This window comes from Aotus nancymaae, unplaced genomic scaffold, assembly GCF_030222135.1.
Source record: "Aotus nancymaae isolate 86718 unplaced genomic scaffold, 86718_ANA_hifiasm-v0.15.2.pri h1tg000063l, whole genome shotgun sequence".
Taxonomy (NCBI): domain Eukaryota; kingdom Metazoa; phylum Chordata; class Mammalia; order Primates; family Aotidae; genus Aotus; species Aotus nancymaae.
In genome coordinates this window covers 2,143,305-2,194,120 of record NW_026988477.1, presented here as the reverse complement: position 1 = coordinate 2,194,120, position 50,816 = coordinate 2,143,305, and the positions used below count along the sequence as shown (strand labels likewise).

The window sequence follows — 50,816 nt, the reverse complement described above, 5'->3', positions numbered from 1 at the left end:
CTCAGGGGTCCTACTCCACAGGTCCCTGAATTCCCAGCAGCTCAAAGTGACACAGATGGCCTTTACGTCAACAGAACCATGTGCACTGGCACAGCTGTGTAGAACCCATGCCCCCCAGAGCGGCGGCCCAGAGCAGGGCTGAGAAGCCACTTGGCCTCAGCAGCTGGAACACAATTGCGCTTGGAGCCAGGCTGGGGCACCACGGCACACTCGGACGGCGGCACTGCTGTGATGGAACTGAAGTCCACGTAAAGGAAGCATTTCTAGAGTTTGCTGGTCACTTCATCTCACCCTCTAAGATACAACCTTAGCCCTAAAAAACGCATGCCTGACACAGGCTGTGTCCACAGGTGCGGTGCCTCGCCCATGTGTGCGCTGATGGCCTGGCCCCAGGGAAGCGGTAGGACCGTGCCAGGCCCAGTGTGCCCCCTGCAGCCGGCGCAGGAGCGGAAACCACATTCACCAAGGCAGCTGCGACGTGCCTTCCGGAACCCACCTGTGCGGCCCACAGCTCCTGTGAAGGCACTGACGGCCCTTGGCATTTACCCCCCACCCCGCTGTGGCTCTTCCCAGAACTCTGCAACTGCATGCAAACCGCAACCAGGTTAAAATGTGGATCCATCCCACCAGAGGACAGGGCTTGGTGAGAACGCGAATCTCCGACCCCAGGGCTGAAAGGCCGGTGTGGAAAAACACAGGGCCAGTGGAGGAGACGCGCCGGGGAAGCTGCGTGTGCAGGGACAAGAGACAGGAGCAGACTCATCATCTGCGAGGAAAGGCCGGCACACACTTCCCTCCTCATGGCTGGCACATCAGGCGGGTGTGGGTGTGATGCCCCGTCCACCTTGTGGGTGCTCAGGCCACAGCAAGATGAGCCGGGCAGTCAGTGAACTCCTGGAAAGCGCGGCTCCGCAGCCCACAGTACCAGGAGCCGTCCTGAGGACGCACCTGTCTGGAGGTTCCTCAGAAGGAATTTCCCAACCTTGACAACCTCAATGAGGAGAGCATTCTCTTCTGACTCACAAGTTTGCCGAAAGAGGACGGTGGGCGAGGGGGGCACTGTGGTTGGCCAGACCCTGCTGGCGTGGGGCGGGCCGAGGGCCCCGTGGCCTGGTGGCAGGGTAGGGGACAGGCATCCCTGGACCCAGGTCCTGGTGCAGGAGGCCCAGGTCTTGCAGGCCCGCAGCCCTGCCCGCTCCTCCCGAGCAGCACCCGCCAGATGGGCTGACCACGGATGAGGGTCTCCAGGCGCCTCCTCACCTCTGCTGCCTCCCTGACACCAAACACGCCGAGAAAACTGGGCCACCAGCGTTTGGTTGGAAACACCACTGGGTTTCCACACTGGCTTCATTTTGTTGAAACTAACACCCATCAAGCTGGGTTACATGTGAAGCTTTAAGGGAAAAAGCTTTTCATCGGGTACGTTTCTACAGGTAACTGCCCAGCCTCATAACCGGGAAACTCAGGGTATCCACCTTTCATCAACTGTGTCTCCTGACGATCCCGAGGCCACACACACACCTGGCCTCTCACGCCCACGAGGGCAGGGGGCACGCGGAGCAGGTCTGTGGATGCGTCGGAGCCGCTGCCCTGCTCGTTCTTGTTTCTCCCGTCACCAGGACTCTCAGCAAGCCTAGCTCTGCCCCAAGGGGTAAGCTGGGCCCAAGTAGCTGGCATGGGATGGCCTCATCCTGCCCAGCTTTCCCAGGGCCTGCCCAGCCCTCGGCAGCTGAGACCAAGAATGGGCCTGTTTGGGACTTGAAACAAGTGGGGGTTTTTTTTTGAGCCGGAGTCTCGCTCTGTCACCCAGGCTGGAGTGCAGTGGTGCAATCTCGGCTCACTGCAACCTCCGCCTCCCAGGTTCAAGCCATTCTCCTCCCTCAGCTTCCCGAGTAGCTGGGATTACAGGTACCTGCCACCACGCCCGGCTAATTTCTGTATTTTTAGTAGAGACAGGGTTTCACCACGTTGGCCAGGCTGGTCTCAAACTCCTGACCTCAGGTGACCTGCCTACATCGGCTTCTCAAAGTGCTGGGATTACAGGCGTGAGCCACCACACCTGGCTGGTAAATGGGTTTTTAAAGCTAGGCACTTATACAGGTTGTATTTGCTCTAAATTTCATTACAAGAAAGCAAAGGAAGGATTTAGAGGGGATCTGTTATAAACAGAGGGCTGAAATGCCTGGCCCCACCCAGGCCCCGTGCCAGGCTCGGTGCAGCACGGCTGCACAGACTCACGGCACCAGCAACGCCCTGGGCGGGCAGCCTGGCAACAGAAGCCCAACATGGCACTTCCACCCGGGACAGGAGCCGCCCACACCAGACACTCCAGAACCGCGGGCCCCAGCACCTCCTGCAGCGTCACTGGGGCCATTCTCGATACCACCAGCTCCACCTGAACCCGAGTGAGGCTGCCACAAAGCAGAGGTCCACAGCAGGAGCCACTGTGGATGGGGGGCCGCGATCCACAAGGCGGGCACTGGAAGCTGCCGAATGCTGTCAACAGCAGGGAACCTGCACTGCAGGCGAATCCGAGGGAGGTCCACGAAGCCAACCTCACCTCAGGTCCTAATCACGAGCCAGGCAGCTGCAGCTATCATCCGCTCCACAGACCCCCAACCCCTTGTGGGGCGGTCACAGCTTCGGGTCCCCAGACAGGCAAGGAAATCGACCTGTCAGGAGCAGAAGCCCGCAGGGAGACACCGAGCACGTGGGGGCCGTCCTGTCCCCACCCTCAAACCCAAGAGAAACATGGGAAGCAGGTCAGGCACGGAGGAAGGCCCTCGAGGCCACTGACTCCTGCCCCCTTTCCAGGCATGGCAAAGGCACAGGACCATAACCAAAACGAACACGGCTGTGCTGACAGGTACCTAGAGGCTTTTCTTTTTTTGAGATAGGGTCTTGCTCTGTCGCCCAGGCTGGAGTGCAGTGGCACGATCTCAACTCACTGCAGCCTCGATCTCCCAGGCGCAAGCAATCCTCCCATCTCAGCCTTCTGAGTAGCTCAGACTACAGGCATGCACCACCACATGGGGCTAATTTTTTGTACTTTTTGTAGAGAAGGGTCTCAGTATGTTGCCCAGCCTGGTCTCAAACTCCTGAGCTCAAGCGATCCACCCACCTTGGTCTCCTGAAGTTCTGGGATTACAGGTGTGTACCACCACACCTGGCCCCAGTAGGCTTTTCTTTTCTCAGGGATCTCCTGAGGCAGGGCCTTGCTCTGTCGCCCAGGCTGGAAAGCAGCATCCGGATCATGGTTTACTGCAGCCGTGACCTCCCGCGCTCCAGTGATCCCTGCCTCAGCCTCCCGAGTAGCTGAGACTACAGCTGCATGCCACCTTGCCCTGCTGATTTTTGTATTTTTTATAGAAACATCCTCAGCCTCCCAAAGTGCTGGGACTCCAGGCGTGAGCCACCACGCGCCCAGCCTCCCTAACATCTTAACAGGAAAGACGCACGAGCTCATGTGAGGCCCGCCACTGGGGCGACTCCCTTACCTGCACCCGCACCTGCCCAGGGCTGGGATGTACCGGGGTCAGCCCAGCCCCTCCGGGACATTCTCAGCTGGGGACTTTCCTTCTCCCTAGAGGATGAAAATGGAAACACAGAGCCCCGGGTGCCCTGTCCAGGGCTGTGCTTTCGGCTGAAGGTGCGCAGGAAGGCTGCAGGGCCCGGCCCACAGCTTCGGGAAGGGCAATTTCACACCCAGCAGCACAGGAAAGGAAGCAGGTACGAGGCGCACAAACCAGGTACTTTGAACCTGCAGAATAAAAGATTTAGTTGCCATTTAAAAAACCAAACATGGACTTGGGGCAGTAGCTCACGCCTGTAACCCCAGCACTCGGGGGGCCGAGGCGGCTGGATCACTTGAGGTTGGGAGTTTGAGACCAGCCTGACCAACATGGCGAAACTCATCTCTACTAAACATAGAAAAATTGGCCAGGCACGGTGGCTCACATCTGTAATCCTAACACTTTGGGAGGCCGAGGCAGGTGGATCACCTGAGGTCAGGAGTTTGAGACCAGCCTGGCCAACGTGGCAAAACCCTGCTCTACTAAAAATACAAAAATTAGCTGGGCGTGGTGGCGGGCGCCTGTAATCCCAGCTACTGGGGAGGCTGAGGCAGGAGAATAGCTTGAACCCAGGGATGGAGGTTGCAGTGAGCCCAGATTGTACCACTTCACTCCAGCCTGGGTGACAGAGTGAGACTCCATCTCAAAAAAAAAAAAAAAAAATTAGCCAGGTGTTGTGGTGTGCGCCTATAATCCCAGCTACTCGGGAGGCTGAGGCTCAAAAATCACTTGAACCCGAGAGGCGGAGGTTCAGTGAGCCGAGATCGAGTTACTACACTCCAGCCTGGGCAACAGAGTGAGATTCTGTCTCAAATAAAAAAAAAAAGAAACACAGGCAAAATAATAGTAAAAGAGTGTAGCACAAATGCTGAGAATGCTTTCTGCTGCTTCAGGGATCTATTTATAACTGCTTCTCAGAGACAGGGTCTTGTTCTGTCACTCAGGCTAGACAGCAGTGGTGCGATCGCAGCTCACTGCAGCCTCAAGCTCCTGGGCTCAAGAGAGCCTCCCACCTCAGTGCGACCACACGTCTATCTTAACATAGGCTTAGATGTGAGATTCGCTACTTTTAAAAATAATTTTTAATATTTCTGCCCAAATGGTTTAAACTAAATTTAGTTTTAAATCTAAATCTCAAAAACAATGAAAAGACCTAGATGCATGAAAAGAAACATTTTCCGAAAACATTCTTAGCTACCGCGCACCCAGAGCTCAGCTAAGGTTCCCACACGGGTGGGCAGGGCAGGGCAGGGCAGGGGCCGCTTCAGAAGGAGCTGAAAACAAACAGCTCGGAACTGACTGCCCCCAACGAGAATCATGAGCAGAGATCACAAAACACAAAACTCAGTTTCTCATTTTAAGACACAGGTAATGTTTTTAAAAAAGAAATGGAAAAAAAGAGGAGGAGGCCAGAGGCAGGTGGGAGCTGCCGTGCTCAGGCCCAGCACCTGTGTCCCAGGAATACGGGCTCGGCTCCAGTCCCTTAAACCCAATACAACACGAGACTTTGCCGACCAAACGTGGCCACAAGACCGCCCACGTGCTGCGGTGGCCCCGGCGCCCGCCCCGGGTCGGAGCAGCGAGCACGGAGCCGCGGGATGCAGCCTCCCAGGGAGGCACAGGCCCTTCCACAGCACCAAGGAAAGACCAAGACAGGAAGTAGGAAAAGGGACTTTATTTATTAAAGAAAAGTCATCTGCGAGTGACTAGTTAAATGAGCATGCCTGACATTAACGCTCTGGGTTGAAACCTGCCTCCGTCAAATAACAAGTAACACACGGACTCTCCAAGCACACATCTGGGGGCAGTTCAAGTAGCAACTCGAGAGCCCAGAGGAGCACGGGAGGAAGCCACCACTCCACTTCCTAGCGCCACAAGCACTTTTTTGTAAACACTTGTCGGATGCTAAAAATACGGCCTTACACACTACCGCCACCGGAGTTTATAAGCAATCAGATCAGAGCGCAGGAGCAGCGGCGGCGCCACCGACAGTCCAGGGCAGAGGAGCTGAAGTGAGTTTCCAGGCGACGTCCGCTCTGCCCTGGGCTGCGCTGGGGGCTGCTGTGGCCGGACAGCCGAGTGGAGCAGCGCCACCTACGTGCGATTTAGTGTCTGGAAGATTCTAGAGATCTGCAGCATGACAGGACCCGTTTCTGGATCGTTCATCCACTGGGTGCTGTTCAGCGGGTTCTCCAGCATGTCTTCAAATGCTGCAGGAGAAACAGAGCCAGCCTGAGTGCGCACGCCCCCAACTCAGCCCACGGGCCCCGGCGTGACTTTCCTCTTCCGCAGCTTCCTAATGGAGAGGGTGTGTCTCCAGTGCAAACGCCACACAGAGCTCCCTGCTAACTGTGCACTCAGCCTGAAACCCACCCAGCTCGGTCAGATGCGCCGATCAAATCAGGAGATCCGATCACAATCACACACTCAATTCTGGCGGGCAGCCGCCAGGGCTCAAAAATCATCTCCCCCAACAACTCAACTTCCAATCCCACCCTGGGAAGGTCAGCAGATGCGGAAAGGACATACAAAGGCACTGTTGCAAAGTCAACAGTAAGTCAGAAAACCGTAATGCTCAGCCTTAGAAAAACGACTTCTTTAAAACACCAGCACTTTAAAAATGCAGCACAGCACTTCCTCCACATGAAAACGTGGGTCTTCTGAACAGCTTTATACAACTGCTTCCCCGAGCAGCTGCCTTTTAGCAAACAGCTCTCCGCTCCCCACGCTGTGAAGGAGCACACGGTCTGCTGGCTGCCGGCCCCTCTGCCTGATCGACGGCTGCACTCTGACCTGACACCCACGGGAGCACTTCCAGGCTCCAGGCCAAGTGCTCACTACAGGGATTCACAGCCATTCACGGCCCAGGAGCCAGTGGCTGAGCAGAGCTCAGAGTGAACCTGACGGCTCTGTTCATGACTGGACAACCCCCAGGCCCTAAAGCAATCCCTCCTGAAAACCACTTCAAAATCTCAGCAGGAGACCAAGAGAGATGATGCCAACCCGGTGTCTCCGAGAACCAACTATAAGGTACAAAGCAGCTGTTCCCCACACAGGGCGGGAACTCAATCTCCTCTCAACAAACAGCAAAATCAATTCTGGAAGGATCAAAGAGATGAACAAAAAGACGAAGAAAGGGAGTTAAATGTGAAAAACCACACAGACGATTATTTATCTGAGGAAGGACTTTCCTTTTTTAATTTTTTTTGAGACGGAGTCTTGCTTTGTTGCCCAGGCGGGAGTGCAACGGAGTGATCATGGCTCACTGCAGCCTTGAACTCCCAGGCTCAAGTGATCCTCCCGCCTCAGTCTCCTGAGGAGCAGGTGTGCTACCACGCCTGGCTGATTTCTTTTTCTTTTTCTTTTTTTTTAGACGGAGTCTTGCTCTGTTGCCCAGGCTGGAATGTAGTGGCCCATCTAGGATCACTGTAACCTTTGCCTCCCAGGTTCAAGCGATTCTCCTGCCTCAGCCTCCTGAGTAGCTGGGACTACAGGTGCACACCACCACGCCTGGCTAATTTTTGTATTTTTAGTACAGATGGGATTTTACTATATTGGCCAGGCTGGTCTCGAACTCCTGACCTTGTGATCTGCCTGCCTCAGTCTCCCAAAGTGCTGGGATTACAAGTGTGAGCCATAGCACCCGACCTGTTTTTGGGTTTTTTTTTTAGTAGAGAGAAGGTCCTGCTATGTTACTCAGGCTGGTCTTGAACTCCTGAGCTCAAGCAATCATCTCACCTCAGCCTCCCAAAGTGCTAAGATTACAGGCATGAGCCACCATGCCTAACCCGAGGAAAGATTTTCTTCTGTATATCTTAACTTTTGTATGTCAGAGAATGCCACACAAAATTAGAGGGCAAAAACAGTTTATAAAAGGCAACAAAAGTACGTGTCCCTAACATACAAGAAGCTATTAAGAAAGCTCTAAGATGAATATTGCCATTGAGAAACAGATGGGCCAGGCGCAACGGCTTACGTCTTCAATCCCAGCACTCTGAAAGGCAGAGGTGGGAGGCTCACTTGAAGCCAGGAGTTCAAGACCAACCTGAGCAAAAAACACGAGATCCCATCTCAAAAACAACAAAATTGGCTGGGCGTGGTGGTGTGCGCCTATAGTCACAACCACCCAGGAGGATGATGACTTGAGCCCAGGATGTCAGGGCTGCAGTGAGCTGTGACTGCACCACTGCACTCCAGCCTGGGAGCAACACCCTGTCTCCAAAAAAGGAAAGGAAAAAAACCAGAGGACAGGCATAGGCAGCACGTACAAGAAGAAACGCAACAGCTAACAGCAAATACCCAACACTGCCAATAACTAAAAGGAGTACAAATTAAAACAACGGGGGTCTTGTCTATGATATGGAGGCAGGCGAGTGTGTGCTGGGGGCAGATTTTGCATGGGCAGTGGCGCCATCACTGCACTCTAGGCTGGTTGACAGAGCGAGATCATGTTTCTATTAGAAAAAGAAAAAAGGTTTTTGGACAGACCCCAAGGCAGCACACACTGACATCCTAAGGTATACAAACAGCAGGAGAGCTAGGAGGAATATGCTTTCAGTGTGAAAGGAATCACTAAGAATAAAAATAAACTCACAAAAGACCAGTCTCAGGTTTTAGAATTTGGGTACAAAGACGATCCCTACCTCACACCACCCACATACTTCTGGGTAGATTATGGACTTAAATGAGAGAAACTTCAAAGTTTTTGGAAAAAAAATAAAGGAAAATGTATTTCTGACTTTGGGATAGGAGAGTTTTCTTTAAAGGTTCACATTCTAAAAGAAAACACAGACACACTTAAGGACATTAAAACAGAATTCTGCCCATCAGCATGAGTAAATAAGTCAGAAACTAAACAATGGCATCTGCAGCACAAATGATGGGGAAAGGGTCAGGATCTAGGAGGTGAGGACCTTTCTGAATGAATAAGAAAACAGTGCAAGAGAAAAGCAGGCCAAATGCTGAGCAGAGGCCTCTCACAGCCAAGGTCCTACAGGTGGCCAATACGCTTCTGAAAGAAGGCCAGCCTTTAATCAAGATCAGGGCATGGCTGTCACAGCACCAGAGACACCTCCAGCCTACTCAGGTAGCAAAGGCCCTCCCAACGTCCAGGGCCTTGGCTCCTAGGGACCAACAGGAACCCTGCAATCCCAGCCCTAGGTATTCGGCCTAGAAAAACCCTCATCCCAGCTCCTGGCAATGGGAACACTAAGAGCAGCACCACACGCAGACAAGGCCCATCAGATCCCCGGTGCCTTCCGTCAACGAATTACTCCACAACTCCCACAAGAATGCAGTCAGTCAGTCACAGAGGCCTGTTGGAAACGTGATTCTACTTACACAAAGGCAGCAACAAATGAGAGATTGTTTGAGGGACACAAATACGAGAAAACTCTACAGGGAAGCAGAGAGGTAAGCTGTGGCAACAGCGATGGCCACGCTGGAGGGAGGGATAAGGCGTGTGGGGGAGGGGCACCCCAGGCCCAGAGCTGAATGGTAGATACGTGGCTGTTAGTTTTATTCTTTAAAGTTATAGCATCACATATACTTTTGTATGTAGGTATCTCACAATAAAAAGAAACGATTACCAGTGAAGTCCCTGACAAAGAGTAAGACCAAAAGCCCAAACCATGCCTTGTCCTCACGTGAGTTCCTGAGCTGCTGGTGCAGTCTCCACCCTGACGGCCCTCGGAAAGCCACTGGCACCGGTTTTCTGAAGCCTGTATCAGGGTCGTCGCGCAGGAGACAGTCACACTGCAATCAGAACCCGACCTGCAGGCCCCACAGTGACACAGCAGAGCTACACCTGCGGGATGCCAAGGTGCATGGCAGGACATGCCTCCAGGGCACAGAGACCCTCAGCACGGGATGCTCCGCGTCGCCTCCGCGGCACCTGCGTGTCCTGCGAGGGAACAGCCAGCCTCCCCCACCGCGAGTGAGTGTGAAGAAGGTGCACATACCTAGCAATGTTTTCGGGTTGGTCAGGCCCAGCTGCACCACTGGGTTATCCAGGATGGCCTGAAAGAGAGGACTGTCGGGGTCGATGCCCTTGTCCAGCTCCTCCGGGGAGGGCTTCCGGTCCCCCAGCAGCCACTCGCACTGCAAAGCCAAGAGCACCAACGCCACCGTCAGTCTTTCGGTGCCTCTGCAAGACGCCACCAGCAGCAAGCGCGAGGCTGCTCCGGCACCCTGCTGTGAGTTCCTGTTGAGGCCCCCAGGCTGCTCTGACTGGATGGGACCCTACCATGAAGACACACCCAGCCCAGATTCACTGCTGTGCATTTCAGACCAGGCCAGAGAGAGAAGGAAGGGCCAGTCTGCTTTTCTTTGCAGACCTTGGCATTGCAGAGATCACTGACTGCTGCCGCTTCTCCGGTTACCTGGGCCAGCATGGTCCACCCAGGAGCGCTGGGAAGATAATTAACAAACGCACCAAGCACCCAGCTTGCCCGTGGTCCTGTTACGGGCCGTCAGTAGTGTTGGAGACGTTAGGGTACAGGCTCCTCATCTCCATCTCAGAGTTGTGAGCTGCCAGCTCCGCTGCTTAGTGGGGGGTGGTGTCGGCCACCATGGGGCCCTCCCCAGGCAGAGCTCCATCAGCCCAGCTGGCACACAGGCACAGGACGGGAATCATTCTGAGTCAGTTTAATACTATAAATGGGCTGGGTGTGGTGGCTCATGCATGTAATCCCAGCACTTCAGAAGCCAAAGCAGGAGGAAGAATTAAAGCCAGGAGTTCAAGACCAGCCTGAGCAACAAAGGGAGATCTTGTCTCTAAAAAACTAAAATCGATTAGCCGAGCGTGGTTGTGCATGCCTGTGGTCCCAGCTACTCAGGAGGCTGAGGCAGGAGGATTGCTCGGGCCCAGGAGGTCGAGGCTGCAGTGAGCGTGATCACACAGCTGCACTCCAGCCTGAGGGACAGGGTGAGACCCTGACTCCAAAAACAATTAAAAAAAAAAAAGACAAATGTACAAATTACCTATCCATAGAGTATGTACATATAAGGCACCGTTTCAGAAAGACAAAGCCTAGGCTGGGCGCAGTGGCACACGCCTGTGATCCCAGCACTTTGGGAGGCAGGCAGATCACGAGGTCAGGAGTTCAATACCAGCCTGACCAACATGGTGAAACCCCGTGTCTACCAAAAATACAAAAAAAATTAGCTGGGCGTGGTGGTGCATGACTGCAATCCTAGCTACCTGGAAGGCTGAGACGGGAGAACTGCCTGAACCTGGGAGGCAGAGGCTGCGGTGAGCCGACGTCACGCCACTGCACTCCAGCCTGGGCAACAAGAGAAAGCCTCCATCTCAAAAAAAAAAAGACTAGAATTTTGTGTTTTTAAATTTTTGTATTCTTTGAGACAGCTATCCTATTATCTCACTTAAACAGCCACACACTTCACTGCACGTGAAAGCAAGCAAACACACGGCCTCCACCATGCACAGGCAGTCAGGAGTGACGCTCCCAGCACCCACCCAGCCCACCACTCACTCACCCAGCCCAGCACTCACTCATCCAGCCCAGCACTGACTCACCACAGCCCAGCACTCACTCATCCAGCCCAGCACTCACTCACCCAGCTGAGCACTCACTCACCACAGCCCAGCACTCAGTCACCACAGCCTGACACTCACTTACCACAGCCCAGCACTCACTCACCACAGCCCAGCACTCACTCACCACAGCCCAGCACTCACTCACCACAGCCCAGCACTCACTCATCCAGCCCAGCACTCAGTCACCCAGCTGAGCACTCACTCACCACAGCCCAGCACTCAGTCACCACAGCCTGACACTCACTTACCACAGCCCAGCACTCACTCACCCAGCCAAGCACTCACCACAGCCCAGTACTCACTCACAACAGCCTAACACTCACTCACCACAGCCCAGCACTCACTTACCCAGCCTAGCACACACTCACCGAGCCCAGCACTCACTCACTGAGCCCAGCACACACTCACCACAGCCTGACACTCAGACCAGCGCTGACTTACCCAGCCCAGCACTCACTCACCACAGCCCAGCACCCAGCCCAGCACTCACTCACCACAGCCCAGCCCTCACCACAGTCCAGTACTCACTCACCACAGCCCAGCACTGACTCACCCAGCCCAACACTCACTCACCACAGCCCAGCACTCACTCAGCCAGCCCAGCACTCACTCACAATAGCCCAGGACCCACTCACCCAGCCCACCACTCACTCACCCAGCCCAGCACTCACTCACACAGCCCAGCATTCACTCACCACAGCCCAGCACTCACTCACCACAGCCCAGCACTGACTCACCCAGCCCAACACTCACTCACCACAGCCCAGCACTCACTCAGCCAGCCCAGCACTCACTCACAATAGCCCAGGACCCACTCACCCAGCCTACCACTCACTCACCCAGCCCAGCACTCACCCAGCCCAGGACTAACTGACCCAGCCCAGCACTCACTCATCCAGCCCAGCACTCACCCAGCCCAGGACTCACTCACCCAGCCCAGCATTCACTCACCAGAGCCCAGCACTGACTCACCACAGCCCAGCACTGACAGCCCAGCACTTACCACAGCCCAGCACTGACTCACCACAGCCCAGCACTGACAGCCCAGCACTCACCACAGCCCAGCACCCACTCACCCAGACCAGCACTCACTCACCACAGCCCAGCACTCACTCAGCCCAGGACTCACTCACCCAGCCCAGCACTTACTCTCCACAGCCCAGCACTCACTCACCACAGCCCAGTACTCACTCACCACAGCCCAGCACTCACCCAGCCCAGCACTCACTCACCACAGCCTGACACTAACTCACCCAGACACTCACTCACCCAGCCCAGCACCCACTCACCACAGCCCAGCACTCACACAGCACAGCCCAGCACTCACTCAACACAGCCCAGCACTCACCACAGCCCAGCACTCGCTCACCCAGCACAGCACTCACTCAACAGAGCCCGACACTCACTCACCAGAGTCCAGCATTCACCCAGCCCAGCACTCACTCACCACAGTCCAGCACTCACCCAGCCCAGCACTCACGCACCACAGCCCAGCACTCACCCAGCCCAGCACTCACTCACCACAGCCTGACACTCACCCAGACACTCACTCACCCAGCCCAGCACCCACTCACCACAGCCCAGCACTCACACAGCACAGCCCAGCACTCACTCAACACAGCCCAGCACTCACCACAGCCCAGCACTCACTCACCCAGCGCAGCACTCACTCAACAGAGCCCGACACTCACTCACCACAGTCCAGCATTCACCCAGCCCAGCACTCACTCACCACAGCCCAGCACTCACCCAGCCCAGTACTCACTCACCACAGCCCAACACTCACTCACCCAGCCCAGCACTCATTCACCACAGCCCAACACTCACTCACCCAGCCCAGCACCCACTCACCCAGCCCAGCACCCACTCACCATGGGCCAAAACTCACTCACCACGACCCAGAACTCACTCACCATGGCCCAGCACTCACTCACATGGCCTAGCACTCACTCACACGGCCTAGCACTCACTCACACGGCCCAACACTCACTCACCATGGCCCAGCACTCACTCACATGGCCCAGCACTCACTCACCATGGCCCAGCACTCACTCACATGGCCCAGCACTCACTCACCTGGCCCAACACTCACCCAGCCCAGGACTCACTCACCTAGCCCAGCCCTCACTCACCCAGCCCAGCACTCACCCAGCCCAGCACTCACTCACCCAGCCCAGCACTCACTCACCCAGCCCAGTACTCACTCATCAGAGCCCAGCACTCACTCACCAGATCCCAGCACTCACCCAGCCCAGCACTGATTCACCACAGCGCACCACTCACCCAGCCCAGGACTCACCCAGCTTAGCACTCACTCACCCAGCCAGGGACTCACTCACCACAGCCCAGCACTCACTCACCCAGCCCAGCACTCACTCACCATGGCCCAGCACTCACTCACCCAGCACTCACTCACCACAGCCCAGCAGTCACTCACTACAGTCCAGCACTCGCCCAGCCCAGCACTCACTCACCACAGCCCAGCACTCACTAACCACAGCCCAGCAATCACCACATCCTGATACTCACTCACTTAGCCCAGCACTCACTCACCCAGCCCAGCACTCACCCAGCCCAGCACTCACTCACCACATCCCAGCACTCACCCAGCCCAGCACTCACTCACCACAGCCCAGTACTCACCCAGCTCAGCACTCACTCACCACGGCCCAGCACTCACTCACCCAGCCCGGCACTCACTCACCACGGCCCAGCACTCACTCACCCAGCCCGGCACTCACTCACCCAGCCCGGCACTCACTCACCACGGCCCAGCACTCACTCACCCAGCCCGGCACTCACTCACCCAGCCCGGCACTCACTCACCACGGCCCAGCACTCACTCACCCAGCCCGGCACTCACTCACCACGGCCCAGCACTCACTCGCCCAGCCCAGCACTCACTCACCCAGCCAGGGACTCACTCACCACAGCCCAGCACTCACTCACCCAGCTCGGCACTCACCACGGCCCAGCACTCACTCACCCAGCCCGGCACTCACTCACCCAGCCCGGCACTCACTCACCCAGCCCGGCACTCACTCACCACGGCCCAGCACTCACTCACCCAGCCCGGCACTCACTCACCACGGCCCAGCACTCACTCGCCCAGCCCAGCACTCACTCACCCAGCCAGGGAATCACTCACCACAGCCCAGCACTCACTCACCCAGCTCGGCACTCACTCACCACGGCCCAGCACTCACTCACCCAGCCCGGCACTCACTCACCCAGCCCAGCACTCACTCACACAGCCCAGCACTCACTCACTGCTGCCCGACACTCACTCACCCAGCCCAGCACTCACTCACTGCTGCCCGACACTCACCGCAGCGTTCTGCTGGTTGTTGTTCACTCTGAGGGCGTCTATCACCTCCTTCTCGTCGAACCCCATCTCCATCAGGGAAATGACGGCCTAGAGGAGAACACAGCTGTGAGCTTGCTGCATGGCAGGAGGCCGAGGAACCAGCGCCCACATACAGGGAGGCCGCCCTGCTCCACAGCACCCCAGCAGAGGGGCTCCAAACAGCACCGGACGTTCTCCGTCCACGTTCTCCCCCATCACAGCTCTACTGAAACACATCTTGGTGTGAGGCATCCTAAAGTTTAAGCCCAGGAAGTGCGGGTCTGACTGCAGTCAGCAGAGCCAGGGGGTCAGTGCAGCCCCCGGGCTTGTCTTCAGGGAGCCGCAGGTTGTGGCAGGCAGAAGCACATCGCTCACGTGGACACGAGGCAGTCAGGCCAACCTCAGACTCTTTCAGGTTTGTCCCGGTGACCACGTGGATAAGACTATCTCGGCAGCCACTGCAGGCTGACCCCAGAGGGCCTTGTTAGCCGAGAGTACGCGGCACTAATGAAGACCACGTCAGAAAATGCAATTTCAATGCAAACAAACATGTCATTGTGATCTGTGAAAAAAGGTTTTATTCAGATTTTTATCTTAGAAAATCTTAACACTAATTTTTTAACTTTCACTATTGAACAAAACTTAAGCTACAACTAAACATATGCTAATCATTCTGGGGGAAGGACATACATTCTCTGGACAGCAATCATGTAACGAGATAATACACCCTTTACCCTGGAGATTTATAACACAATGTTTAAAGGGGTCCATTTAAAAAAAATAGAATAAAATGAAGGCTTCATCAAAATTTCAAGGGCCACTCCTAATCCCTGAAAGGTCAGACCCCCACTCTCTTGAAGCCCCCAGAGTCCTCTCTCTCTTTGGCAGTTTTCCGGCCACCATGAGCTGGTCTCAGGGTGCTGGCCCCACAGAGCTTCCAGCACCCCCCAGGCTGACTTCATGCAGCACCACGCCCCATGGACCGTGCACGTCCACAGCCAGTCTGAACTGTACTGTCAGATGCTTCAAAGAGAACCGGGTAGAACAAGACTTCAGCTATGGGTAGAGCTCAGGAAGGATGCTGGCTGGAGAGAAATGTGTGCATGGTCAGTTCAAAAGTCCCAGCCAGGTGCGGTGGTTCATGTGTGCAATGCCAGCACCTTGGGAGGCTGAGGCAGGTGGATCACTTGAGGTCAGGAATTCGAGACCTGCCTGGCCAAAGTGGGGAAACCCTATCTCTACTAAAAATACAAAAATTAGCTGGGCGTGGTGGCACGCACCTGTAATCCCAGCTACCTGGGAGATTGAGGCAGGAGAATTGCTGGAACCCGGCAGGTGGAGGTTGCAGTAAGCTGAGACAGCACCACTGCACTGCAGCCTAGGTGACAGAGCGAGACTCGGTCTCAACAAAAAAAAAGTCTGCTTCTTCTATTTATGGCCCATCGCACTTGCCTTCCTGAGCCACATCCTAAGTCCAGGAGCTCCAACAATGAATGAACTCTGGAAGAAGAACCCACCATACAATATTTTGATATCAAAGTCATACAAAATAGCCTGGAATCTACTGACTTCAAAAACAGGAAGCCCTTGCCCTCATTTCTACCTCAGCCCAGGAAACAATCCCCAGTACTTCTGGGGCAACACCTGGCAGCCCCACCCTGCCTCCCAGCGCATGGGGGCAAAGACGTGGGCAGCTTTGGGAGAGGGGCCTTGCACTCTCGGGCCCTGCCAGCTCTGCCCCTGGACAGCAGGTACGTACCCTGTCCACCACTGGGAGGGGAGGGGCGGCGGGAAGGCTGTCTGGCCTCAAGTCAGAGCTCTCCAACCCTTTCCCGGTAACTAAGCCAGTATCTCGATCCTGATCAGACCACTGCCTGATCTCACAACTTGGAAAGAAGCTGAAGGTAGAAGGGCTGACATGCTGGCCCCTCAAGCCCGGACCACCCTGAATGACTGTCGTCAAAGAAGACATTCTACGGAATATTCTGACACAGAGAGATGACCAGAAGTAATGGCAATGGGGAGGATTTTGGGAAAATGAGCACATTAAAATTGTGAAGAATGAGCACCTGTATTTAACAAAAAGGTGGCCGGGAGCGGTGGCTCACGTCTATAATCCCAGCACTTTGGGAGGCAGAGGCGGGTGGATCACGAGGTCAAGAGATCGAGACCATGAACATGGTGAAACCTTGTCTCTACTAAATATACAAAAAATTAGCTGGGCATGGTGGTGCGCGCCTGTAGTCCCAGCTACTCGGGAGGCTGAGGCAGGAGAATTGCTTGAACCCAGGAGGCTGAGGTAGTGGTGAGCCGAGATCGCACCATTGCACTCCAGCCTGGGTAACAACAGCAAAACTCCGTCTCAAAAAAAAAGAAAAAAAAAAAGGCTTAAGATGCCAAGAAAGAATATGCGTAACAACCTCTCGGAGCCCGTGCAGAACCACAACACAGGAGCGTGCCAAGTCCAACCTCAGAGCACGAAGGACCAGCTGGAGAGCGGCCGCTCCGCCCAGACAGGCTTCCAGGATCACGTGGACTTGGCTCCCTGGGAGTCAAGGAGAGCGAGACAAATGTCCTGCTACACCTAGAAATGCTAGATGAAAGTAAAGCAAAAATGCTTTCAGGCGGGCACACTGGCTCATGCCTGGAATTCCAGCACTTTGGGAGCCCGAGGCAGGAGGACCACTTGAGGCCAGGAGTTCAGGACCAGCCTGGGCAACACAGGGAGATCCCTATCTGTACACAATTTTTAAAATTAACAAATTAGCCTGGCGTGGTGGTGCATACCTGCGAGAGCTACTCAGGAGACTGAGGTGGCTACGAGGATCATTTGAGCCGAAGAGGTCACGGCTGCGGTGAGCCATGACTGTGCCACTGCACTCCAGCCTGGGTGACAGAGTGAAACTCTGTCTCAAAAGAAAAAAAAAGACGAAATGAAACTTTTAAATGTGTAACTAAACTCACAAGAAAGGGATATCCATAAGTGATAAAAACCAAGAAGGAACAGACAGAAAGCTAGCCCCGTGAGAGGGTGTGAGCAGGGCTGCCCGGAGGGTCGGGTCTGATGTCCGCACCTTGGGCCCATGGGAGGTAGGGAGTGGGAACTGAGACCCTCACTCAAAACCAGGACCCTGAAAAGATGAGAAGACGGACTAGAAAAGCATTTGTCTCAACAGGATCTAACTGAACTGAAGAGCTTCTGCACAGTGAAAAAATCTACGCTCAGAGTGAGCAGACAACCTGCGGAATGGGAAAACATTTCTGCGATCCAGCCATCTGACGAAGGGCTGACATCCCGAATCTACATGGAATAAACACATTTACAAGAAACAACCATCCCCAATAAAAAGTGGGCAAAGGACAGACATATCAGACACTTCTCAAAAGAAGACATCTGGCTGGGCACAGCAGCTCACACCTATAATCCCAGCACTTTGGGAGGCGGAAGCAGGCAGATCACTTGAGGTTGGGAGTTTGAGAGCAGCCTGGCCAACGTGGGGAAACCATGTCTCCACTAAAACTACAAAAATCAGCTCGGCATGGTGGTGTGCGCCTGTAGTCCCAGGTACTCGGGAGGCTGAGGCAGGAGAATCAACTGAACCTGGGAGGTGTAGGTTGCAGTGAGCCCGTGCCACTGCACTCCAGCCTGGGCAACGGAGCAAAATTCAACATCACTGATCATTAGAGAAATGCAAATCAAAACCACAATGAGATACCATCTCATGCCAGTCAGAATGATGATTAAAAAGTCAAGAAGCTACAGATGCTGGTGAGGCTGTGGAGAAACAGGACGCTTTCACACAGTTGGCAGGAACGCAAATTAGTTCAACCACTATGGAAGACAGTGTGGCACGTGGTGATTCCTCAGAGACACAGAAACAGAAAAGCCATTTGACCCTGCAATTCCACTACTGGGTATATACCCACAGGAATAGAAATCATTCTATTATAAAGATACATGCACACGTATGTTCACTGCAGCACCAGTCCCAACAGCAAAGACACGGAATCAACCGAAATGCCCATGGATAAGGAAAGAAACCAGACAGACAGGGTCAAGAAAACGTGGGACACAGACGCCATGGAATACTACGCAGCCATAAAAAGGAACGAGAGCCATCCTCGGCAAACTAACAGAGGAACAGAAAACCAAACACCTCACGTATTCAGGTGGAGCTGAGAAATGAGAACGCAGGGAGGGGAACAGCACACACGGGGCCTGTCAGGGGTCGCAGAGGGAGAGCATCAGGGTAAATAGCTAAGGCATCCTGGTCTTGATACCCAGGTGATGGGCTGACAGGTGCAGCAAACCACCATGGCACATGCTTACCTGTGTAACAAACCTGCACATCCTGCACGTGTATCCCAGAACTTAAATTAAATTACATTTTAAAAGAAAGAGAGAAAACCATTTGTCTTCACGGACCCTGTGCAGGGAAGACCTGAGCTGGGAAGCCAGGGGTCACACTGCAGGGCGTTGGGGGCAGGGGCCCCACTCAAAACCAGCAGAAGCAAACTCGGAATCACCCCAGGTGGATGTCCACAGCCTGGCCACACGAACTCCACGGAAAACATGAGCCCCGAAGGTGGGGCCACAGTGCAACGTCGCACACCCCAAGGAAACAACCGAGGCCACACGTGAGAGGAGGAGAGCGTGCAGACAGAGACGCCTGGGGGAGTGGGTCTACCGCCTAAGCACGTGGGACAGAACCTCAAAGCAGGAAGGAAACTCGCATCGAAGAACAGGAGAGTGAAGGAAGAACAGGGACACTCGGTGACATCAACCACGCGGTGCCAGCGAGGAAGGTCCACACGCACAGGCGCAGGGACCCTTCAGCCCTCTGCAGACAGCGCCACAGAAGCGGTTGGCCAGCCTGAGCCGCCCCTCGCTCAGGGGCAACCCCCGGCAAACGAGCCTCTGGTCTCTGGACAGGGCCTCCCCCCACAGAGAGGCTGCTGAACGGGTGCAGCTTGTGGTCCACAGGAACTGTAAAATGGCGAGGTTTTCAAAAGATGACAAATGTGGGGACACAGAGGACACTGAGCCGGGGCCGCCTGGATTCAAGCAAGGATAACGCACAGGCATGCTCAGGAACTCGGGCCACAGACCCCAGGCCCGCCTGTAAACGCCTTCCCCAGCTTCTCTCTCTCCTGCGACAAGAGCCAGCTCAGCCCAAGGTCAGCCTCGCAGCCCCAGTCTCCTTTACATGGTGCGACCTCAAGGGAAGACACAGCGACTGCCCGGCGACAGGTCTAGTAACACATACCCGAGCGTCGGCCCGAAACTCCCTTTTCCTCCGGATCTTCTTGAAGATTTCCGTGAGCTCATCTCTGGCCTCCTCGTCGGTGCTGCTGGCTCCTGCGGCGGCTGCCTCGGCCCCCTCGGCCCCTGAGGGAGCTTGGCCTGGAAGAGGCGTGTCAATGGTCGGGTCTTCTGCGTGTTCGATGAGCCACTCCATGGCCTGAGGCACCGACATGCTGCAAGGCAAAAGACTCTTTCCAACACCCCCAGCCTAATGGACCTTCCCCTCCTGTCCGCTCCCAGGAAGTAGACAGGACCTTCTTCACCTCCTCTCCCCTCCTCTCCTCTCTTGTCTTCTTTCCAACACCCCCAGCCTAACGGACCTTCCCCTCCTGTCCACTCCCAGGAAGTGGACAGGACCTTCTTCGCCTCCTCTCCTGTCTTCTTTCCAACACCCCCAGCCTAATGGAGCAGGGCCTTTGCCTCCCGTCCATTCCCAGGAAGAGCCTCGGCTATGGCAGTGACTTCTCCAGTATCAGCCACTGACCCTTACAGTGAGAAACTGAATTCACACAGGTGCAGCTGAAGCTCAGGTCCTCGCCTGAAACTGCCTTGAGACCCTGGGCAGAAACCGAAGCTCATTTCTAAGGAGAGGCAAGCGGACCCAGAGGTCTCTGCTGAGAGCTTAGGTATGGCTGCCCCGGGCTTACGGATGACTCATTTTAGATCTGAACACAGAGGCAGGGCAGGTAACTCACACGGGAACCCAGAGAAGACTGTTAGAGGCTTCGCCTGCAGTTCTCATACAACGGCCCAGAGGATTCGCAGGACGACTGTTCTCTCACATGCACCCCAAAAACGCTTTGGAGGCACACATTTAAGGAACCTCTTCAAAACCCCATACATATTAGAAATGATTCCGCCAAACAGAGAGTTTAGGGTGGGAGGACGTCACCCACAGGGGGAGCCCCACAGGACCAGGCCCCACGTGTCTCTGGCAAGGGCAGGGGTGACTCCCACGCACTGGTTCAGCTGAAGGGCCTTGGTGGCTCTGGTCTCGGGAAAGCCCATCTCCGTGAGCTGCCGCAGGGCAGCCTCGTCCACGCGCTCATCCTCATCCTCGTCCAGCATCGCTGAGGGGAGACGACAGGGTCACGAGGGCTGCAGCCTTGGGCTCAGGGGCCTTATCTGAGCACAAACATTTCCAGCAATTATCTGAGACCTCCCAGTATCTGAGCTCCACCTGCCCGCCCACCCTCGGGCGTATAGACAGGAGTGAGGCAGCCCCCAGGCCCTCATCAGCACGGAGGCTCCACAGGGCGAGAATGCAGCACCTGCTGTCACCGGGGTTGGCTCATACCATTTGCCTTCTTAAACAATTCCACCGCATCCGGGTTCAGCGCTAACAGCTTCTGCGCCACATCGATGAGAGACACCAGTATCTTCCGGAGTTCTGTCTGGAACTGTGGTGAAAAAAAGATCAGTTCTCTAACTGTGCAGCAGACCTGCTTGGATGTATCGGATGCGTGACTTGCTCCCCCGTCCTGCAACTGTGATTCTGAGAGCAGAGATGACACTGCCTTCCTGCAACACAGCAGGATCAGCCGAGGACAACTCGGGGGATCAGCAGGGCCAAGAGCCTCCCCGCAGGTGGGAATGAAGCCAGCAGAAAGGGACAGGGACGCCCGGTGACGGTCACTCAGCGCTGGCCTGATGCTCAGCCTGGGCCGGTGACAAAACCATCGGCCCAGCTGGTGCAGGTGCGGGGCAAGCTGAAGCCCCTTCTCGGCTTCACTGAAGAACACAGACTGATCTGAGGCTCCACAGCCAAGAGTCTGCCAGCCCCCGGCGGAGGTGTGGCTGCCACTCAGCGTCTGCAGCGGCCTGTCACTGTCCTCCCCCCACAGGAGTGCTGGGACAGACCAGAGACGCCCTCCAGGACAGCTCCTGGCTACGGGGCCTAGAGGTCGGGGGTCAGCCATCCCTTCTCTCACATAAGCATAAGCCTTGGTGCGGACACCACTCTAGAGAAATACCTCTGAGCCGGACACACACAAGATGGGAGAAACACACGCTGGCCACTGGGGAAAAGCCACAGTGCCCTGGTCAGCACGGAACTCAGAGACCCCAAGAAGTTCACTCTTAAAACGAACCAGTGGTCAGGGCAGGGCCCTTAGGTCGGACTGGCATCAGATGAAGTTGGAAGCCAGCAGTCCTCCCACCCTGGCACAGCTCATGCCTGCCCTGTCTACTGGGGCGCCCACGTGAGCACTGCAAACACTTTTCTTTTTTAACTTAGAGCGTTCTGATCCAAACTAACTCACGGGTTCAGATTTCTAAGAGTTTTGCCAAACTCAGGGCCTGACTGAAGTTTCCCCAGGGGAATCTATCTTTTTGGTCCTGCCTTCAGACGGCTTTCCAACTTCTTACTTAGAAATCATTTTCAATTTACAGAAAACATGCAAAGTAGCACAGTGCTGTAGAGCCCTCACCGGCTTCCCCAAAGACTTCTAGGGAATCGGCTCCCGCCGCCCCGCCCCGCGGGGACCCCATGCCGCTCTGGGCCGACACTCACGTCTCTCATGTTGGTCTGGACCACGGCTCTGTCCATGTTGTGGGAGGGCAGGTTGGCAGTGGCCCGGAGGATGGCATCTTTATCTGGAGCTTTCTGGTCTTGTTTTTTCTACACAGAAAAGTAACCGGAAAGTCAGAGATAAATGGAAAAGCAGAAAAGGCGAGGTGAGGAAAACTGAGTCAGCGGAGTCCTGCCCAGGAAAGACTCCGTCCCCCTTAGGAGCCAGAGGTGTAAACTCCTTGATGAGCTGGGAGAGCCCAGAGAGCTCTGGGCAAGGCCCCGGGACAGCAGACGAGCTGTGATGCCGAGGACGCAACTGCTCTGCCGTAAATGAGTGAAGCGGTCGGTGAGGGGCAGAGCGGGAGCAAGGGCCACAGAACAACCGTCACATGGGGCTGCAGCCAGGGAGGCGACTCCAGAGGAAGCACCCGGCCTGCAACTGAGCCCTGAGGCCAAAACCGCGAACTCATCTCCGCTCCTTCTGGAAGCTCCTGAGGCTCAGTAATGGCGATAGAAACTCACAAGAACAAAAAACGACGGGAGAGGAAGAGAGCCGGAGGAGTGACAGCACGTTCTCACAAGGCGGCCGAGGACGGAGGGACCAGCAGAGCTGCAAAGGCTCAGGTCAAGAGCAGAGCATGAACGCAAGTCCGTTCCAGCCTCCTAGAACTGCATCGGTGGCAAGGGACAGGGAGCGAGCCTCAGGAGCTAGCGCTCCATCCCCTGCCACCCTGCCCTACACTCCCCTGCCACCCAGCCCTGCCGGCAACTCCCAGAGAGCTGGGCTTGAGACCCCGAGCCAAGGGCCCTAGGCTCATGAGAGGGAAAGCAGCACCCCCAGCACCATCGACAGCAGCCGGGGTGTGGGACAGGGACAGGGAGGCCCAGCAGCAGGGGTGAGGGACAGGGACAGGGAGACCAGCAGCAGGGGTGAGGGGCAGGGACAGGGAGACCAGCAGCAGGGGTGAGGAGCAGGGAGACCAGCAGCAGGGGTGAGGAGCAGGGACAGGGAGACCAGCAGCAGGGGTGAGGGACAGGGACAGGGAGACTAGCAGCAGGGGTGAGGGACAGGGAGACCAGCAGCAGGGGTGAGGGGCAGGGAGACCAGCAGTAGGGGTGAGGGGCAGGGAGGCCCAGCAGCAGGGGTGAGGGACAGGGAGACCAGCAGGAGGGGTGAGGGACAGGGAGGCCCAGCAGCAGGGGTGAGGGACAGGGAGGCCCAGCAGCAGGGGTGAGGGGCAGGGATAGGGAGACCAGCAGCAGGGGTGAGGGACAGGGAGACCAGCAGCAGGGGTGAGGGACAGGGAGACCAGCAGCAGGGGTGAGGGGCAGGGACAGGGAGACCATCAGCAGGGGTGAGGGACAGGGAGACCAGCAGCAGGGGTGAGGGGCAGGGAGACCAGCAGTAGGGGTGAGGGGCAGGGAGGCCCAGCAGCAGGGGTGAGGGACAGGGAGACCAGCAGGAGGGGTGAGGGACAGGGAGGCCCAGCAGCAGGGGTGAGGGACAGGGAGGCCCAGCAGCAGGGGTGAGGGGCAGGGATAGGGAGACCAGCAGCAGGGGTGAGGGACAGGGAGACCAGCAGCAGGGGTGAGGGACAGGGAGACCAGCAGCAGGGGTGAGGGGCAGGGACAGGGAGACCATCAGCAGGGGTGAGGGACAGGGAGACCAGCAGCAGGGGTGAGGGGCAGGGAAGGGAGACCAGCAGCAGGGGTGAGGGACAGGGAGACCAGCAGCAGGGGTGAGGGGCAGGGAGACCAGCAGCAGGGGTGAGGGGCAGGGAGGCCCAGCAGCAGGGGTGAGGGACAGGGAGACCAGCAGGAGGGGTGAGGGACAGGGAGGCCCAGCAGCAGGGGTGAGGGGCAGGGACAGGGAGACCAGCAGCAGGGGTGAGGGGCAGGGACAGGGAGACCAGCAGCAGGGGTGAGGGGCAGGGACAGGGAGACTAGCAGCAGGGGTGAGGAGCAGGGAGACCAGCAGCAGGGGTGAGGAGCAGGGACAGGGAGACCAGCAGCAGGGGTGAGGGACAGGGATAGGGAGACTAGCAGCAGGGGTGAGGGACAGGGAGACTAGCAGCAGGGGTGAGGGGCAGGGAGACCAGCAGTAGGGGTGAGGGGCAGGGAGGCCCAGCAGCAGGGGTGAGGGACAGGGAGACCAGCAGGAGGGGTGAGGGACAGGGAGGCCCAGCAGCAGAGGTGAGGGACAGGGAGGCCCAGCAGCAGGGGTGAGGGGCAGGGATAGGGAGACCAGCAGCAGGGGTGAGGGACAGGGAGACCAGCAGCAGGGGTGAGGGACAGGGAGACCAGCAGCAGGGGTGAGGGGCAGGGACAGGGAGACCATCAGCAGGGGTGAGGGACAGGGAGACCAGCAGCAGGGGTGAGGGGCAGGGACAGGGAGACCAGCAGCAGGGGTGAGGGGCAGGGACAGGGAGCCCAGCAGCAGAGGTGAGGGGCAGGGACATGGAGGCCCAGCAGCAGGGGTGAGGGGCAGGGACAGGGAGACCAGCAGCAGGGGTGAGGGACAGGGACAGGGAGACCAGCAGCAGGGGTGAGAGACAGGGAGGCCCAGCAGGAGGGGCGCAGGGCAGACACAGTCATGAGGTGGGAGGGGGCAAAATGGCAGGGTCTGCACCCATGGGGCAGCGCCCAGCCCCAGAGCGCTGCTAACAAGATCCAGGTCCTCTGGAAGGTGGCATTCAGCCATGGACAGCCAGCCAGACGTTTAAGAAAAGCTTCCAGCATGAAAGACAAAAACCCAAATAAGAACAGGAACAGGTTGGGCACAGCGGCACACGCCCGTAATCCCAGCACTTTGGGAGGCCAAGGTGGGTGAATCACTTGAGGTCAGGAGTTCCAGACCAGCCTGGCCAACATGGTGAAACCCCATCTCTACTAAAAATACAAAATAATCCAGGTGTGTGGCAACGCACACCTGTAATCCCTTAAAAGGGACGGGTCTCTTTCTGGGAAGAAATTCAACACTTAAGAAATCCTGTTGCTGGCTCTGAAGGAGGAGGAGGCCATGTGGGAAGGAATGTGGGCTGCACCCAGGCCCCGAGAAGAAAATGGGTTGGAACTGGACTCTGCCGACCGCCAGAAGACCTCGGAAGCAGACTTTCCCAGAGCCTTAGAAAGGAACGCAGCCCTTCAACACCCTGACTTCAGCCCAAGACCCCGAGCACAGAAACCAGCTGAGCTCACCCCACAGACTTCTGCCCTACAGAACCGCCAGCTACAAAACAAGTGCTGGTTTTGTGTTGTTATTGTTGTTTTTGAGATGGAGTCTCACTCTGTATCCCAGGCTGGAATGCACTGGTGCAGTCTCGGCTCACTGCAACCTCTGCCTCCCGGGTCCCGGTTCAAGCAATTCTCCTACCTCAGACTCACAAGTAGCTGGGATTACAGGCACGAGCCACCAAGCCCAGCTAATTTTTGTATTTTTTTAGTGGAGACGGGGTTTCACCATGTTGGCCAGTCTGGTCTTCAACTCCTGACCACGTGATCCGCCCGCCTCAGCCTCCCAAAGTGCTGGGATTACAAGTGTGAGCCACCGCACCCAGCCGACAAGTGCTGTTCTAAGCAGATACATTTCTGGCGATTTGTTAGATGGCAACAGAAAAGTTATATAGACTTAGCAAATTCTAACCTAGGAGAGAGGCAGGAAAGCCAGGCTGCCTGAAAGGCAGCGACTCAGACAGATCATGGGCCAGAGGAATCTGGAGGGACAGCACCCCAAGAAAGGGAGAGCCCCGGCGACCTCGCATCTGTGACCACGTTTCCAGAAGCTTTATCAGCTCTGTGGAAGAGCATGAAAAAATCAGCAATAGGCCAGTGAGAAACTCAACAAGCAAACGAAAAGATGAGGCAAACATGAATTCCAGGACAAACCAAGCGGTGTAAGCAGGATGGATAATCTCAACATGCTTTGCTCACAGCTGAAAGCTACGCTTCAGTTATAATAGTAACGAAAACCCTGAGCTCTTCAACCAAAATTCCCATCTAACCTTCAAAGGAGGAGGGAGGGAGGCACTGTGTCCTGTCCATTAAGATGTCAATAGAGACTAAAGTTGATTCAAGGACTGGCAATATACACATACTATTTACAAATCAGGAAAAGAATTGGTTTTGTTGTTGTTTTGATATGGAGTCTTGCTCTGTCACCAGGCTGGAGTGCAGTGGGGCAATCTTGGCTCACTGCAACCTCTGCCTCCAGGTTCAAGTGATTCCCCACCTCAGCCTCCCAAGTAGCTGCAACTACAAGGCACGCACCACCATGCCCAGCTAATTTTTTATAGTTTAGTAGAGACAGGGTTTCGCCATGTTGGCCAGGATGGTCTCGATCTCCTGACCTCATGATCTGCCTGCCTCAGCCTCCCAAAGTGCTGGGATTACAGGCGTGAGCTATGGTGTCCAGCTGAGAATTGTTAAAGATAACAAGAGTTATGATTGGTTGGGCCAGGCATGCTGGCTCATGCCTGTAATCCCAACACTTTGGGATGCCAAGGTGAGCAATCGTCTGAGCCCAGGAGTTCAAGACCAGCCTGGGCAACATGGCAAGACCCCACGTCTACAAAACATACAAAAATTAGTCAGGCATGGTGGTGCACACTTATAGTGTCAGCGACTCTACTCCTGGGGCTGAGGCAGAAGGATGGTTTAATCCCAGGAGGCAGAGGCTGCAGTGAGGTGAGAGGCACTGCTACACTCCAGCCTGGTGTGCACCGCCTGGCTTTGCCAACATGCCCAGCTAATTTTTTATATTTTATATTTTTTGTAGAGACAGGGTTTCATCATGCTTCCCAAGCTGGTCTCAAATTCCTGGGCTCAACGTGATCCTCCCACCTCAGCCTCCCAAAGTGCTGGGACTACAGGCGTGGGCCACCTTTTTATTAAAAGATTTGTAGTATTATTTGACCTTTTAAAGACATGTTACTTTGACTTAAAAATTAATTCATAAATACAAAAATGAGCTGGGTGTGGTGGCACACACCTGTGGTCCCTGTTACTCGGGAGGCTAAGGCAGGACTGCTTGGACCCAGGAGGTCAAGGCTGCAATGAGTCGTGACTGCACCACTGCACTGTAGCCTGGGCAACAGAGCGAGATCCTGTCGCTAAAACAAAAACAAAAACAAAATTAAAAATTAATTCAAAAAATATCAATCAACATCTTACAATGTTTCAGCTTGCAAATATTTGAAAAGAAAAGGTAAGCTCCTCAAGTTAGCTCCAAGCTACCCATTCAGGAGGCTGCGGGGCAACGGCTGGATGGTCAGACCCGCCGTTCATGAGTTACGAGCCTGTAGTCTGAACACCAACCGTCAAACTGTAATCTGAGAACTGTGAATGCTGCCTGCGGCAGTTCCCAGAAACAGGCCTGACTCGGGACAGCAGGCGAAGGCATGCCCAGATCTGTCCATGCAGATGGGTGGAGCGGCAGCCTGTGTGTCACTCACATGTGCCAGGTGTGGCTGAAGATAAGGCGGGGACCCAAGCCCGGGGCGCTCTTCCTGGGGACCCACGGTCCCAGATGAAACCCAAAAACAGCTTATGCACTGCCAGGCCTGGGCCCTGCCCAGAAGACTTTGGCCCACCCTTTCACTGGGGTGAACACTCTCCTTAGCCTCTCAAAGCACGAATAAGAAACCCTACCCTCGGGATGAGTAATGAAAAGACAGCAGAGGAAAGCGGCTGCCCTTCTAAACGGCAGGCTCCACGCTCGGCACGGGCTCAGCACCTGCCAGTGGGTAGAAGACACCACTTACGGGACCTGCCTTCCTCTGCTCAGGGAGCTTTCCAAAGCGTGGGCTTCTGGGAAGCCAGCAAGCAACACGCTTCACGGTTTCCTAAGGCACACGCGATACGTGGAAGGCACAGACTATGCATCGGTAACGTGGGAGTTAATGTTAACTCCAAGGACATCCAATTGTTTTGCAAGAAACAGACAAGACAGGCAAAACTCAGCATCTCTTAGTGTTATGAGTACAGGCTGAGTATCCCCCATCTGAAATGCTGGAGACCAGAACTATTTCAGATTTTGGGTTTTTTCAGATTTGGGAATATTTGCATTCCAAATAATAAACCCAAAAGCACACACAAGCATTTCCTTGAGTGTCATTTCGGTACTCAAAAGTTCCAGACTGCGTGCATTTCCGCATCTGGATTTTCGGATGGGGACGCTGGGCCTGCGTGGTGCAGGTGGAGCCTGTGAGAGCGCTCCCTCACCCGCCGCTCTCCACGCGCGCAGCCCTTGTTCTCTATGGTGGCTGGTTACCAACTTTCCTAGTTCTCTGTCAGGACGGACTCGGCTGCTTCAGGAGGGACAGGAGCACACGCAGGTGAAGGCGGACAGCAGCAAGGGGAACAACTGTCACGCAGGACACGCCCCCACTCTCCTCTCTGTCTCAGAAAACTCAGAGGCAGGTTTTCTGTGCTGGTCCCATGAGCAGGGACAAGGACTGACGTGGATTAAACAGGCTCCGCCAGGAGCGAGAACCCCTATATCCACATCGACTGTAAATGGCGAATGTGTGGGCTGGTGAACAACGAGCATAGAGAACATCTTTATAATTCTTAAATGTAGACTTCTACCAATCAAGGTCCCCTTTTGCAAACCTTGAAATTTACCTTTTCTTCTGCTGTGACATCAGCCATCTTGGGAAGTGGTGCTGGAGCACGCTTTTTTATCAATAATAGGACATCTGGAAAAAATAACATGCATGTCCATCACGCTGGTTACTGTTTCATAGCCACAGAACAGCATAAACGGTGCTGGGTGCCCTGAGAACAGAAAGCACGCGTTTCGGCCAGGCGCAGCGGCTCCTGCCTGTAATCCCCACACTTTAGGAGGCCGAGGTGGGCAAATCATCTGAGGTCACGAGTTCAAGACCAGCCTGACCAACACGGTGAAACCCCGTCTAAAATACTAAAATCAACTGGGCATGGTGGCACACGCCTGTAAGCCCAGCTACTCAGGAGGCAGAGGCAGGAGAATCACTTGAACCTGGGTGGCAGACGTTGCAGTGAGCTGGGATCGCGCCTCTGCACTCCAGCCTGGGCAATACAGCAAGACTGTGTCTTAAAAAAAAAAAAAGAAGAAGAGCAGGAGTTCAGCTGGGTGCAGTGGCTCACGCCTGTAACCCCAGCACTCCGAGAGGATGACGTAGGCGGATTACTTGAGCCCAGGAGTTCAAGGCCAGACTGGACAACATGGCAAGACCCCGTCTCTATGAAAGTACACAAAATAGTTGCACATGGTGGCACGTGCCTGTCATCCCACCTACTTGGGAGACTGAGGTGGGAGGACTGCTTGAGCCCAGGAGGTCAAGGCAGCAGTGAGCCCGACTGTGCCTCTGCACTCCAACCTGGGCAACAGAGTGAGACCCTGTCTCAAAAGAGCAGGGGTTCCTCTGTTCCCCCCAAACCAAGCATCTACACCAGCCTTCTCTCACTTTTTCATGGTGTCCGCATGGCCCTGACTGAGGTACAAGCTCCCAGCCTGGCAAGAACCCCCAAGTGACCCGTGGCCCGGAAAGCGTGCGTGGCCCGGAAGGTGTGCATGGCCCGGAGGGCTTGCACAGCATGGCCCCAATAATAGCGCAAAGAATTGGCCACAATCCTGCAAAGGGCTCTCGTTTTAACCACCTCAGTTCTGAAAAAGTCCGTGAGGCTGGAGAGTTTGTCTTAACCCTCATGAGTCAAAACCTGAGATGCGGCTCATCCTCAGCCCACGGTGGTGGCCGTCCCGTACTGGCTTTGAGCTTGATGGTCATCTCAGTGGATATCTGTTAGCAATACTTTCAGGATTTTCAAAATAGCTTACTTCAAGAAATTCCATAATTAAAGGCATTATTTAAATGACAGACAAAACAGGTTTGCTCTTCGAGTGCCTCCAGACACAAAACCACCAGCAATTAAATGGAGGTGTGCGTCCAACCTGCGCTCAGAGTCCTGCAACCATCACAACGGCCACGTCCAATTCAAGAGTAACACCTGCAGAGCCCCCTGGAGTCTCCAGTCTCTGGCTTTGCTTTGAAACAGAACCAAAAACGAAATTCACATTTGGCTTCTCAAATGTCTGCTGCTAGTTCAATTTCAATTTCTGCTGCTTTTCACAAACATTCGATAACAGAACTCTTTCATAAAGGAAGACAGAACACTTTCAGTAGCTCTTGTTTTGTGCTCCTGTCTGGCTCAGAATACTGACTCCCATGGGTGCAGCGCCCCCTCCCCGCTCTGGTGCCCGCACCAGGGCATGGCGCCTGACGCCACACCCACCCACCCACTGCAGCCTTACCTTGGTCCTGGATGTTCTCCTCCAGGATGGTCCTGGCGTCACTCAGCACCCTCTCTGAGGCAGCGTGGATTAATTTATGATGGGTTACACTTTTGGGATCTTCTAAGCTCCCATGCGCACACTGGGGAAATATAGATATTTCAAGATAGAAAATAAGTGAATCGTAATTCTAATAACACAGGACCTGGTATCCCAAGCCACACCAGGAATTTACTGGGTTTTCTTATGAGCTAAGGAATTACAGCATGGATGAAATTCAAGAATTCCCAATAACGGCAGATGCCAAATGAAGCATTACAGTGCCAGATCCCCTGGGCCAGTGGGCGATCCCCAGCCCATGGAGTACTCCTGAAGCAGGCTCGCAGCTCCATACACCATATTCTACTGACAATTCGTGGCCACCAGAATTGCTTCTTTCTTCCACAGACACACGAAAGGGGCCAGAAAGGCAGCCTGGAAAGAAGGCTGGTTCACAGGGAGCACGAAATCGGGGTAAGAAGAGCACTTAGCATGGCTGCTCTCAGCGTGGCCCCAGCTCACTAAGCAACAGCCATGTGGCCTGGGCAGCTGGAGGGGACCGATGGGCATGCAGTCACCAGGGCCCTGGAAACCCTGCAACACCCGGGCAGAGAAGGGCAGGGAAGGGGAGGCAACACCCAGGCAGCAGTGAGGAGACCCCCCTTACACACCACAGCCACCTCTGACCAGCACTCGTGGGTGACCTGGGAAGCCATCTTGACAGCCACTGACTGCAAACTCCAGGAGGAAGCTGGAGCGGGTGGCCATGATCCCTTCCAGCCCTGCCATTACGAAGTCCTCACAGCCAGCTGCTGGCAGGGGTGGACCCTGCTCCTCCCCTCAGCCACATGGCACTGGACTGCAGGCGTCCTGCTTTCCTTTGGACATGGGTTATGCGTGTCTGCTCACCATTTTGTGAAGACCAGGCAAGCACTGATGGTCCCGTGTAATGAAGACCGAGGTCAGCACGTGTGCCTGTGTCTTCGTGCCCACGTCAGTCCAGAGCTCCACAACTCCACCCTATCGTCTGCCTCAGCACCACACGGCCCGACACGGCACAGCACACCACACCACGTCACACCACGCCACAAACAGTACCCACCCTCGCAACTACGGCGCCTCCCCAGCAGCTGGAATCCTGGAGTGGGAGGAGTGGGGCTGCGCTTTTATGTTTCAGAAAATACCCACAATTTCCATAGCCTGGCCTGAAAACCCTTCAGAGCTCAGAGCCTGGGCAGAGGGAAGGCTATTTTCTTGCTCTTCCAGATCCCTGAGGTTAGATGGTAGAATTCCCTGAAGATCAGGAAAGGATGAAACCCTCACCGGGCACCTTCTAAACCTGGCAGCGGGCTCAGCCCATGGGTCAGGAGCGTGGCCCAGCCTGGAGAGGGGCCGGGGCAGCATCCCAGGACAGGCCGTCCTCGGACGTCTCAGGTGGCCGGGCAGAGGCCCTGCTGGCAACTGGCTTTCCACCTCCCTCTGCTGCCACGAGGGCTCCGAAACACCCAGCACACACAACACAACTGCTTGCTGGAAAAGAAAATCTAAGCACACACATCACCTCTCAACACAGGCATTTTAGGAGTAACTGAATTTTCTGTTACTCTCAAGACAGAAAACAGTTTTGAAAAAGGGATTATGGCATCCTTCAGAGGCTGCCATCCCTTCACACAAAGCTGGCAAGGCCAAGGGGACGTGAGGGCGAGCAGCCACTGGCAAGACATGCTCCTGCCATTTACGACAGGGCAGACAGTCCCTCAACTGCCTCTGAATTTGACAATGGTTCTGCTCCCTGAAATACTGGGGGTGCATGCTAGATCATTTGTCAAGTTCAGAAGACAGACTACAGAATGCAATTTTCCAAAACCATTTTCATACTAATTCCTGAAAAAACAGTATGCTACATGTCCCCAGCACTAGCACAACTAAGTCACTCTGTTTCTTTGTTCTCGGCAGAAGCTGGGGTACGGCGGCAAAAGAACCCCAACGCAGGCCACTGGCGTAGGAGGCTCCCACACCCCACCCCACTACGTCAGGCTCCTTCCAACGCAGGCCACTGGTGTAGGAGGCTCCCACATCTCACCCCACTACGTCTGGCTCCTCCCAACACAGGCCACTGGCGTAGGAGGCTCCCACACCCCACCCCACTACGTCAGGCTCCTTCCCGGAAGAACAGTGCCTTCGTTTCTGCTTGTACCTAATGCAATCTGTCATTTGAAGACCCATCTTCATGTGATCTAGGAAATTGAAAATTTAACAGCCATACTAACAAGTACTGTAATCTATTTTGGCAATTTCATGAATTTTTTTTTTTTTGAGACAGGGTCTTACTGTCACCCAGGCTTGAGTGCAGTGGTTTGATCTCCGCTCATTGCAACCTCCCCTTCCCAGGTTCAAGCGCTTCTCGTGCCTCAGCCTCCCAAGTAGCTTGGATTACAGGAGCCCGCCAGCACGCCCAGCTAATTTTTGCATTTTTAGTAGAGATGGGGGTTTCACCATCTTGGCCAGCGTGGAATTTCACGAATGTTTACGACACACAGCAAAAACTCTACTGCACCACAGGTATAATTTTCTTACTCATTAGCCACCTGTTGTATAAGATGGGTTATCCTGCCCCCCTTCTCCACGCCAGGCAATGGAAGCTAGAGTCCACCACGGTGATCCCAATTTGCACGAAACAGAACAGGGAAAGGCGACAGCAAGAGTTGTGATCATAAACCCTCCTTTCAGCAGGCACAGTCAGGAGCACAGGGGCGGAGCCGACGCCATTCCCCTCCAGGTAGAGAGAAGAGAGGAGGGACAGAGTCATGCGGGCATCGGCACGCGCTGAGGAGGAACGCAGCTAAGACAGACGCCAGGCCTCCCTGCCTGCAGCAGGGTGCCATCCAGGGACCGGCTTCCAGAGAGACATTCAAAGACACAACTTGAGGATCCTCTTTTCTGACTAATGCATTCTGGCCCCGCCTGCAGGACATGCTGGGACGTGGTGGTGGGGAGCCTTTCTGATGCTCAGCTCTGGAGTCCTGTCATTTACGTTGGCTCTTGTGGTGTGAAAATCTTCCACACCTGTGGAGACCGCAGAGTGGAATACAATCTCAATTTAAAGTAGGATCATGACAACCCCAAATGGTACATCTCGACGCCAAACGCAGTAACAAATACCAGGAACAGAGCAGTTAGCATGGTAACGGAACTGGCTGCCTCACTGGCCCCAGGTGCTCCTGAAATTCATGAGTCTCTGTGGATCAGACAGTTGTCACTTTCCATTTCCTTTCATAAAAGAATGTCATGATGGCCATGTACATCATACCGAGTGAGTCAGACGAACGCCGCACCAACGCAGGCGACATCCCACGTCCACGCAGTGTGCGTCCACAGCATATTTTCATCTATTCCACTAACCCGCAGTTTGTTTTGGGGCTACTCTGAGCCTGGTCCTGGACTTGTGGATATAAACCAAGCCCCCGAGGAGCTTCCAGACTGGCTCAGGGAGGACACAGCACCTCGGAGAAGATTTTTAAAAACACATGCGCTAGACAAGCAGCAACGCCTGGTCCAGCAGCCTGGATGCCCATGGAGGTCCCGGAGCTTGAGCTTAGTGCTGTCCCAAAGGAAAACCACGCACACTGGGCCGGAAGAAAAACGAGAAAGCAGCCAAACATACCTGCCCTTGAGCGTGGGAGGCTCGGCCGCTCCTCGGTGTGAACCCTGAGGCCAACACCTCACAGGTGCTCACGGCCACCGTTCCAGAAGGGAGCTTGCCAAGTCTGCCTCCAACAGTTTCAGAACCCCACAGAACCACGATCACCAAAGCAACGCCAAAGTCCTCCATGTGAGCGGTTGCCATGGTAAGAAGTGAAGCTTATCCTGAGAGGCCACACTTAGCTAACGTCTAACGCAGCCAATCTGTCAACGCATAGATATGTAACTTATCGCACGGAGCCGCCACTAGTAACCTGCCCCCTCCTTCAACCTAAATTCTGCCAACCCTCAGATCATGTCAAGTAGAGACAGGAGGTCAGTCTGACACACGGACAGGCTTCTCAGCTGACCTTAGTTCTTTAGAGACTCGAGAACTAGTTCCCAAAATCAGCAGCCTAAGGAACTAAATACACAGGGTAGTTCAGGTGAATAAACTAAGAAGTGTCTCAGCGAGGAGACCCTTTTCCTGGACCTTCCCTCTTGACCAATTTTACCTCTGCAGAAAAGCAGGGGCGCGGAGCCTTGTCCCGCAGCGGCACTATTTCAGTGACTCCAGCTAAGAGGCACAGTGGCCGCAGCCAAGGCCGGCGGCGCCAGGCAGGAAAAGCGCTCCAAGCAGCCGGCTCTGCGGGAAAGGGGAAGAGGAGAGGAGAAGGGGCCTCTTAATGAAGGGCCTGCGTTAATCCTCAGCTCTCAGAGGAGCTGCTGAAAAAACTCACCCCAACAGCAAAAAGGCGCAACGGCTGGAAAATCCTGAAGCCCTGCTCCCGTCGGCGACTTCACTCTCCAGGCCTCAGTTTCCCAACCTGCCCCTACCGCCCTGCAGAGCTACAGAGTTAACTGAGAGGCTGGCGTGCAGAGGGCTCGGCCGGGCGGCTGGCACCGGGCAAGCGCTTAGTGACTAGTGCCCGCCGGCCGCCAGGCCCGGGGACGAGCGTTCGGAGGTGTGGGATCCGGAAGGGGGAGAGTTGGGCAAACGGGCGGGAGGCGCTGCCCCCACCCCCGGGGAGGAGGGCCTGGAGCTGCGGACCGCGCGGCGGACCCCGGGTCCGCAGTCTGAGGGGTCCGGGGCGAGTGTCGGCGGCGGGGGAGGGTCCCGGTCGGGCGCGGCCTTACGTGCTTCAGGCAGCGCTCCTTGAGCGTCTCCACCGACGTGTCCTCGGTGGCCTCCTCCTGCCACTCGGCGCCGTCGGCCGCGCAGATGTGCAGCCGCAGCACCTTGCCCGCGAAGATCTTCTCCTCCTGCACGAACATCGCGCCGCCGCCGCAGGGGCCTGCGGCCGCCGCCCGAGCCCCTGAAGGTCACCGGGCGGGCGGGAGGGCGGGGCGGGGGCGGGGCCAGGCCGCCCGCGCGCTCCTTCGCTGGGCCGCCGCCGCCCCGCCCCGGCTCCCGTCGGCCGGGCCGCCGTCACTTGCCTCGGCCCCCCCCACGGTCGCCTCGCTCCCGCCGCCGCAGCCGCCGCACCGGATGTGTGTCACGGGCGCGCCCCCGGCGCATGCCGGGAGATGTGGTTCTGCGGCAGGCGCCTCGCTCCCTCCGCTGGGGGCAGGCTGTGGCCACCGCAAAGGAAGTGCGTCACGGGGCGCGCCCGGAACATGCCGGGAGTTGTAGTTCTCTGGCCGCTTGGTTCCTCCCGCACCTGCAGGCGCTTCCCACATGGGGCACTAACCACGTGGGACCGCATGGACTTTAAAGGTAAAATACACCCTAGATCCCAAAGAAGTAAAGGTACAAAAGAATGTAAGACATCTCGGTAATGTTTTCATATTGATGACATGTCGAAATAATATTTTGGATCTATTAAGTAAAAATGTCATTAAAACTAATTTCACCTGTTTCTTTTAACCTATTTAAGACGGAAAGTTTTAAATTGCCTACATGGCTGCTGTGATGTTTCTTTTGGACTCCACTGCTGTAGAACGGAGGCTTCCAAAGAACTTGGCTTTAACAAGCCTAGGTCTCTCTGATACACACGCAGGTCAGAGAGCCACTGTTCCCGCAAAGCCTAGGTTTTTGGAGCACCCAGAGGGGAGGGAAGCCGCTCTGTAGTGCAGGTGGTGCCAGGAGGGCTCATTTTCTGTGGAGTGTGACAAAGAGTCTTTGCTTGGCGAAACTTAGGCAGAACCTTCTAGACCATCTGCACACTTCCTTATAAAATCCAGTTTTAGCAAAGACCCTTGATAAGTGAGTTTAGCAAGAACCTCGATGTCTGATCAGGTTCCTCGTCCTCCACCATCTCCCGGGTGCGTCTGATCACTCCAGCCTCTCAGCAAGAACCCCGTCAGGTCGGTTTAGCCAGCACCACCCTCATCCCTGAAGTTTTCTCCTGTTAATTTTCCATTCACTGACCTCACCCTGCTCCTGGGCTGTACATTCCCACTTGCCCTTGCGGTATTCGGAGTTGAGCCTGATCTCTGTCCCCCCTGCAACCCACCATGGCAGTGATCTCAGTACCTATCTCAACAGTCCCCAATAGCATATCTTTCTTACCATGTTCCTAAATATGAATTTTTCAGTTCAGGTTAGACGTCAAGCATTGACTGATCTGTACTCATTCACCCCATTCATTTAAAAAACCTTCACTTCACAGAGACGAACAAGGCACGGTTCCCGTTCTCAGAGGTCAGCAGTCTGACTGCGGAGGCATCTCTTCTCTCCACACCATTTTGCACACATGTCCTCATTTTTCTCCTGTGATAATTCCAGCCTCGTCCAGATTCCATGTGTCCAGCTCAGCACTTACTAATTGCCTGCCATGTGTGGGAGCCTCTGCTACTCAGTGAAAATATGGTAGTGATTAAGATCAGAGACCAGGATACAGTCCTGGAATGGGGCATTTTTAACACAGGAAGCAGAGACCCCTGTGGAGGTGGTGGTGGTATCATGGAAGCTGGTGGAGGGGGAGAGGGAGGAACACCAAGGTGGAGAGAGGAGAGTAGGGGAAGCCAGAGGGCTTGGGGAGCCAGGTCGGAGCATTTGAACTTTGCTGTGAGAACCACAGAAGGGGTGATTAGGTGGCAGAATGAATGGTGGTGACTGTGGAGGGGACAGGGAAGAGGGCAGGGTGTCCTTCCAGGGGAGCAATGGGGAACAAGGAGAAGAGGACAAGGGGCTTCCGATGGCCTGTGGGAGGGGAGGCCAGCAGAATTGGAGGGTGTGGACACAAGAGTGAAATCAACGATGACTGGAAGACTTCCAGCGTGGGTGGCAGAGGGCAGGGCAATGCCACCCTTTGAAGTAGGAGGCAGGAGGAGGAGGAGCCACTGGCCGGGAAGGTGTTGAGCAGCTTTGGACTCAGGGATGGATGTGGCGGGGGCATTCATGCGGAGGGGGCATTCATGTGGAAGTGGCATGCTGGACCTACAGGACTGAAGTTCAGGAGAGAGGCCTGGGCTGGACACAAAGACGGGACAGTCAGCCTGGCCCACATAGCAAGACCCTCTACAAAAAGTAAAAAATAAATTAGCTGGGTGTGGTAGTACACACCTGTGGTCCCAGCTACTCAGAAGGCCAAGGTGGGAGGATCACCTGAGCCCAGGAGGTCCAGGCTGCAGTGAGTCGTGATGGCGCCACTGCACTCCTGCCTGGGCAGCAGAACAAGGCCGTGTCTCAAAACAAGCAAACAAACACAAAAACACTATCCAGTCATGAGCATATCGGTGGCAGCTGGAACGAAGGGGCTGCCCAACCCCCTTCACATGCAGAGGAGCCCATGAAGAAAACAGAAAAATATGGTACTAGGATAGTTCCAAAGTGTGGCTGTCAAACCCAAGCGGGGAAGATATCTAGGAGAAAATGGGGCCCATCAGAGAAGACCCAGAACTATCGTGTCATCTCAGTGAGCGTCTCCAGGGACCGGAAAGGGGCTGGGCTTGAAGCCTGCCTGGCTGCGGATCTGGTGCCTGCCTGGCTGCGGATCTGGTGCCTGCCTGGCTGCGGATCTGGTTTCTGCCTGGCTGCGGATCTGGTGCCTGCCTGGCTGCGGATCTGGTTTCTGCTTGGCTGCGGATCTGGTGTCTGCCTGGCTGCGGATCTGGTTTCTGCCTGGCTGCGGATCTGGTTTCTGCCTGGCTGCGGATCTGGTGCCTGCCTGGCTGCGGATCTGGTGCCTGCCTGGCTGCGGATCTGGTGCCTGCCTGGCTGCGGATCTGGTGCCTGCCTGGCTGCGGATCTGGTGCCTGCCTGGCTGCGGATCTGGTGCCTGCCTGGCTGCGGATCTGGTGCCTGCCTGGCTGCGGATCTGGTGCCTGCCTGGCTGCGGATCTGGTGCCTGCCTGGCTGCGGATCTGGTGCCTGCCTGGCTGCGGATCTGGTGCCTGCCTGGCTGCGGATCTGGTGCCTGCCTGGCTGCGGATCTGGTGCCTGCCTGGCTGCGGATCTGGTGCCTGCCTGGCTGCGGATCTGTTATCTGCAGGCAGCAGTGATGCTGTGTAACAAAACCACCCTGAAACTCAGTGGTTAAAACAAATGACAACTCTCTGTCACTTCTCACAAGTCCACAGCTGGCTTGGTGGTGCTGCTGACCAAGCAGGCTGGGCCAATCCTAGCTGTGCTCATGGGGTGCCTGCCCCAGCTCCCCCTCCCCCTTCCCCCTTCCCCCTCCCCACCCCGGGTTTGAGTGAGTTTCATGCCTCAGCCTCCTGGGTACCTGTGATTACAGGCACCACCCCCACACCCAGCTAGTTTTTGTATTTTTAATAGAGACGGGGTTTCCCCATGTTGGCAAGGTTGGTCTCGAACTCCTGACCTCAAGTGATCTGCCCACCTTGGCCTCCCAAAGTGCTGGGATTTCAGGCACGAGCCACCATCCCTGGCCGCAGTGGCTTTCTGAGCCTCCGTTTCTCTTTCTATGAGGGTTAGGTTTTGATGTGGATGTGGAGACAACACCCAGAGTGCCCTCTGAAAGAAGACCTGCTGCCCCCAGCTCTCAGCCTCAGCCTCAGCCTCAGAGGCCACCTTTGCGGTTGCAGCCTCCCTGCACGGCGGAGCTCAGTGGAGTGGAAAGCCCCACCAGAAGGGAGCCCTCCCCGAGCTCCCGCTCCCTGGCTGGCCAAGGCCGGCGTCAGGGTTTGGCCTCTCCCTCTGCCCAACGCTGCCTCCTCGGCCCAGTCCAGCAGGTGTAGTCCCCAAGGCACAGCAAGCACCCCAAACTCCATCCCAGCCTCTGCTTCCAGGGCATCTGTCAGGCAGGCCTCCCTCAGTGCATTGCTCCATTGTGTATTTATTTAGTGCCTACTGTGTGCTGGGTGCCGCTTTAGGCCCAGGATGCAGCAGGAAGAAGGTAGGCGAGGTCCCCGTGTAGTGGAGAGTGAGCCCCAAGCTCCCAGGGTGGGGGAGGGGACCACTTCGGGGTCCCAGGTGGGTTCCAGGAGGCTTGTAGCCGCAGCAACAGACCCCAGCTCTGACCAGTTCAGGCAGAAAAGGAATTCATGGAGGGCTTTCTGGAGCGCTCTCAGAACCTTCTGTGGCCAGGAGGACCAGGCTGGGCCCCAAAGCCATGCTGCAGAGGGGTCTCCAGGAGAGCCCACCACCATGGCCAAGCCAGGCACCCTACCCCAGCCCCAACCACAGCTCCAGGGGTAGGCTGGGTGGCAGCGGTGGCAGCCCTTGGGACTCCCTGCAGGTCTCAGGAAGGGGCAGGCCAGGTGCGTCCTCCTGGAGCTGCCTCCCAGCCCCTCTGCCTCGTTTGGTCTGGGCATAGCTGCCCAAGACCCTGCAGGGAACCAGCGAGGGTCCAGTAACAGATTTCCTGCATGTGCAGGGGCAGAGCCAGTCCCAGCTTGAGGTCCGGAGTGAGACTTCCCCAGCCCAGCCTGGCTCCTGCCATGATGCTGAGAGTTCCCTGGAGGAGACCCAGCTACCCTGGGTGGTGGCAGCTAAGGACACAGCCATCCTGCCCATGGTCTCCACGACCCCTGCCTCGACTTAGCTAGATGGGCAGACATGGCCAGAGCCCCAACCCCAGTATGGTGTCAGCACCTGGATGGGCAGGCCAAGCCGGGTCCCCTGGCAAAGGGGGCGCCAAGTGTGACTGAGGTGGGGTGTGCTGCTCTCGTCGTCTGCACCCCCAGGTGTCCTGGACCCAACCCGAAACTCAACAAGTGGCAGCCTGGCTGTGGTGCCTCATGCCAGCCACTAGAGGGTATACGTGAGCTGTCAGCCTGCCTGGAAGGGCGAGGTGATGGCGGTGAGGGGGGGTGTGTGCCGGCGTGTGCTGGTGTGTGCATGTGGGCGCCTGTGTGTGAGTGTGTTGTGTGCATGTGCATACTGTGCATATGTGCCATGTGTGTATATGCGTGCATGTGTCTGTGTGTGCATGCATGTGTGTGTACCATGTATGCCATGTATGCATATGTGTGCATGTTCAAGTGTGTGTGTGTGCGCGCGCGCGCGTGTCGCTGTGCATGTATGTATGGGTGCATATGTGCCTGTGTGTGTGAGTGATTCAGGACCTTGGGGCCTGGTATTGCCACTTCTGGTCCACAAACCCTACAGGGTCCCATGCCACTGCCTGTGCTGGGAGCAGGAGCTGGCCTGCAGGGATGGGGGGTGCACGGAGCTCTGAGGACCCAGATGGCTCAGGCCAGCACCCCCAGAGAAGGGGCACTGGAAATGGGCTGTAAACAATGACCGAGAGTTCTGCAGGCAGCAGGAGGGAGGAGGTTGGAGGGCGGCACTGAGGCATTCGGGGTTCCGGGCCCCTATGGGTGTGCTGGGGAGCCCAACTTGAAAAGCACAGCTCTGGTTCAACCCTCAGCAGTGGGAAACACTCAGCCACAGAGCGAGGAGCGGATGAGCATCGAGTCACTTGTCCTGCTCACTGCAAAAGCCAACACCAGGCCCTGCATTGCCGGTCCCTGGGGCCTCCTGGTGTTCTTGGGACGTGGTCCGCCACCGTGCCCATGAGGCCTCCCTCCGTTGCTCTCCAGCAGCCCCGGAAAGGCGCAGCCGCTGGAGGAGGGTCCTGGGGCTGCCGGAACAAGACCCTGCAAACCAGGGTTCTTAAAACAAGAGAGACGCGTCCTCCCGGCCTGGAGGCCAGAAGTCCTAAGCTAGGGCGCTGGCTGGCCTGGCTCCTTTTTAGGCTCTGGAGCGGGGATCTGTCCTAGCATCCCTGGCACTCCCCAGCCTGTGGTCACGTCACTCCGATCCCTGCCTCTGTCCTACGTGTTCTCATCTCTGTGTTGTCTTCTCTTCTGATACAGACACCAGCCATTGAATTCAGGGTCCACTCTAATTCCAGGATGATCTCATCTTGAGATTCTTAACTAATGATATTTGCAAAGACCCTGTTTCCCGATAAAGCCATATTCAGAGGCTGCAGGTGGACAGGAGTTTTGGGGCCCCCTACTCAACTCACTGCACTAACGGAGAGGTTATGGGCATTCTTGAGGGCAGGGCATGGCCCCGCCACTCCCGCCCAGACTCGACAGCCCTGCCCTGTCCTTGCCCAGGGCAGGCCCAACCCATCTTCACCAGACAAGTCTCCTATGAGCTCCGGCCTCATCCTCAGCCAAGGTCTCAGACCTCGTGACCTCAGAGGGGGGTCAGTTCCGAGTGTGCCGGCAGGCAGAATGGGAAGGGACTGGGGGGGCAGGAAGGTGGCTGCACCCCCCCTCCAGGAGCCAGGGTGTCAGGAGCCTGTGAGATGTGAATGATCCCAAGGTTAATTAATTATTACATTAAAAATGCTCCGGGTAAGGGGCCGCAAACAGGAAAGTATTAATCACCCGTTTCCTCAGACTGCCAAGTGCATTTCCCTAAATTCCTCGGCTGCTGACTTAACCGAATGATAGTTTCCCTGCTGCTGCCATTTCCCATGAAGTCACAGCTCATGAATATTCCAGCGACGCAATTTGCTTTTCAAAAGGACAGACTTATTATTTCATTTTTAAGTTTGCTGTCATGAATAGTAATTTTTCAGCCCCTAAATAATAAAATGCTGGTGACCATTCTGGCCAGCCGGGAGCCGGGAACTCACTGACACAACGGGGCTGGTCCCCACCATGTGGGAGAGAGGGGAAGCCAGGTCACCCTGCCACCAGTTCCCAACTACAGTCAGCCCACAGAAACGGCAGTTAACAGGTGGCCCTGTCCTTGGCATTTAACAGTTTATAAGCTGGTTCCCCTCCAGTTCCTATGTCTTTGCAGCCACTCTGTGCATTGGGCCACAGTAATGTCGCCATAGGTGAACTGATGTCGGGGAACGTAGCCATGGAGTCAGACAGAAGCCAAGTTCAAATCCCGACACTGCTGTCTGCTGGCTGTGTGATCTTGGGCAAATCACTTAACTTCTCTGGGCCTTGATGTCCTCATCTATACAATGGAATTGTAAACCAGGATCGGACCCCAGGCTCACCCAGTGCCAGGGCTGGTGTTTCTTTGCCCCTCTGCCGCCTCGGATCTGGAGGGACCCAGGGCCAGGCCCCACTGGCCTGAGGTTTAGATCTTCTATTTTGATGGGGCAGAAATGATGGCACCGAAGGCTGGACCGAGGAACAGAACCACCGCGGCCTCGCTGGAGCAGCTTCCCAGGTGGTTTCTATTACTTAATGCGATTACAGGTGCTTCAAGGGCCCGGACTACCACAGCAGCTCACTGCCTACGTGTTCAAGTGGAGAATCTGACTTCTCAACTCCTTCCTGTAACTAACTGCTCATGTGAGGAGGGGCTCCTCCTGATGCCCCCTTTCCAGAGATGGGTGGTGGCAGGCGGGAAGGGCCCTCCTCACACCGTCCCTCCTCTGGGACTTGACACCAGCACCACTGCTGGCCTCCCTGCACCCCAGCTATTGCCAGAGGGAGCTTTCCTCCAGAAACCCCAGAGGCTCCCACCATGTCGGCCCCTCAGGATGGGATCACCTCCCCAGCTGGCCCCCAAGAAGACTGGCTCCGGGCCGCCCTGGACTTCCATACCCTTTGCCCCCACAAAGCTTCCCCCGGCATCTACAGCCCAGCCCCTCCAGCCGGGCCCTCTCTCCTTGCCCCATTACTCAGTGGGAAGCCCCTCCAGGCTTCAGTTAGGACCCCCGTGTTGTGGTCCCCACATGCAGGTCCTCTGGGATCAGGGCACTGAGCCCCCCAGTCCCCCTCGTTTCCCTCCACCCCTTCTTGCCCTTAACAGAACAAGTCCGGGTCTTACCAGTTCCCACACTGCACTGGCCTGGGGGCAGGTAACAGCTATTGCCTGCGCCTGCCAGATTGCTCTGAGTGAATGAATGAACTCCTGCCAGAGGGCCAGCAACGCAGGTTTCCCTGAAGATAATGTGTGTTTACGGAGTGTGAGCCGCTCACAGAACGGCCCTGTGAATTATGTTTTTATTTGCACAACCTCCGTCACAACCCGCTTTTCAGAACAATGGTAAGAAATGTGACTTTAACCAGTGGGGACCCACACGGCCACTCCCAGCAACCAGGGTGTTGTCACGCGGGGCCACAGGGCTGAGGCAAACCTCCAGTGTGCAGTTGGCTGACAGCACGGTGTGTGTAAAGCTCAGCAACCCTTGGGTGAACGCTGTTGACTCCTGACCAGGGTTTTACTGTAACCGGATGTCTTTACCACCCCCGGGATCAGGATTGTGTCACAGAGTCTGGGCAGGCCTACTTTCCGGAAGGCTGCCTGCTCTGGGCTGAAATGGCATTCATGGAACTTCAGCAGTTTGTCACAGGGGCCTGGTGGGTGGATGATGCTGGGAGACAGGGCTGTCTCACATGAGTAATGTTGGGCGTCCTGGTTCCTGGGTACTAAACACCAGTACCATGACTCCTGGCCTCCCTGTGACAAGAACAACAGCAGACTGTCCTATGGGAAGGCGGTGACATCACCGATCTGAGAATTTGGTGCCAGGAGGTCACAGGCCAGAGGCTCTCAAGAAAAGAAACTAGAGCTTGCCTCCTCCTTGTGCCAGCCTCGCCTGGCCCTTTTCTGCTCTGGCCCCAGGAAGCCCTTGTGGGGTGGGGTTAAGAGGCCCAGAGGGGACAGGAGCTTTCTCAAGGCCGTGGGGGTGGGCAGTGCAGAGCAAGGTGGGACCCCAACCTCCGAAGCCCCTTCTGGGGTGCTGTTGCCTGCTGGGGCCTTTCGCTACATCCCTCCCTCTCTTCTGGGCTGGGGCATTCCTCAGGTGCACAGCCTCGGGGAGAAACATCCGCCTGGCCAGGGGAGTGCTATGAGCACCAGGCCGGAGGGGCAGGGTCCTGGGGAGTTGCCCCAAGCACCCTCCATGCTTCAGCCAGAGGAAAAGAGTAGGCTGAGAGCCCACAAAGGCTCCTGGGACCTCCTGCTCCTGCACCCAGGTCCAGAGGCTCCTCCCAGGCCATCCAGGTGTGGCCAGGTCTCTCTCCAAGGTGCTGAATCTCCCCTGCCTGGCCACCCTCCTGGCTGGCGTCCTTTCAGCCACAGGCCGCTGTGAATTCCTGTCTCACCAACACTCCACAGACACGCAAGGCCCCCTCACCAACACTCCTCGCCATCCTCATCTTTTTATTTAAAAAATTATAGGAAAAATATGCATAACATAAAAGTTACCATTTTTAAGTGTGCAGTTCATTTATTTACTTACTTTTTTTATTTTTTTGAAATGAGTCTCGCTCTGTTACCCAGGCTGGAGTGCAGTGGTGTGATCTCAGCCCCCTGCAACCTCCACCTCCCAGGTTCAAGCAATTCTCCTGCCTCAGCCTCCTGAGTAGCTGGGATTACAGGCACGTGCCACCTGCCTGGCTAGTTTTTTGTATTTTTAGTAGAGACAGGGTTTCACCATGTTGGTCAGGCTGGTCTCAAACTCCTGACCTCAGGTGATCCACCCATCTTGGCCTCCCAATGTCCTGGGATTGCAGGGGTGAGCCACTGTGCCAAGCCTATTTACCTGCTTATTTTTGAGACAAGGTCTCGCTCTGTTGCCCAGACTGGAGGGCAGCGACACATCATAACTGACTGCGGCCTTGACCTCCCAAGTTCATGCAATCCTCCTGCCTCAGCCTCCTGAGTAGCTGGGACCATCAGACCTGGCTAATTTTTTTTTTCTTTAGTGGAGACAAGGTCTTTCTATGTTGCCCAGGCTGATCTGAAACTCCAGGCCTCAAGCGATCCTCCTGCATCGGCCTCCCAAAGTGCTGGGATTACAGGGTGAGCCACCAAGTCCAGCTGTATGTGTGCAGTTCTGTGGGGTTACACACACTCCCACTGTTGTTCATCCATCTCCATGTTGGAAACAGATGCTTGGTGCCGCAAAGGAAAACCAGCACTGAGACAAAGGAGCTTTCAGGAAAGCAACTTTTACTTCCTGGGCTGCAGGAAGGGTACTCTCACTAGCCATCATGCCATGAGAGCACAATGAACGAAGGAAAACACACACATTTATCCCTTACGCATGTGGGGTCGTCCTCACTGCTGTGTCTGGTCTCTGTTGGCTGGAGTGAGACTCACAATCTAAACTAAACCCTGATTGGCTAACAACTTAAAACTTTTCTAAACAGGTAAAAGCAATGGAGAGCTGGGACCTCCTGTGAGCACGTCCAGTACAGATATCTTGATTAAAGCACAAGGACACAGAATGTACTACGTGCCTGTAAGCACGGCATGTCTCACAGCTACATAGGATAGGGCTTCACAGAGTTATTAGCACACTTACTCTTTAACAAGAAAGGAAACTTTAAAAAGGAACTTTTCTACTTTCCACACTTACATAATTGGAAGCATAGAGTGTTCTTTTGCAACTGGTTCATGTCACTTAGCACAATGTCCTCAAGATTCATCCACATTGTAGCCTGTGTCAGAATTTCCTTCCTTTTTAAGACTGAGTAATATTCCATCGTATGAATGGACCGTACTTGTCTAGTTGCTGTTTATTGACAGACACCTGGGTTGCTTCCACCTCTTGGCTATTGTGACCGCTGCTATAAACATGAGTGTGCAAATATTTCTGCATGTCCCTGTTTCATTTCTTTTAGGTGCAGACCCAGCAGTGGACTTGCTGGACCATACCATAACTCTAGTTTTAATTTGTGTTTTTGAGATAGGGTCTCGCTGTCACCCAGGCTGGAGTGCAGCGGCACCATCACGGCTCACTGCAGCCTGGACTTCCTGGGCTCAAGTCTTTAATTTACTGAAGAACTACCATCACTCTTTTCCCCACTTTGCCACAGAATGCACTGTTTACATCCAGTTCACGCTCCCACCAGCAGAGCACAAGGGTTCCCGCCTCTCCACATCCTCACCAAGGCTCATTGCTTTCCGGTTTGGGTGGCGCACCGTCTTAACTGATGCGTCATCGCCTTCTTTCTGACTGCGTTTTGCTTGGATTCGCTTTGTTTTTTGTTTGTTTGCTTTTGAGACAGAGTCTTGCTCTGTCACCAGGCGCCAGGCTGGAGTGCAGTGGCGCGATCTTGGCTCACTGCAACCTCCGCCTCCTGGGTTCAAGTAATTCTCCTGCTTCAGCCCCCTGAGTAGCTGGGACTACAGGTGCACACTACCACGCCCAGCTAATTTTTGTATTTTTTAGTAGAGACTTGGTTTCACCACATTGGGCAGGATGGTCTCGATCTCCTGACCTCGTGATCCGCCCTCCTCGGCCTCCCAAAGTGCTGGGATTACAGGCGTGAGCCACCTCGCCCAGCCCACTTTGCGTTTTTGCAGTGGGAGCTGCTAGAGTCAGGAAGGATGGTGGTGGAGAACAGTTTGGAGCCAAACAGAGCTGGACCCAAGCCTGGCCTCACGGCTCAGCCACTCGTGACCTGAGACTGTTCTCAGAGGGAGGGAGGAAGTGCGCGTGGGGTGTGGAGCAGGAGGAAACACGGGGCAGCTGTTTTCATCGCCACCGTGTGAGGCAGGACTTCGTGTTGAAGGGAGGACTTTAACGTGGAGGGCTGTGCACGCAGGTGACTGTCCCACCTGGCTCAGTGAGGGGAGGCGGCGGCTGCTGCCTGCAGAGGCTCCTCTTTCCCTCGCCCGCCCGTCAGCTAAGCCACAGGAGGCCCAGTGTCTGCGGTGATGATCTAATGCTTCCAGTTCTGTGATAATGGCCTCTGAAGATGCACAAAATAGCCGATGTTTGGGCGCCCCCGATGCAGGAAGCATTCGGCACCGTTTCTGGGAACACGAGACATTTAAGTGACTTCCTTGCTGAATATTTCATGATTTACATTAATGGCTTTCTGGTGTTTTTCATAACAAAACTGTCCACATGATGATGGGTTAAAGTGTGGTTATTCCACCCACTCTCGCTGTAAAGCACCATCCCCCCACGCCAGTCCCTGCAGTCCCCCTGCTGGCCCTGTCTCCCCAGAGGCCCACCTCCTAAGTGAGGCTCCCTCGTCTGGAGCAGGTGTTATCTGTGCATGCAGCAGGCACCGGCACACAGTGGGGGTTCCAACATGGGGATGGAGGCATTTGTGACAGCTCTGTGCCACCAGGGAGGGCCAAGGCCAGGGACCTGCCACACCAGCCAGCTGCAAAGTGGCCTGGGGTCTGGGGCTGGAGGGACCCTCCCAAGCCCTGGTCCAGACGTCCCAGCTTTTGAAGCCCATGACTTGCACATTTCATGCCTTGACTGGTGTTTGTTTGTTTGTCGGGACAGAGTCTTGCTCTGTGGTCCAGGCTGGAGTGCGATGGCACGATAGCGGCTCACTGCAACCTCTGCCTCCCAGGCTAAAGCAATTCTCCTGCCTCGGCCTCCCAAGTATCTGGGACTTCAGGTGCACACCACCACGCCCGGCTAATTTTTGTATTTTTAGCAGAGACGGGTTTCACCGTGTTGGCCAGGCTGGTCTCGAACTCCTGACCTCAGGTGATCTGACCAGCCTCCCAAAGTGCTGGGATTACAAGTGTGAGCCACCGTGCCGGTCTAATATTTGCATTTTTAGTAGAGACTGGATTTCACTTTGTTGGCTAGGCTGGTCTCGAACTCCTGACCTTACGCAATCCACCTACCTCGGCCTCCCAAAGTGCTAGGATAATAGGTATGAGCCACCACGCCCAGCCGACCTTGACGGTTTTGAGAATTGCTGCTCAGGTGTTTGTCAGGCGTCCCTCAGCTGGGCTCTGTCTTCGCTGTTCCTCACGGTTGGACTGGTTGATGGGTTTGGCAGGCAGAGCGCGGAGGTGACACACCTCCCAGCACACCACGTGGGGAGACGACGCCGGCGCGGCCTGCGCACCGACCACGTGGGGTGACGCCGCTGGCGCGGCGTGCGCACCGACCACGTGGGGAGCGCAGCGACCACGTGGGGAGACGCCGCTGGAGCGGCGTGCGCAGCGACCACGTGGGGAGACGCCGCCGGCGCGGCCTGCGCACCGATGTTGACGTAGGTCACCTGGCCGCGGAGTGTTTGCTGCTATTTGCTCTGTCGTGACCCCACCCCCGCCATACACACACTGTCTTCTCTGGAAGATGCCACTGAGCACAGCCCACACTTAAGGGGTGGAGACTTAGGGCCACCTCCTTGGGGGGGTTAGCTACATAAACTATTTGGAATTCTGCACGAGAGACGCGTCTGTTACCTCCCACTACTTGATGATTTAATCTTTAATTCATAGCAGAACAGACTCATGTGTCCCCGTGTCACACTGTGGGTTGTGACCTAGGACTAAGTTGTCCCAGCCATGGCACCAGGAACTTTCAGGTTGGCCCCTGGGTCACCTTGTCCCCATCTGATTTTCCCTCCAAGAAATTTTAAAAACATATTTCTAACATTTTTAATTGTGGTAAAGAACACATAACATGAAATTTACCATGTTTTCTTTCTGTCTGTCTTTTTTTTTTTTTTCGGTGGAGTTTCACTCTGTCACCCGGGCTGGAGTGCAGTGGCTCGATCTCAGCTCACTGCAACCCCTGCCTCCCAGTTCAAGCGATACTCCTGCCTCTGTCTCCCGAGTAGCTGGACTACAGGCGCCCACCACCACGCCCGGCTAATTTTGGATTTTTAGTAGAGACAGGGTTTCACCATGTTGGCCAGGCTGGTCTCGAACTCCCGACCTCAGGTGATCTGCCTGCCTCGGCCTCCCAAAGTGCTGGGATTATAGGCCTAAGCCACCGCTCCCAGCTATTTTTTTTTTTCTTTTTAGAGACGGAGTCTCCCTCTATCACCGAGGCTGGAGCGCAGTGGTGCTATCATAGCTCACTGAAGCCTTGAACTCCTGGGAGGCTGCGATCCTCCCACTTCAGCCTCCCAAAGCACTGGGATTCCAGGTGTGAAGCACTGCACCCTGCCCATCCGCAGCGTTTTCAGGCACACACTTCAGCGGTCATCTCCAGAACCATCCCCACCATCCATCTCCAGAACGTCCCACCTTGCAAAATGAAAACGCTTTTCCCATTGAACACTCACTTCCTGTTCGAACTTACCCGGCATTCCCCTGGCACCCGGAATTCCCCTGGCACCTGGCATTCCCCTGGCACCCGGCATCCTACTTTCTGTCCCTATGGACTCAATGACCCTAGGGACCTCAAATACAGTGTGTGTCCTTTTGCCAGGCTTACTTCCCTTAGCACACTGCCTTTTTATCCAGGCTGGAGTGTGTGCCAGAATTTCCCACCTTTTTAAGGCTGAATGGCCCCATGAATTCTTAAAATAGTGTGATCATAAGAAATATCTATTCCATACAAAATTAGCCAGGCGTGGTGGCACATGACTGTAATCCCAGCTACTTGGGAGACTGAGGCAGGAGAATCGCTTGAACCCGGGAGACGGAGGTTGCTGTGAGCCGAGATCGAGCCATTGCGCTCCAGCCCAGGCAACCAGAGCGAAACGCCGTCTCAAAAAAAGAAAAGAAAAGAAATATCGATTCTGTCTCTGTTCCGGATTCCTGGCACAGGCTCCTAAAACCCTTGGAATCCCTGAGCTCGCCTCTGGGATGCTGATGAGATGGCTGGTGACTGGGAGCCCCTAGACAGCTTCAGGGTGGGGGTGGTGCCCCAAAAGGCCAACTGCTGATTAAAAGGTTGGAATCTTCAACCCCACCCCCTGACTCTAGGCGGGGGAAGGGGCCGGAGGTTGAGTCAGTCCCGGATGGTTGGTTTCATCCGTCATGCCTGTGTAATGGAACCTCTGCAAAGGCCCCTAAACGATGGGGTCCAGGGAGCTTCTGGACTGATGAGCACATCCAGGTGTGAAGAGTGTGTGCCCAGAGAGGACCTGGAGGCCCTGCCCACCCCACACCTTCCCTCTGGCTGTTCTGGAGCTGATCCTTTGTAATAAACTGGTAGCGGTAAGTAAACGTTTCCTGAGTGTTGAGTCATTCTAGCAAAAGAGGAGCAGCTTGTGGGGACCCTCGATTTATAGCCCGTGGGTCAGAAGCAGGGCTGGCAGCTTCGGTGGGGGCAGTCTTGTGGGACTGAGCCTGCCTTCCGGGTCTGTGCTAACTCTGGGCAGTTGGTGTCGGCATTGAACTGAGTTGTTGAACACCAGCTTGGTGTATACGGAGACCTGGAGAATCGCTCGGCATGGAAAATCCACACATTTGGTGTCAGGGTGTGGCGGTGTACAAACACCCCTGAAGTCCTTCTGTTGACCACCCCAG

General features: G+C 55.5%; 1 protein-coding gene across 1 annotated transcript; it reads right to left on the bottom strand.

Moving 5' to 3' along the window:
- Positions 1-5,232: 5,232 nt before the first annotated feature.
- On the bottom strand, positions 5,233-35,771 carry UBAC1 (UBA domain containing 1). The gene is made up of 10 exons (XM_021671441.2): positions 35,420-35,771; positions 30,584-30,704; positions 28,915-28,988; positions 22,294-22,401; positions 21,079-21,181; positions 20,743-20,851; positions 19,744-19,954; positions 14,459-14,545; positions 9,533-9,671; positions 5,233-5,782 (listed from the first exon to the last, which is right to left on the bottom strand). Exons 1-10 carry the CDS (start codon positions 35,555-35,557, stop codon positions 5,667-5,669), a joined length of 1,206 nt encoding a protein of 401 aa, XP_021527116.1. The 5' UTR covers positions 35,558-35,771; the 3' UTR covers positions 5,233-5,666.
- Between the last annotated feature and the right edge of the window lie 15,045 nt (positions 35,772-50,816).

What these genes read in the sequence shown, in the direction of transcription:
- UBAC1 (XM_021671441.2), bottom strand. Translation starts at nt 35,557, where the DNA reads ATGTTCGTGCAGGAGGAGAAGATCTTCGCGGGCAAGGTGCTGCGGCTG. An exon ending in ATGTCACAGCAGAAGAAAAG is followed by an intron (nt 22,402 to 28,914) that starts GTAAATTTCAAG and finishes TTTTCTGTGTAG; the next exon opens with AAAAAACAAGACCAGAAAGC. An exon ending in TCCAGACCAACATGAGAGAC is followed by an intron (nt 21,182 to 22,293) that starts GTGAGTGTCGGC and finishes TTTTCACCACAG; the next exon opens with TTCCAGACAGAACTCCGGAA.